General features: G+C 40.6%; 1 protein-coding gene across 1 annotated transcript; it reads left to right on the forward strand.

Annotated features, from left to right (window-relative positions):
* Positions 1–46,961: 46,961 nt before the first annotated feature.
* LOC117430822 (fibroblast growth factor 16) lies at positions 46,962–60,748 on the forward strand. Its single transcript, XM_058989085.1, has 3 exons — positions 46,962–47,891; positions 49,564–49,667; positions 59,939–60,748. Exons 1-3 carry the CDS (start codon positions 47,621–47,623, stop codon positions 60,182–60,184), a joined length of 621 nt encoding a protein of 206 aa, XP_058845068.1. The 5' UTR covers positions 46,962–47,620; the 3' UTR covers positions 60,185–60,748.
* Positions 60,749–60,948: the final 200 nt, after the last annotated feature.

Below are 60,948 nucleotides of genomic sequence, written 5' to 3' on the forward strand. Positions count from 1 at the left end.
ACAAAATACCCACAAACAAAATAAACACCTAGCTCTGTATGAGCACTAACTAACACACAGGAACACCCTGACTACAAGTGGGACAGCTAGGCTGTTTCCCCACTAAACAATAAACAACAACCACACAGGTTTAATACCGCACCTTTTCCCTCACGACTGCCAGGACGCAGAGTACAACTTTCTGCCTCCTTCTTCTCAGCAGTCCCGAGCAAACTAACTGTTTCTCTTAAATACCCTGCACCTGGTACTAATTTAACAATGGCTACCAGGTGCAGGGGATAATTACTAATAAAACAATTAACCAATTCAATTAAACAACAGTGCATTTCCCCAAACTAACAAAAACCATACATTTTACTGCGGGGATGATTCCAATCCCATCCCCCACTGTGCTACAATATATATATATATACACTACCGGTCAAAAGTTTTAGAACACCCCCATTTTTCCAGCTTTTATTGACATTTAAGCAGTTCAAGTCCAGTGAATAACCTGAAATGGTACAAATGTAAGCGGTAAACTGAGGTTAAAAAAAAAAGTTTAGTTTACCAAAAACTGAAAAATAATGTACATTTCAGAGTTATACAAAAAGGCCTTTTTCAGGGAACAAGTAATGGGTTAACAACTTACAGCTGTTCTGCAGCAATGGAAGTAAATTAAGCCTTGACAGTTGATGCTAACAATTCCTACAGGTGTCCCAACTTTTGTTGATTACTTACAAACCCTCTGTCTGTATAAAAGCAGTGTTGGAATAGACTGTGTTACTACACCCTCTTAAGCATTATTTGGACAGTATTGTACTGCAGGAAGTAGTATATTGCTCTCATAATGGCGAGAAAAAGGCAATTAACAAAGGAAGACAGACAGACCATTATAACCCTTAAAAGTGTAGGTCTTTCCTTTAGAGAAATTGCAAAGAAAGCCAAGGTGTCAGTGAGTACAGTTTCCTACACCATCAAAAGGCACTTGGAAACTGGAGGAAACTCTGACAGGAAGAGGTCTGGCAGACCCAAAGCCACAACAGAATCAGAAGACAAGTTGCTGAGAGTCAACAGCTTGCGTGATAGGCGGCTCACAGGACAACAGCTTCAAGCACAGCTTAACACTGGTCGAAGTAAGCAAGTCTCAGTTTCAACTGTAAAGAGAAGACTTCGAGCTGCAGGTTTGACAGGTCGAGTGGCAGTAAAAAAGCCATTGCTAAGATGTCAAAATAAGAAAAAGAGGCTTGTCTGGGCCATGAAGCACCGCTAGTGGACTACTGAAGACTGGAAGAAGGTCTTATGGACCGATGAATCAAAATTTGAAATCTTCGGTTCATCACGCAGGGTTTTTGTACGCCGTCGAGTAGGCGAAAGGATGGTTCCTCGGTGTGTGACACCAACTGTCAAACATGGAGGAGGAAGTGTGATGGTCTGGGGCTCTTTTGCTGGATCCAGAGTCGGCGACTTGCACAGAGTGAGTGGCACCCTGAACCAAAACTGCGACCACAGCATTTTGCAGCGCCATGCAATACCCTCTGGTATACGCCTAGTTGGTCAGGGGTTCATCCTACAGCAAGATAATGACCCAAAACATACCTCCAAGCTATGTCAGAACTACCTTAGAAGAAAAGAACAAGACGGTAGGCTTCAAATCATGGAATGGCCAGCACAGTCTCCAGACTTAAACCCCATCGAGCTGGTTTGGGATGAACTGGACAGAAGAGTGAAAACAAAGCAACCTACAAGTGCAACACATTTGTGGGAACTTCTGCAACAGTGTTGGGAAGAACTTTCCGAACAATATTTGATTTCCATTGTAGAAAGAATAATCTAATATATATCCCACCCATCATATTTGTTTTCGTCGAGTTGAATTTGTTTGAATTTCAGAAAGTCCGAAAACAGTGACAGTAATGTTTTAATCACCATTTTAGTGTTTGGAGCATCTTTCTTTTGTAGTATGTTTTGTAATTCATTTTCTCTTAACTCACAGAATCGGTGTTCAGCCATTTTCTCTAGTGAAGCGCAGAGGGGAGAAGTGTTCCTTTGAAAAGGGGCGGGACTGACAGTGATGTGAACCAATCACATAACAGAGACTATTGACTGGTGGTGTAAGGATGTTAGGGCAATAGTTCAATCTATTTTTCCTCTTATGTATATATATACACATATATATATATAACTGTAGCATAATACAATAGTACTCAAAGTGCAAATACTGCAAAAAAACAAAAAGCATGTGGACAAACAAGTTTAAATTATATATGTGTATATATATATATATATATATATATATATATATATATATATATATATATATATATATATACACATACATACACATACATTTTTAATTTGTTGTGGATTAGTAGCAAATGCATAACTGGCTCTGGATTAGTAGCGTTGGTTTACAAGGCTTGTTTCTGTGACCCAAGTCAGACTGTAAGAACATTAGAACATGTATGACCCATTCTGTCTCATCAGTGGGGTCTTTGGGTTCAAAGCATGTTAAGCTGAGGGAACACAAAGCCACTGTGGCTTGAAACTTGGGATTTAATACAGCAAAATTGCCTCAAACGAGGTCTCCTGGAACCAGGTTTCAAGCCACTGTTCCTGAAAAAGGACTGGCTTTACTACAGCTCTTTGGTTAATGACAGGAAGGATGACATTGAAGGGGTTGGGACAATTTGTACGGTGAAATTAATTTTCACAGTAAGGTTTGCATACATAAATTTCTTTAAAAGTACCAGATATCATTTCTTTTATTTTTTATTAAATTATTTCACCATTGACATTTAAAACAAAATGGAAAAGCCACTTTAAAGTAACTATTCTAAAAGCTTGTGAAAGAAGCCAACTCCAGCTTAAAACAACCTCTTGAACTGTTATAAAACTTTCTGAATATGGGTCCGATGATTCAGGACTTTCTCTGCAAGAGGAATAATACAACAGTGTAGTTTTCCAGTGCAAATAGGGGAATAAGACAAAGCTCCCTTGCCCTTGTGCTTGAGCCACACTCTAAATCAACTTCTTGGCAGTAAAAATAAGTGGAATTTCATATTTAGAGGCAATTATCTTAAAATTGGCAGCATTTTCGAAAGAAGTGTTCTGAAAAGTGACTGACTAAAAAATAGCTTTTAAAAACTGTATTTCATTTCTGTAGCAAAAATGTGTAAAATCTCCAGCTGCATAGTCTCTTGAGTATTGCTTTATGTGTAAAGCAGATATTGGCAGGCCTGTTTCTTTCCCCTCTCCCTCGTTTTCACTCCCACAACTTGTGCTTGAGAAACACCGCCATCAATTGCAAACAAGAGTGCTAATTGCTATGCCTGCTGCCGTATGTACACAACTGGCAAGGAAAACAAACCGATTCATCAATTTTAAAGAAAGCATCTCACACTGGAGCAGAGGGAAGCTGAGATCCAGAGCGATTAAGGTAGCGGGGGAGATGAGAGAACACGAGAAAAGCTGGAAGGAACACAGAAGAAAGAGTGTTTTGTGTGGTTCAATCCAGAGTAGCCACAACCCTTAACCTGAGCTGAGTTTACACTGAGCAGGTCAGCGGCTACTCAAATTACAAATAATCGAGGCGCTCTGTAGCCGAGGCACCTCAGTGGTAACTGTACAATCTCTGCAGGTGCGCCTCTCTGCCAAAGAATCTCACACTGCATACCTCCATGTTCAGTAACGCAAACCTTTATCTAGAGAAATGCACAACATGACAGCACTTGTGACACAGATACTCCAGACTTTAATCCAGTCTGTTTTTCTGAGAGGTGAAAAACACCTTTTAGTTAAAACCAAACAGTAGAACAAACTGTCTAATCCAGCCCCCACTAGAACTGCATTCTGTATAAATCGGCATCATTTTTTGGTCCCGACCAAATCCCTTTTGAAATGAATGGTGTGATACCCTCACATAATCTGGAGCCTGTCTAGTCTGACATGATTTGTAAATCTGCCTAAAAGCAATGCACTATTTCCAAATGTACTGTATAATAAAGTATATTACCCGTGGGTATGGCACCCCTACAGCACAGTCCTTGCATTACAGGGTATACCTGTATAGTACTTCTACTGTATGTACTGAAATACATACAGTAGAAAACTGTTTTTAAAGTGTTCAAACAGTTTGTCATTTATAGCTATTTGATTTTATGTAAACTATATAACCCAGCTCAATTTTCAGTTCCAAAGTGATGCCGGATTATACAGGTTTTAATGTATTTTTAAATTGACCTCTTATGAGCACTTGCAATATTATAGCTGCTTCTCCTCTTATCTGTTGAAGCTCTTGGTATGGTAAGTCTCTGCTATAAGGGTACAAAACAAATGGTGAATTTAAGCTAATTCGAAAATGTTCTCTGGCAAATGGAATTAAATCAAATTAATAAAGTACATTTCCACATACAGATTTAAAAAGAAAAATGTTTTACATTGTGTCGGAGGTTGTTTATCTCTGTAAATTCTATATTTTGTGCGGTGCATCCATAACTAGAAAGGGTTCAAGTGAAAGAATTCTATGCATTTATGTCACAAATGACCAACATTTGAATTGTTTTATTCACTGGTGGTTTTATTGTACACTGTTTTAGTTGCGCTGATTATTGTATTTTTTACACTGTGTGTTTTAATTATTTATTATACTCAAAGGGAGACCCCAATAAGGAGTTTTATGTGTTTTTATCCTTTTCATTATTTTACCACAGGAATGGCCACAAGTGATTTGGATCTTAATTGTAGTCAGGTGCAAGTCATCAGCACCACTTGATTAGTTCCCCTATATAACGGGACCCAGTGGAACTGGGCTGTGGCCATGACATGGAAGGAAGAGAAGCAGAAGGAAATAAACTGGCACAACTAAATGCAGTGAAGACTCTGCGTCACAGAAAAGAAAGTTAAGTACTCTTTGCATTGTTGAGATTAAGAGAATACTGTTTCATAGACTGCGAGTATAACTCATGTTGATGATGTAAGCGTCCCGTTTGGTGGATGCTAGTGTTCTAGTTCTGTTACACGAATCCAGTACATAGGGACTGTGAATGGAATAAGTACAATGTTGGACTGGAAGATATCTTTATTGTATTATGAGTGCTGATGCATTGTAGTTCTGTCTGTCTCCAGGGCTTGCCCTCTCTCCCTCAGTTCCAGAAGGCTATATTATCTGCAGACATTCCAATAAACAAGGCTCTCACCTACTACAGTTAAGTATCAGTGGCCGGGTCGGAAGACTAATGCTCTTGTAGGGAGGGGTCGAATGCGGGGTGTGTGAACTAGCCCTGCTAACAGTGAGACGGGGAGGGGAGAGCAAGTATTAAGGACGGATTGTTTCTCCAGGATTGACGTCACGGAGGGAGGGAGGAAGCACCCCTGGAGGTGGGCGTGGGATCTGGATGCAGTGTATTGGCAAGGAGCCAGTTGGACTTTCATAGACAAATTAAAGTGCTTGTATTATGGTGTAGACCACTTTGGAGAACATTGCTTTTTGTCCTTTGAGGAACGAGACACTCTGCGGCCATTGAAGGTCAGGTGATACTATAATGGTATTCTGGACATAATGAATCTACCTTCTAAACAGTGTGGGACATCTTGAAATACTCCGGTGGGACTGAACTATGCTGTTTACTTACCTGAATACTCACTGTGTGTTAAATTATAGCATCGCTGGGAAAACCATTGTTTTAGGGGGTATATGTGTTCTTGTTGACATTTCTTTGTGTAAGAAATGTCAACGGGGGGGGGGGATCAGTCTGAGATCCAAACAACCTGGGGGGGTGTAGAAGAGAAGGTTATTATAAAAAATATATATACTTGCCTGTAAAGTCACACAAACAAACCCCTGTCAATGATACAGAAACAATAGGCACTCTTGTGTGAATGTTAAATCACTTTGCTTTAATTAGGCATCTTAAACAACTTCTAAAGTCTCTGCATTTTACCATTTGTGGCTGTGTTCGTTTTCTCTAACTTTTAAATTAATTGCATGTGTGGCAATTAGATGACTTAAGAGTTTTGTGAACACATTTGGGGCGTTCCCGTGTTATTTATCTGATCTGTGCAATCTACAAAGGTGGAAGACACTTTACAGCACATTCTCAATTGAGTGACATTAAAATTAGGAGAAGTCAGCTTTTTAAAAAATGGGTATTAACCACATTCTTATACATTCAGTACAACTAAACATGTGCAATGTGAAATTGTAATCACTTTAAATCAGGGATTGTTTGAATGGTGATATCTTATACGTGTTCTCTGTGTCTCAACATGTAAGGAAATAAATAACAACACTTTACTCTCTCAAAGCAAATGCTTAATCACAGACACTCATACACGGCATGTAATATGTTTCACATTTGCTGTTGCTTGAAAGTAACAGAAATACAACCTGAAAATGTTTTTTTTTTTTTTTTTTTAAATAAGCAACTCATTTAAGAAACGTATATTAGAACATGAATGTTTTTTAGCAAAAGATTTTTTAAAGCAAGCTATATAACCCCTATGTGACTACAGGCAGCTAACCATTTATTTGAAGGAGATAATAAGGGAAGAGCCCCACTACCCTGTAAGCTGGGTGCGATTAACGCCATGGAAAAAAACGCCAAATAATTTTTTTATTTAAATGTGTACATTCAGATATAATTTACGCAATTTGATTGACTATTGTAATGATAATCGGAAAATATGCAAATTGCAAATTTCAGCATTAGAAGAGCCAATCAAATTGTGTGAAAGCACAAAGGGGGCGGAGCTCATTTGCATACAAACTCCAGATTTAGCTGGCCAGTTAAATATTTAGCTAAATATTAAATCTTGTTAAGAGATTTAAGATTTAGTTAAATATTTAGCTAAATGTTAAATCTAGTTAAGAGATTTAAGATTTAGTTAAATATTTAGCTAAATGTTTGTTAAATCTAGTTAAGAGATTTAATATTTAGTTAAACAGATTTATAAATTATATCAGAATGTACACATTTAAAAAAATATTTATTTATTTTCACAACATTTATAAATCTGGGGAAATGTGGAAGGGTGGGGGAAATCACTGACACCGGAGACAGAAAGTTTGGTTTCTAAACACCCCTTGGGTGCACTATTTATTTCTCACCACCAGGTGGCACTGAGACACCGTTGTTACCAACGATGGTAAAGGTGTCTCAGTGCTCACCTATGGCGCACACGCCATTGCAATAAATCATAAGAAACAGAAGGCAAACGAAAACAAAAACAAATACTCAAAATCTACAAAATAAAGTACTGCACTCAGCAGCAAAACAAACCCCAACCGTCGCTAGCCGCACGGCCCGGGACTCCGTCCTACACTCCCACTGTTCCCTCGCTACGCTATATACTTTGGGGTTCTGCCCATTTATTTTCCCCGCTACACTTATTCTTTCTGTGCGCGGCGTCTTTGTTTTTCTTTTCAAGTTGCGCGCGGCTCTCTTCCAGCCCCGCTCTGTCCGTCCGTAGGGTCTCTGCTGGCCCATTCATTAAAATCTGGCAGACCTGAGGAAACAGTAGAGCATTATCTTATAGGGCCAACAATCACCCCAAGACCCTCCTCCCAGCCATTCAGAGAGAGGGAGAGTCCACACACACACACACTCCCACCTCCCCGTGTCACGGCCATGACTGACAGGCGGTTGTTGGACGACTGCTGCCCTCTTCCTGCAGCACTGTGAACACGCCAGCAGAGTCAGCACAGGTCTCCCTCTGTTACATATCCTCCCCCTCAGAATGGCACCACCGGTCCATTCGAAAATCCTACAACCCCATGCCTTCCCGAGAGAAAAAATCTGCGTTTTGATGCAGTTTCCCTGCTCGGTGGACTACCCTGAAGGCATAGGGCTGCAGGGCCAAGTACCACCGCGTGATTCTGGCGTTGTTATCTTTCATCCGGTGAAGCCATGCTAAGGGGGCATGATCTGTAATCAGGGTGAAGTGTCGTCCCAGGAGGTAGTACCGGAGTGACTCGACTGCCCATTTTACCGCGAGACACTCCTTCTCGATGGTACTGTAGTTTTTCTCGCGGGGCAGGAGCTTCCTGCTGATATACAGGACCGGGTGCTCGCTTCCCCGTACCTCCTGAGACAACACTGCCCCGAGACCTGTCTGACGCATCCGTCTGCAGGGTGAACCTCCTGCCGAAATCAGGACTGCACAGCACTGGCTTGCTACACAGCCTACGCTTCAAGGCGAGAAAGGCCCTCTGGCACGGCTCCGTCCACTGAACCGTATTTGGGGCAGCCTTCCGGGTGAGGTCTGTCAAGGGAGCAGCAAGCGTAGCGAAGCTCGGGATGAACTTCCTATAATAGCTCGCTAGTCCCAAGAAAGAGTGCACCTGGGTTTTGGTCGTAGGGACCGGCCAGTCAGCCAAGGCTTTCACCTTAGCAATCAGCGGTCTGATCTGGCCGCTCCCTACTCGATACCCCAAATACTCCGACTCACTCTTCCCAATGGCACATTTCTTTGGGTTAGCAGTGAGCCCAGCCTCCCGCAAGGATTGCAATACCGCCGCTACCTTACGCAGATGACCCGGCCAATCCTCACTGTGGATCACCACGTCATCTATGTAAGCAGCGGCGTACTGCTGATGGGGCCGCAAAATGCGATCCATCATCCGCTGGAAAGTGGCTGGTGCTCCGTGCAACCCAAAGGGCATGGTCCTGAATTGGTACAACCCGAAGGGAGTCGAAAACGCCGTTCTCTCTCTGGATTCCGGAGTCAGGGGTATCTGCCAGTACCCCTTCGTTAAATCCAGTGTCGTCATAAAGTGAGCCGTACCAAGACGCTCCAGCAATTCATCTACTCGGGGCATGGGATAAGCATCAAACTTCGATTTTTCATTAACTCGCCTGAAATCAATGCAAAATCGAGTTGATCCATCCGGCTTATCCACTAACACAATCGGACTGTTCCAGTCATTCTGGGACTCTTCTATTACACCCAGTCTAAGCATCTCATCAATCTCCGCTTTCACTACCTGCCTTTTACGCTCAGGTATGCGGTACGGCCTCTGGCGAACTGGCGCCCCCGGCTCAATCTCAATGTGATGATGGGCTACTCGAGTCTGCCCCGGGACGGGAGAAAACACGTCAGGAAACTCCGCCACTAGCGCCCGAGCCTGACATTTCTGTGTTGGTGTCAGATTTTCTGCAATCTGTACCGACCCTGTTTTCGCCAACACAGAAAGATCAGGTCCCAGGTCCGTGACGTCATCTGCTTGCGCCACTAACAAAGCCTCCTGCTGTAACCACGGCTTCAACAGGTTGATATGGTAAATGTGCTTTTCTCTCCGTCGCTCCGGCTGGCAGATCTCATAATCCACCGCCCCAACCCGGCGTGTAACCTCAAACGGACCTTGCCACTTTGCCAGGAGTTTGGACTCTGAACTGGGTAACAATAGAAGCACCTTATCCCCCAGCTGAAACGTGCGTAACCGAGCCCCCCTGTTATATTGGGTCTCCTGTCTGTGCTGAGCCTGTTGCAAATTGTCGTGCGCCCACTTTCCCACCGACTCCAGACGTTTGCGCAGGTCCAACACATACCGGACAGTATTAGTCGAATTGTCCTGCTGTTCCTCCCACATCTCTCTAACCAGATCGAGTACACCCCGTGGTCTCCGTCCATACAACAACTCGAATGGCGAAAAACCGGTGGACGCCTGGGGTACCTCTCTGATAGCAAAGAGAAGGGGCGGAATCAGCTGGTCCCAGTAGCGCACGTCACTATCAATAAATCTGCGCAACATGTTCTTGAGGGTCTTATTAAATCGCTCCACAAGACCATCAGTCTGAGGGTGAAAAACCGAGGTCCTAATGGTCTTAATACCCAAAAGTTTACATGTTCCGCGGACTAGCCGAGACATAAAGTTGGTACCCTGGTCGGTCAGTATTTCTTTGGGGATTCCCACCCGGGAGAAAACCTTCACGAGCTCGTTGGCAACAGATTTAGCGGATGCAGATCGGAGGGGAATGGCCTCGGGATAACGCGTAGCGTAATCCAGAATAACCAATAGGTGTGTGTATCCCGCCGCACTCCTTTCTAACGGACCCACTATATCCACTCCAATACGCTCAAACGGAGCTTCCACTAGGGGCAATGGCACCAGTGGGGCGCGTGGGACGGCTCTAGGGCTAGCTTTCTGACACTCCCCACAGCGTTCGCAAAAACGTCTGACGTCACCATCCAGCCCCAGCCAATAGAACCGTGTCACGAGCCTCGCTTTAGTCTTGTCCCTTCCCAAATGACCAGACAGGGGAATAGCGTGAGCAAGCTGCAACAAATCCTCCTTAAAGGGCTGAGGAATGAGCAACTGATGACGCACTTCCCCGGTCTGGGGTAATTTATCAACCCGGTACAGAAGGTCTCGATTGATTTCAAAGTGAGGGTACGTGGCGGCGCGTCTGGGCTCGACCACCCGACCATTAACCACCGCTGCTTGGTCAAAGAGTCTGCCCAGCACGTCGTCACGCCCTTGCTCGAGTCGGAAGTCACGGGAGCGAGCTAAGAAATCAGCTCCCATGGCTTCCAACTCGGGGTCAGATCGGTCCCGAGCAGAGGCAGCCGAGCCAGACCCCTGCGCTGGCTCCGCGGTCTCCCCCCCAGACTCTTCACCAACCGCCCCCACCTGAAACTTCTCCGACCCCCTCCATTGCCAGCCCTCATTCTTAGCGATCCGACGCTCCCGTTTAGTTTTACGGGGTTTAAATTTATGACAAAACCACTCCGGATCACGAAAGGGAAAAATCTCTCCAATTACTTCCTCTTTCTTAGCCAATAAGGAGGACGGGGCTGTCAGGGCAGCTAACCAATCTTTAAACTGCTCACAGTCCCGTCCCAGAACTACCGGCACTGGCAATTGAGGACATAATCCTACCTGCACCTGCGTCACTTGCTGGCCAATCGTCATATTCACACTGATCTTGGGATAGGAGCGTACATCCCCATGAATACATTTAATATGCACCCGTCCCAGTATATGTTTATGCCCCGGTGAGATTAGGCTCTCCTGTACTAGAGACTGACCACACCCTGAATCCAGGAGAGCCTGGGTTTTTGCACCATCCACGGTCACAGGAATAACAAAACCCTTGTGCTGAAGTGACTGAGGTAATTGAACGTGCTTACCTGGTCGGCCGAGGTCACACTCCATCACCGGACAGTCCCGGGCGAGGTGGCCCACCTCCCTGCATGTCCAACACCTCGGTGGGCTAGTTTCTCTCCCCGAGGCTTCGACAACAGGTGGAAATACCGGAGCCATAACAGGGGCTCGCCGATAAGGTGTCCGCGCGAGACCCCGGTCCGACACCGCAGCAGCCCGTGGGTAACCCCACCCTGCCCCAGTTCCCGGGCCGGGAGCCCCCGCCGACACCCCCCGACCAAATACTCGATTACCCCATCCCCCCAGTCCCTTCGCCCTCTCCGGGGCCAGTTGAGGGAACGATCCGGTAGCCCCACTTTGTCCAGACAGTTTCGCTGGCGTTGGCTCCGCCGCCTGGTATTGCTCTGCCAACTCAACCGCCCGGTCCAAAGTGGCAGGGGCCTGCCGCTGTACCCATAGCCGAGGTCCCGGAGCCAAGCACTCCAGAAATCGCTCCACCACGATCACCTCCACCAACCTGGCTTTGGTGGTCGCGTCCGGGTTCAACCAGCCCAGAGCGTAATCCTTTAAGCAGTGGGCTATGGTTCTGGGATGCTCCTCCGCCGAAAACTGCGCCTCCCGGAACTTTCGCCGATATCCCTCTGGCGTGGCCCCCACCCGATTAAGGATGGCCGCTTTTAGGGTGGGGTAATCCATCATTTGTTCCGGGGACAGCGCCCTCGCAGCTGCCTGTGCCTCTCCCGTCAGCTGGGGTAAGAGGCAGGTAGCCCACTGTGCCTGGTCCCACCCGGCCGAGATCGCCATAGCCTCGAACACCTCCAGGTAGGCTTCAGGGCGATCATCAGCCGTCATTTTGGTGGGTCTCTGCAACCTGGGATCTGGACCTGCGGGTCTAGCAGCCCCCTGCACCGCAGCAGTGAGGGTCTGACGTAACAGGTCCATCATCGCCGCAAATTGTGTGGCATCCATGTTGGCACCTCCTGTGGTTGCACTGCTTTTAATGGGCAATGCCAGTGAATCCCACTTCTGACACCACATGTGGAAGGGTGGGGGAAATCACTGACACCGGAGACAGAAAGTTTGGTTTCTAAACACCCCTTGGGTGCACTATTTATTTCTCGCCACCAGGTGGCACTGAGACACCGTTGTTACCAACGATGGTAAAGGTGTCTCAGTGCTCACCTATGGCGCACACGCCATTGCAATAAATCATAAGAAACAGAAGGCAAACGAAAACAAAAACAAATACTCAAAATCTACAAAATAAAGTACTGCACTCAGCAGCAAAACAACCCCCAACCGTCGCTAGCCGCACGGCCCGGGACTCCGTCCTACACTCCCACTGTTCCCTCGCTACGCTATATACTTTGGGGTTCTGCCCATTTATTTTCCCCGCTACACTTATTCTTTCTGTGCGCGGCGTCTTTGTTTTTCTTTTCAAGTCGCGCGCGGCTCTCTTCCAGCCCCGCTCTGTCCGTCCGTAGGGTCTCTGCTGGCCCATTCATTAAAATCTGGCAGACCTGAGGAAACAGTAGAGCATTATCTTATAGGGCCAACAATCACCCCAAGACCCGCCTCCCAGCCATTCAGAGAGAGGGAGAGTCCACACACACACACACTCCCACCTCCCCGTGTCACGGCCATGACTGACAGGCGGTTGTTGGACGACTGCTGCCCTCTTCCTGCAGCACTGTGAACACGCCAGCAGAGTCAACACAGGTCTCCCCCTGTTACAGGAAACGATACAAGATTTAAGTAAAATTTGGGAAAAAATACAAGATTTAAGTTAAATCTGGAAAAAATAGACTTTTTTTACACATGGCACCCCATAGTCCTGTAGCACTTTTTATTTGAGTATGTAATTTAATTATATAACAGGGCCAGATCTTAATCCTTTAATCTTTTTATTGATGTGAGTAAAAGCGTATTATTACTGCTCCCACCAGCAGTAATAATATAGATTAGACAAGTACTATAGACCTTGCGTTCTTTAGGAGTGATTTTAATTATTTAAACTGTGCCCCATCTAATATTACTACATACAGTAAAACTACAGTGACATGAGCAAAAGTCTTTTGAGTGCGGTACTAAAATCTGCTACTGTATCATCAAAGTAGACCACAGTCTCTCATCTTTCGGCACCGTTTTCTTCAATATTATCAGTGACATTAGGGGGAGATAGTGTTCCCCATCCCCCCATTCCTCTCCTATTCAGTTTCCTTCACGTCCCCATTATGCACCTATAAGCAGGAACTACTCACAATCAGCACATTCTATATGAACAGATTAAACAGGTTAATATCAGCTTTTTGTCCGCTTTTTTTTTATTTAGTTGTAATGGCCTGAGTGTTTTTAAGTGTTCAGTGGCTACCTCTAATCAAATTAAGAATGTATTTTCTCTTTGTACTCTTTGCGCTTCGTTCGCAGGCCAGAGACAGCAAAGAGTGTGTGAGAAATACACTGTTGAGGAGATCTGGGCCCAGTTGATAGGTAACTGAGAAACTACGAGAACCTATTTTAAATCATAACTTTAATCCTGGTCTTGTTTTGTTGTTTATTGTCTCGTCTATTTTAAATTACGTTTCTGTTTCTGTACTTGAGACGATACACTGAAGTAACGAAATGTGGACACACTCCTTGTTACCAAGGTTTAGGGTTAAAGTGGTCGAGGCTAAGAAAATACTGCCATAAATCTTACTGGTCACATATTTACATTCGCTGTTGGTCTAAAATATGAAGTTTTGAAAGAAACACGTGTTACAGCAAAGACGGATTTTAATTTCTAATGTTTGCTTGTCTTTTTTAAGTCTGTTATTGTTTAACTTCCTAGGTCATCTCAGTAGTGTCTTCTGGGTCAAAGCAGGTTACTTTCTGCAAAACATGTCAACAGGACAAGCAGGTGGTTGATTAGCGCCAGACAAGGCTTTCACACAGAGATATATGTAACCTGGTGCAGAATCAGATATACCTGTACAGTCAGTAGACATTTTATCATAAGGTTTGTGGAATTACTTTGTTTGCATTAAACACTGTAAAGGAATAGTGAATCTGGATAATATATTTTTAATAATATATTCATCACATTATCTCATTTTGTGTTCTTAATCATCATTTGTTACTGTTTCACAAGATTTATCCCACAGGTAAAATATGCTGGTGAATTTAATAAAAAATATCCTTGAGTGCAGAAAAAGTTGGAAACCCATAAAAAACACAAGCTGAATCTGGATCTTACCCTCTTTCTGTATTAACTTGGCAATATCATCAAAGCTACCAGCGAGTTATTAACCTGAAGCTTGGGTTCTGTAAACAGACGCCAAGAAGGGAGCAGAGCAAGAGACTGCTCTAATCTGCATGGAGAATTGCTTTTACAGTTTGCATTTTATAAAGGAATGTGAGGAGCTGTTTATTTGTGTAACATCTGTCTTCAATGACGCCTGTGTCGTTTGCTTAATGATAGAAATCCATGACTGGTGAGTATGAAGAAAAGTGCATTTGGGTTTGAAGTGCATTTTTCATCTTTCTACCCTGATAAAGAACATTAGACTGATTGGACTTTCAAATCATTTAGAATAAAAGCCTTGTGTGTCCCATTATTTATCACTATTACCATGACCAAGCCCAAATCACTTTTTTCAAAGATGCAGACCGCATCAACTCTGAAGACATGCATGGACGTACGGTGGGCCGCTGAATGGAAAGCAGTATGACACTAAATATTTTCATCACTGTTTAACACCCATCATAATAATTACATTATTATTGTTCTTGTTGTTAATAATAATAATACTATGAAGTATTATTATTATTATTATTATTATAAACTATATGTCAGTAATTTGTCATGACGCCAACGTCAAAACAATCACGTCCATTTAAAAAAAAAAAAAAACTTAATCTGGATATCTCTGAACTAGAAAGTAGCCTTACTGTTACAAAGAGTTTTAAATGCCTTTCGATAATGTGTCAACAAGACAAAAGCTAACACAGGATTGATAGATAGATAAGACAGATAGATGAACACATACATGGATATACACCTTTCCCATAACAGTCAAACATTGACAATGATGGTCTATTGTACCCCAAAGAATGGCTTTTTACAATAACACATTTTGGGAGTGAAAAAAGGAACACATATATTAATAAGAAACAGTTACCCTGCCTCCAGCTGTTCATCAGGCTTAGAAAATTGATACATTTGGGGGTACCGCTGCCCCTGTTTGCTCATTTGATTTTAATTGCTCATTAAAATCATATACTTATATTGGAAGAGGGATGCTGTGATGCTTAGGTATCAAGGGGTGTGATTAGGGGTTAAATGGGCAATGAATGTCCCATGTCTGGCACCACAAACCAGCACAGGCTTTACATTTTTACATGTCTGCTCCATACAAAAGCCTTTCACAACAGTTTAGGAAAACACTATTACCAGCTGTTGACCTACTGATTTTAAGCAGGAATTTGTAACGTTAATCTCATATTAGGATAGAATTATGCAAGGAAATATTTATAGAGCTGCAATAACACATGCATGTATTTTGAGGTTCAACCTGCAGAATATTTAAAGACCCCCCCAGCAAAGCTCCCCTTTAGCTGTTAATTGGTTCCTCTAGTGCAAGAGAGAGGCTGCCGTTTAAAAGCAAACACAGTAAAACAGAAGAAAGAAATAAAATGGGAGTAAGTCACAGGGGTTTCACCCTTATTAATGATTGCTAATCCATATGCCAGGAAGTACTTTCAGCCTTCATAAAACTGAGTGATTGTTGGACTCCTTTAAAAAACAAAAAGGGGAAAGAAAAAAAGAAGGGAAGTGATGAAAGGAAATCTTTTGTTGCAGAAATAAGTAAACCTGTTAGCAGGTCGAGCATGATGATGTCATGCGTGGAAATGTGCAGTATTTGGGGGTTTTTTTTTCACAAAGCAGGGAGATTCCATGCTCTTGATCAGATTCACTTTGTTTGTTTGTTTTATTTAGAGTCCCCAATTTGTACCCCTGATTTTCTCCTCAATTTAGAATGTGCAATTACATTTCCCCACCACAGCAATTCTCCCGAGTTCCCCTGACTGTACACCACGGGGCTGTACTTTTACCAGGTGAGCCACTCGGGGACCTTTTGTTTCATTCATCACACCTCTGTGGCCTCAATATATTTCACAGAATCATGTCTAACCTCCAAATGCATCTGGTTCACCAGAGTGTAACTTTAACATCCCCCTTGCATGACTCTGCCCACAGGGCAGAAAGAAATACAGGTACCACACATGCTCCACTGCATGTGGTATTTGTCCTTGTATGAAAACCAATTGAGAATGTACATGTTTTTATGAAAGGACTCATCCTGAGTGGACATTTTTAAAATATATATTTATACAGAAAAAAATCTAATAAAAAAACAAATATCAAAACACACAAAATAATTTAGAATAAGCAATATATTGTGATTAATGCGGTTCAATAATTGTGTAAAAGTGCTTGTTTGCATCTCATTGGTCAGTTTCCCTAGTTACAGCAGTTTGTGAATGCTTAAAATAATAATTTACATTCCTGGCCATTAACAAGTTAGCTCCTCTCTGCTCCTTACAGATTATTGAGATGAATTTGGATGGCAAAACAGCAGCAGGTTCTGCAGTGCTAATAAACGCACACTAAAAGCACGATAAATAGCTCCCCTCACTAGCTCACCTGATTTGTTTTTCTGGTGAGTTCAATAGTTGAAGTAAAAATAGTCACTTTATCAAATAAATTATTTCTTTGTGTCTGGTGCTGGCTGTACCATTTCATTACACTTTGCGTTTGTGCACTATATTTTAAAACTGCTTGGAATTTTTTAAAACAATTTATGAATTACCTCAAATGTCATTTATAGGGGTCCCCGAGTGGCTCATCTGGTAAAGGCAGAGACGCATGGTGTGCTGGGTGAGTCAAACAGTCAGGGGAGTGCAGGTTCACGTCCTGGCTCTGTGAAGTCACCGGTCTTCACTGGGGATTCTGAAGAGAACATCACTTTGGCTCTGGCGCGCCCACAGGTTAGGGAGGCAAAACTGGAAGGAACTTTCTCCTCATCGCACTACAGCGAACCTTACTGGCCAGGCACCTAGCGAGCTCAGGAGGACACCTGGAGTGCTGGTCGAGGTGAAAGGATCTAAGTGAAACAGTACCAGACTGAGAATCAGGCAAGCAAACCACACACTTTCTTTAAAACAGATATCATGTTTTAAAATTGAAATCCATGTTTGCTGTAACATGTGTTTCTTTCAAATCTGCACTTTTAAGACCTATATAGGGAATGGTTTGGGACGATAGGTAAGATTCATGTAATTATCTTATCAGCTACAATCACATTACAGCACAAATGTCAAAGTGTTATATTTAATCTAGCCTGGGACCATACTTATAGACGATACTGCAAATCAGATCTAAACTACTTCTTTATTCAAGCAAGTTCAAGTCTTTACTATTACCTTGGGATTTAAAAAATACGGTTTTGTTCTCAAAACAGTTTCAGTGATCAGACATTATCCATTGGAATCCAGCGATCTGAACTTGCAAGGTCTTGGATTACCCACGCTCATTAGTCACAGGCAGATATTTTCTTAAAGGGATGCGTAAACATTAAGGTTTTCCTAGTCCAGGGGTGAGAACCCCAGCTACAACCCAGCCACACCCCACAGCACAGGGCAGGAGTGAAAGACACTTCCCTCCTTTAATTACTTTTCTTTCCTGATGTTGCAGAGTCTGCCCACATATTTCCAATTTCTCTCATATCTGTATCTGTGAGAAGAATGAATCCTTAGATTTATTCTTCCCAATTTATACAAGAAACTATATATATACAAGTACTAAATAAAAAAAATACATATTCAATTGATTTGTTTAAATAATGATCCACCGTCTAACATGTTATATTTCACAGTCACAAGGAATATTGCGTAATCTGAAGGATTGATGGCTACAGTAAATATCAGCTGGTAGGAGGCTCAAAGTGTGTTTGTTGAGATGAGATGTTACTATAGATTCTGGGAATTTTTTAGGGACCATCTGGGTTTTCCTCATAGTTGTCTCCAGACTGGCGCGTTGCAGAAAACAAATTGTTGGTGGTAAAGATCAATGTTATATGTTGACTATTAACAATGTAATAGGTTATCAATATATGTGTAAAGGATAAGAATTTGACAGTTTCTGAAACTGACAAAATACAGTCATAAACGCCACAGTTCAGACTGCAATGGATGTTCCAAATAATGTCTTGACTGGGTCAGTTTGCTCTTTGTCACATTGGCTCAGGACTTTTCTCAATTTTTTCCCTCAAGAACAAAGTTCATTTTTTGAATAATTAAGTTAAAAGAAAAAGGAAAATAACCTTGTTACTGATCCCTCCAGAAGACTCGAGTCCTGGGGAATGTGGCGGACGACACAAAGACATGAAACCAGCTTGAACTGTAGGGGTATCCAGTGTATACATGGTTAATAATTCAATAATACTACTTTTATTATTATTATTATTATTATTATTATTATTATTATTATTATTATTATTATTATTATTATTATTATTATTATTATTATTAATAATAATAATAATAATAATAATAATAATAATAATCATTCTTCAATTCAAATTGTGTTTTAAATTCCAGAAGACCAACAGGCAACCTCTTTTCCCTCTGTCAAACCAAATCCCCTGCCGATTCTAAACAGGGATTGCTGTTAAATTACTGAATCCTGGAGACACAGCCCAGCAAAGACCAATGAAGCCCTTTCTCTGGTTCTTCAGCCAAGATTGGCAACTTAGCATGACCAAGATTGCAACCAGTGAGCTCTCTCAATCACATGACTCGCCCTGAATCCCATGTGTGTTTCTGAGTCACTGGGGATCGCAAACGCAAGGTTCTAGTATACACTGGCAAGCCTAGAGTACAGTATGAAAAAACGTGTGCATCGGCACTCACCAGAATTCTTACTGGATACTGGATCCAAATCATGTTAAGGGGGGAAAAGTGCTGTTTTCAGAAAACTAATAATTAGATTTTTTTTCTGAAAAACTGCACTTTTCAGAAATCTGAACTTATGAAAACATGCAGTGATGGCTGCCTGGATCTCTTCCAGAAGATGATGAAATACTGCAGTCAACCTGAGGTGAGACTGACTGGAGAACTCCACTGGGAGTGGATATAATAGGAGGCCGATTGCCATTCCAATCCCATTTTCATTATGAGTTGATCAGTTGATATTTAGGTAGTGTAAAGTACAAGAAACACAAAGTATAACAGGAGTGGGCTGGTCAGGATTCCTACAGATACATAATACTGCCTGTGAGTGATAGGCCCACAATGTGACAAGCTGCCTTAGTATCAACTAACACTGAAAGACGCCAACTCACTGATACAGCTTATCCCATACAAATGACCTTAATCTCCATGCCTGGTTTCATGGCAACAAATACAAATAATTTCTTTAGTCATATTGAAAACATTTTTTATCACCAAAACAATATTGTTTTAAACACTGCATAGGATTTTGCTTCAAGCAAAGGAATACTGTACTACAATTCTGTCTCAGTACGCAAAATGCTTACCCCAAGCATTAACCTTTTTCATGGTCAATGAACAATAGACCCCCTCATTGTGCCACTGTAATAACTGCAGTTATACACTGCTATATTCAAATGTTTGTTTAAGCATTAAAACCCATTAAGTATAATACAAACGTTTTTTTTTTATTATTATTATCTGTTTACTACAAACTGAAAAGTAAAAAAATAAATACCCACCAGGGTCTGTCTCTACAATACTTTACAATTACAAAACACATAAATACACCTACTCAGATAAAAAAAACCTCTCCATAGTAACACGCACCAATCAGATGGCACACACTGGTAAGATTGATACTCGGCCTAGAGAAGTTCTATTGTTTTTCTGATCCCTGTGTCACTTTTGAGCTGCTTGGGTCCCGAGCATCGGATTTTTCTGCTTATCGCTGCCCTGCAACTGCTTCCAACTACAACAGCCTCTAGTGAATGTAAACAAACTAACCAAGCCTGGTCACCAGGGTCTGCTTTCTTCCTGAGAGAGGTTTTTTTTTTTTGATAAAGTAGTTAGCTAAACGCTAAACTATGGAGCTGCATTAAGTAGTAAACAGACTCTGAGCGTGATTGTGGGACGCTGCAGCTTGAACATAAGTAATGTATTAGCCCTTAAAACCTAAAAATGCATTTTTCATGTGAATTCTGGTTGCCCATTTCAAGAAATCAGACACGTTTTACAAAGACACAATAGCTTTGGTCATGGAAAGGGGAACCCATGATTAATCTCCTCTTTCTAAGTGTTCTTGTCAAACGCTTACTTCACCCTACACTTTCTTCATTACTCAAAAACATCTGGCAGCCAGGTTTTTTTTCTTTTTCTTTTCTTTTACAAGTTGCCTAATTTTTATCCCAGTAAACAGAAAGGTATGGCATGAACCAGCCAGCTGCCCGGAATGACATCACGCCTCAGATAGCAAGCCGGCTAATAAAATATTCCATGGCTCACCGCTAAACCTTCCAGTGGCTTGGATTAAATATAAGAAAATAAAGTAATGAATAATTCAAGACACATCCATGCCCTATTACTTATCAAAGTGGGTTCCTGAGTGAATGTATTGTATTTGGACTCTGAATTGGGGAGAAAATCAGGGTTAAAATAATCAGGCAATTTATAATAAAGAAAATATTAAAAAAAACTACAAAGCAAAAAGTGCCTTATCCATGGCTTGCATACAGCTCCAGACCATAATGTCAAAGAAGGGGTTTGCTAAACTAATGCAGGTCCTTATTGTAAGACTTCTTCAGCTGTACAGTTATCCCTCGGCTGTGTTCCGTTCCCCTTTGGGTAGCCGCCATCGGCCATGTTTGATTGTTCGCTATGCATCCCTTCTTAGCTGAGTAACTACGGCATTCCGTCATTAAACAGCAACAAACTTCATATAGAGACAGGCACCTGCCGGACACAGCGTGATTGATAGTTTTGAAGAGTCACTTTGATTGGTGTTGCAGCTCTTTTTTTTCTTTTCCATCCAACAAAAATTGTATATGTATTTTCAATTTCAAAGAGCAACGAAAACATCTAATACATGTAAAGAATACATTTTGTGATATTCTAAACGTTCGAAATATGCTTATATGCATGCATAAACTGGGCAGGAGTAGTGGTTAGGGCTCTGGACTCTTGACCGGAGGGTCGTGGGTTCAATCCCTGGTAGGAGACAGTGCTGCTGTACCCTTGAGCAAGGTACTTTACCTAGATTGCTCCAGTAAAAACCCAACTGTATAAGTGGGTAATTGTATGCAAAAAAGAATGTGATATCTTGTAACATTTGTAAGTCGCCCTGGATAAGGGCATCTGTAGATAATAATAATAATAAACTGTAAAAACCCATGTATTCTGTATTTGTTTTGTACAGTGTTTTATTCTGTCATTATGTTAGTGTGATAGTGACCAAGCTTGTTATACAGACATACAGTATGCATGTCAGATAGAATGTAATGGAATTAGGAGGACATGCTATGAATGATTACTATGTTTCTTTCTACTTATAGATCTGTGTTGTGGACCGACATAATGCAATAAACAAATATAGAAAGTAGTTAATTACATTGTTTTTCTTTAATACATTCCCATATTTTAAAGCCTTTTCTTTGGGTTCTATTTCTTAAATAAATCTATTTGCCAACATATGGCTCCTCCAGAAACGGTGCCCAACCTGTTGGGTTTAACATGTGGTGACCATGACCATGAAATGGCCGTTTGTAGAAGTCTCTTCTGGTCCGCTGCCATACTGTAAACTGTAAGGCATACTTTTGTACAGTTTAAGCTATATGTGGGTTTATGTATTATCTTTCACTACAACATTAATCTATATCTAAATAATAATGGATAATTGAATACCACCCTCTAGCAAATATTAAAGCATAAAAGCCATTCATACAGTACAACATACTTGCCAGATTAAATACACCTACAGACGCAATAACATTAATGATAATACTAAATACCAACGATGAGGGCACAAGTCAAAACAATTTCCACTTGTGCTGGTTTTGAAGCTATAGATGAATAACCGACAGCATGGCAAGATTCACTCAACTCAAGAAGAAACCAAAGCCAGTAATACATTACAAATACAAAGCATAATCTGTACTGCTTTTGTAAGGGCTTGGGTGTATTGTGGGTTCAAAAGGCTTTTATACAGCAATACAGGCAGTCCACATATCAGGCTCTAAAGAAGATCCCTATTCATTGTCCTTGTTATTTCTGAGAGATTTGCCTTTGATCTAATAAGGGAAAAAAGACAAGTACATTTTAGAAATTATTTTTAGTGGCAAAAGCTATTAACAGGACGTGGCTTGCCCCAGATTCACCGTCGATTCATCAATGGACTGACATTGCAAATGAGGTTGACATCATGGAAATGTTGTCCTTTGCCCCAAGATTACAAAAACCTGTAGTATCCAAACAAATTGGGACCAGGTAGTGGAATTTAACTGTTTAAACTGTCCCTTTCCCAATCAATAAAAAGATACAGTAATTCAACCCCTTCACCTTTAATGATGCACGATACTATACTGCACTGTGCTGTAAATCCCACAGGTTGAGAGCTGAATAGCTCATTTTGTATGGGGGAGCTCCTTATTTTTTTCTGTAAAATGCTGTCTAATAAACAGGCTTCCTAACTTAATAGGCACCTTTGCAAGTTTGCTTTCTGCCAAAAAATACATGATCCTCGATTGAATTGTACATATCATCTAAGAAGATATTTAGGCCAAAATGTGTTCTGACTGACCCTCTCATAATACAGACAACAAGGTACTGTAGCACTTTTTACTTTATTTCTTGCATATAATATCCTACTTTTCTAAACTAGATTACCGTCTGTGTCGCCTAATCGGGATACTGATAATCAGGATTGCTGCTGAAATGGGATACAACTCTGGGAGACGGTTCTTCCCAATGCTAATTTCATTCTTTTCATTAAGAATAAAAAAAATGTGTGACTAAGGTCGTCTCAACTGCCTCTCGTTTAATTGGGACAGCCGCTTATTCGGGATATTTTTACTTCTCCCGAGGCGTCCCGATAAAGCAGCGCCGACTGCATACATAAGCAAGGTGTCTAAAATAATTTCTCTAGCTTTTTTAAGTCTTGTTTTTTTTATTATACCTTACAAAGTGTAAATAATAGGTGATGTATTCGGCGGATCAATCAATCAATAGATTTTTATTGTCTGAGTAATGTAATGAGGAAGAAACAGTTTGTGATATTGGTCCATTTTGTGTGCTATACAGTAAGTAAGTAAGTGTGCTATGCAGTGGCAAAGAGGGGTAGCTGCTTGTTTAACTCCCATAGGCCTCAGTTGGCTGTGTGCTACTCCCCCTACACAGGGAGGTCCCACACCTGCAACACTAGTCTCATTAAACTAAATCTCCATAGACTGTCATTGAGCTGCTTGTGAACAGTATCAAGCTTTACAGCAGGGCAACATTAAAAAGCTTGTGCTGCTCTAATATGTACTGTTCCTGTGTCGATTGTCAAGAAGAATAAGGTGAATTCATGCTCCACTTGACCCTTTTTAAATAGCTTGGTGTAGATGATGATCCCAACTTCAAACACATGCAAAAGATTTTTATGAGCAATATTCCATTTACTGCCAGCGAAGAATTACTGGGTGGGGCATTTGTTCTTTATTTTATCCTGGTTACTGGTTACTTGCAATGTATTTAGTCATCTATACCAATTATGTGTTGAAGGTTAGTGTATACAAGTAGACATAAAAGAAAAAGAAACATGGGGTGAAACTCTTAAGAACTGTAGAAATTCTTTCCACAGATTAAAAGTGTTTGTTCCTGTCTTTCTGACAACCTGTCTGGGGGCTTATTGTAAATCCTTTCCCTTTGTTTTTTGTTGCCATTTTCTAAAGCTTTTTGGACATTCTGACAGGTCTGTATAACCCTGTTCTTTACCCAGCCCACTGGAGCACTTAACACAAGGAGATCTGTCCCATTCAGAAGCCTTGCCGCAGTGCTGAAATGTGTACATGTAATTGTTAATTGTATTTCCACAAAGTCTGTTAAGCTGACCTCTGTATAATATGTCCACTGTTATTTCAGATCTTGTTAGTGTCAATACTGTACATGTATTGGCTTATTGGGATGGAAGCCTGTTTAATCTCTCATTAACCTCATCATCTATTTTTTTATGCTTAGCGTTTTCAAAAAGACAGCATTGACGTTATGATCAATTTGAATGTGGTACTTCATGATTAGGATTTTTGAGCATACAGTTTTGAAATGATTAAAAAAAAAACAATCTGCACAAACAAAAGGAACACAATTGAAATTAAATGGTGTTATTTTAAACAAACATAAACAAACAGCTTGACCATTTTAAACATGTCTGGTAAAAGACATTGCAACACAGAGCAGTCAAAACGGTAAAGACTACTGGACTGTGAAATACTGGGAAATTCAAAATATTTATTCAGCTAGACACTAGTGCCTTATTCTGTAAGATTTCACAGAATTAAAGAGAACATAATTGCAACCAAGAAGGGGAAAGGACTTTGGGCCCCATTTTCCTCTTCCATGGATTAAGCTGCGTTTCTTTGCAGTTAGCAGGCGGTTCTTCATTTCACTTCTTTTTTCCATGTTCCATTTTCCACTTGTACTTAAGTTACCCATAAAAAAGATGATCTAATTAGGCAATTACTGACCTTAATATCACAATTACTGGAAGCACTAACCAAGGATCGGTTCTGGAACAACAGTGACATTCATTCATTGGGCTCCATATGCATCAAATTCCTGCAACACTGTAACCTCTAGTTCACATTTCACCACAGATAGAATTAAGTTCTACCCCATTATTATCATATAATAATGGGTAACATTACATACCATAGGCTATACCGACATTGTCAAAGAAGCTGAAATCTAAAGCAGACAGAGTACCTGCATCCGAAAAATAGGTTTGAACTCCCAGCTAACCTAATATTAACTCATACCTCGCAGTTTCAGATTGTATCTGAAACTGCGAGGTATGTAAACATGCCGTTCAGCACATATACGGCTCTACAACAGGAATCAAGCCTTTTGCAATCTGAGGTGAAGAAACGATCAATTGAAAGATTTCAACATGTACAGTAATCTGGGCATGCAGAGTTCGTTCAAATCAACAGCCCACAAATTAGAACACTGTATTATGAAAACTCCAAAACCCAACGGATCTGCTAGTCAGACTCTGAACTTTGGTGTGCCCGTGGCTGTATATTTGATGTAATGCAGTATAAATGGAGGATATAAACCAGTACGATTGTGTATTAATGCTAATGTTGTGTTGTTGACTGTAGCCACACTAATAAATACTCATCCTCCAACACATCCAAAACACCACGTCCATCGTGGCTGAGGGGTTTCGGTAGCTTCGTTCACTATAAACTCTGTTACAGAGGGCACTAATTGACATTACAGAGCACAGGATGATGTGGATTCACTAATCACAGTACATCAGCAGCACTCCTCGGGGGGAATGGGGGTGTCTCTCTGAGGGTCTGGTGAGAGAAGAGAGACATTTAGAGAGCTAAGTGATGACTCTGTTACTCAAGATGGTGATCTGTACCTATTTCTCATGGGCAAAGGGAACTACATCCTCTTGGATTAATAGAGCATGTGGCCAGACACTAATTGACAATCAATTTATCAATTTGCATCTGGCCACATTCGTCGTGTTTTTTTCAGGGATGGGTTTTTGGCCAAATACAACATATTTATACCATCCACATTTTATTTTTACACCTTAACATCCTATTATGTGCATTTTGTTTAGTTTTACTAGAAGGGACATTTCTGAAAAGCCTCCTAAAAGCCAAATCTCTGAAGTGAAGTGGCTTTTGAAATGACCAGGGGTGCATTAAATCTGTCAGTATCAGTGAGTTAGACAATGGACAATCCCCATAAAAATTACAGTTACAGAGGGGACAAAAATGACAGAGATTACAGCTGCACATCTCACCTCAGAAATCCTTCTTTTCAGAAGCAGATCCAGTGGTTGAAAGTGGAATATTTTTTTCTGTGTTCTAAGAAGAAATAATAGGGAATACTAGATACACACATAGCAGGATATTAAACAAGTGATACATTAAATATCATGAGAATATAGATGATACTGTATAAAGCATCCCTTAAATATGCAGTTAAGAAGTGTAGTTACAGGAAGATCACCAATCCATACACATGCCAATGGGATCCTGATAGTATATATTAACCTATTAAAACACTAGTCAAAATGTACAATCAAATAAAACCCGATCTCAGTTGTGCTAAAGTACTATAACAAACTTTGTAACATTCGATGACCAATGTCAGTTTTGTGTGCTGAACAGTTTAAGCTGCCCTTTTTTATTAGTTCATAAACAGGCTAAAACCATAAATGTAGTGTCTCTTAAAATAAAGTGTGACCCAACGATTTACATAAAAATGGTAAAGGATTGCCGGAAAGCTGTTAAGCTAATGAACGGTAAGAAATGTTTTTTCAAATTCTTGGTTTTTAACCATTTTAGTACAGAAACTCTCGCCATACTACACTTCTACTGTCATTAGTGTGTGGGATCACTACTGGCAACCAGCACAGCATTTTTTTGGCCTGTCAGTAAGATGTTTAAATTGTTCTTGAAGGATACAGAACATAAGAAAAGTTAGGAACTAGAGGAGGCCAGTCAGCCTATCAGTACTCTTTCAGTTCCTAGTCATTGCTTGATACCAGAGCTTTGTCAAGGCAGTTCTTAAGAGAACACAATGACTCAGCAACATTCTTGTTAACCCATTCCATACACTCAGCACTCTGTAAAACAATAGTGCCTCCTACCCTGTGTTCTAAGGTCTCCACTCAATTCCCAACGTTGTCTTCTAATCCCAGCCTCAGTGCTTGTCTCCTGTCGACCCTCCTCACTGATGCATTCTTTTGGTGTGGAATTTCACAGTGATATCTGTTCTACAGTCATCACATTTGACTGCAGTCAGCCTTCAAACTAACTTAATCAGTGACGTGAGGCCATTGACATGCCTGTTATTGTTAGACACGCATACCCTGTGTATATCACACATGACTGAGTCGCCATATTGTTCGCAGTAAGTTTATTCTATAATCCTTTATTTGAATTGGACACTATGGAGCATTCTTACCACCTTCATAAAGGTTTCTTAATGCTGTACGACAAGGACACGCACTTGCCTCTCAATGCCAAGCCATTACAGTGGCGCCCTAATGGAAAGTACTGATCTTTGTGGTTGAAAAAGGTAATTTAATTTCCTGTTGTTTGCATTCTAAGCTGTAGCATGTGTGCTGTCTTGTGTGACATGTAATTCTCGGAAGTCTCTCCAAGATTGCGAGTGGGCGAGGTTATAACCTCTGACATTGAAATTCTGTGCGCCTCGGTGGACGCACGCTGGTGTTTGCTCTCAAGCATGAGCTTTGATTAGGCTGGGGGAGAATGTAATGGAACTAGTGGCTGATGAGTTAACAATATTGGACACCTATGTGCCTCTACAGAGCTTGCTCTTTAGTTGAATGGTAAGATGTTCATCTTTGAACTGTGAAGTTCCCAGTTAGCTTCCAGCCCCTGCCTTTCCGATGTTATGGGCTGAGATGCCAATTCATTACAGTGCATAAGCTGTCATAATCACTTTGAAAACCAGCGTGCATATAATTATTCATAACACTTTGTAACTAAACGTACTGTATCTTTAAAATAACATTTCAAGTGCACGTCTGTGCGTTGAGATCTATGATACCATTTTTTAACATTATAGTTAGGAATGTTTCCTGTTATGTGGGTTTTCAAAGTGGTTACGAAGGATTATTCACAGTTTAATCCCTTTATTAAAGTTGGTAAGCATGGGAAAACTGAAAAATGAGGTGCAAATTTACCATGGTAAACTTTTATTAGGGTAGTGTTATATAGCCTTTTTGAAGGAGTTACAAAGTTTCCAATTCAAATAAAGTCTTGACGTTTATTGGCTCATATCGGGAGGAGTGCTCTTACCTGTCTAAAAAAGATTTGGACTTGTAACTCTAGTCTAACTGCAGAGGAATTACATTACAGCAGAGACACAGTTCTGAAGAGGAGGTGTTTGAGGAGGCCAGGTCTAGAAGCCAACTGTATCTCCAAGCTGATAGTATGTAAAGACTCTGCTTCAGTCAGTTGCCATGACAACGATTGTAAATGTAAACTGCTTGGCTGGATAAACCGCCTCCAAATATGAAAACAAAATAAAGCCACTTGGGAGAAAAAAGAGGTGTTCTAAGTTGAAGTCTATTGGAAAATCTAAAAATAAAGTAAATCATTAAAAACAAACATGACTTACATCACCCCTGCTTGAACTTTCCACAGCAATTAGCTTATGTGTCTCAATTCATCTTGCCCAGACAGACTATGGTTTTAAGTCAATCCGAGATGTTTGTTTAAAAAAAAAAAAAAAAAAAAATTGGACATTGTAGCACCATCTGCTGGTGTTAAACTTTTTGGAAACAAAGCCTTCCCCCTTTCCTTTCTATATTTCTGACTCTCATTAAAGAGGTTAATTGCCCTCTTTTCAGTTTAGATGATAGAAAGAGGTTGACTAATTTATGTCTGGTACATGCAATCCTTATGGAAAGACTCAGGGGCCTTCGTTATGTGTCCACATCTCTTTCACCTTCACTGGAGAATGGTTTTATAAAGCTCAGCATGTACTTTGATTATTTTACCTCTAACCAGCCAAAGAAGAGAAATGAGAGCAGTAAAGTGTTGAAAGCTGGACCAATTCCACCAAAACAAGCCTTGAGCGCGATGAGGTCCTGTATTGTTTTCATTATTTTGGCCCTTCACATTATTTCACATTCCCATCTGGGGTTCCCTTTTCAAACAGGCCGAGCCAGCACAAAGTAGGGAGTGGAAGAGCTGTACTGTTTTGTAGGAATACCTAAATGCAGGGACTCAACCAACTTCAACTTGATAACAGTTAAGAAGGTGAGTTATTCAGCATGCATGTCATCAGCCTGGATGTCTATGAGTAGGAGGATTGTTTTAAAGATACGGTGACTCAAAAGGGATTCAACAACAGAGTTTGTGGTGTTTGGGGGTGGGACATTTATTGCCCTTGATACTAAATATTGGTGTCCTTAAATAGATAACTGTCCCCTCATCAAAAATAGGCAAAAGATAAAAAACACTTTCCACAGGGCAGTGGCATTATAAATGTAACCTATAAAAGCAAATGTCAGTGAACCACTGGCCCCCAGCAAGTGTTGGCATGAGCTCACAGGGCAGCTGACCTCTAGGGGGTGCTGTAGGGTGGTGTGGTGACTCCTTAACCCATTGCAATACTCCCTGTGGATTCCCCAGTGAAGAGAACCAACTTCACACAGCCAGGACTCTTCCATGCGCTCCCCTAACTGCATGACTCACCATGGGATTGTTTCTTTAACAGGTAAGCCACTGTGGGAACACCCTCTGTAACTCATTTTAACACAACAGTCCAGTGCATTCCAAACCCCCAAAATCACCAGAATTAAGACAACCTGTAGTCATTTTTGAAAAATTGTTAGTTATGAAAGTTGTAAGAGTATAAAGGATACAAAGGGTTAAAGAAGCTTAGTGTACATCGACTTCAATGATGATGAAACTATGTGTTATAATAGCACCCAGCTGTTAGCACACACAGACAGATTACTGGATATTATGAACTGAACCTACGGCTCGCCATTCATTTTCCACTCAGCACTGCCCTCCTGTTGGGAGTCCATGTCTGGAGGCACATCCGCGGCACTGTGATCCTGCTTTTCTGCACCTGCAAGAGCGCTTCAAACAACACAATGAGGATGGCACAGAGACGAGAGCTCAAGCATCCAGCCAGCAGATGTGCATCCCAGGGATAGCAATAGGAATAGGAAAAGGAATAGCGATAGAAACGTTCACTCAAAATACGCTGCGGATGGTGACGAGTGGGTCATGAGCTGCCGTTTACATGATTTAATCCAGGTTAAATGGTGGAGGACATTTTAAAAGCCATAGTTATCTCCTGCTACCAAAATATTGTAGCTTTAATCTATGGTGAAAGCATCTCTTACAAACATTGAATATAAAACTTTACAATAGGTCACACCTGTTAGAATATACTAGATTTCTTAATTAAAGGCTGATAGACTGTTAACACAGGTCTTTGACTCTTGTTAATGCAATGGTGTGTATGTTATGAAGTCTAATAAATACTGGCATAGAACTGGGCAGTAAGTATAGATGTGCTTTGTATTTTAATCTCTCCCTTAATGCTCAAACTGTATAAAGCATTAGCACTGTACCACAACTGTCTCTAGTAATACTTTCCTGTGTGGTCTGGCAAAAAAAAACGAAACATTTAATAAGCTTTTAATTTAAAACACATATACAACCCTCAAACAAGAATGGAACATCTAAAGAAAGCCTGAAAGAATGTAATGTGTTTAACCTGGAATAAAGAATAATTAGGGGGAACATGATTGAAGTATTTAAAACCTTTAAATACTTAAATACTTTAAGCACAGAAACCAGGACCAGGAAATTAAGTGGAGATCATCTTAGGACAGAGGAAAGAGACACTTTTTCACACAGAGAGTGGGGAAGAGATAGAATGGGCTTCCTAGTCATGCTGTTGAGACAGAATCACTTGGATCCTTTAAGACCCAGATCAAACAGTTCTTAAATGTTCTTTTTTAGATTTAAATGTAGGACAGAGCTGCTCTTGTGAAGAACATTTCTGGGGAACTGCAGTCATCTTTCAGAGATTAGCAGACTAAAGATGGCACTACATGTAAACAAAACTATGTGGAGACTAAATTTACAAGCGCTCATAAATGTTTGAACTCAAGGTCTAGTACATTAAACTGAATTGTCATGTAACATCTGGCAACATCTGTGACCATATGCTTCATGTAATGAGTCCATACACTTTCACTTCAGAGAACATTATATATGCTTCGAGGTTGTGACATTCGTACGCTACACACACACACACACACACACACACACACACATATCATACAACCTGGTGTGTCTCATCAAAGGGTCACTGTCCCAAGAAATATTGAGAACTAAAGAAATTTCTTTTGAAATCTAAAAAGTTGAGGATTTATGTAAATAAGAGTCAGCCATGGGCACAACATTCCATTTCTAAATAATTCAAAATACAAACCAAAATGTTCAAGATGCTGCTAAACTGCAATGGCTTATGGACGATCTGCCCTGAATTTAAATAACCTACAGAACACATCTTCTGCAATGAGGATTTTTAAAAACATGGTGTGGGAGAATGGGTTATCACGGGTCTGAGAGTGGGTGGTGAGTGCAAAAAAAAAATAGAAAATGTCTTTGACACCAGCACTGTAGTTTAGCAGTTTTGACACACTTATTAAGGAGCTAAAAAAATTTTTTAAAAACACAAAAGAAAAAAGATACCCAGCTGGTTACCAAATCATACACCTCTTACCAGGATGTCTGGATACATTTACATAAACAACCAAACCACTCAGAGCATTCACAGGACTTGGGGAGAGGAGAGCACGGTGTTGCACTAGTGAGAGCTTCCCTTAATATACAGCTGGACTAGATCAATGAGGTAATCAAGCACTTGATAAGGCCTGGCCATTTTACTGCCAACTAAACCAGGCCTGTTGTCCAATCACTGCCTAATCAGCTCATTGATTGTTCCCATTCTAATCTTAGTGAAACTATGAACAATGTTGATACACAGCAAATTAACACTATATCTGCTGGATATGAAATATGAATACAAACAAAAACTATACACAGTCCAACATTGTATCATTTACACACAAGTCACATAGCGGTATTCTTTAGAGCAGGGTTTCCCAATCCTGGTCCTGAGGACCAACTGTGTCTTCTGATTTTCATTTCAACTGAGTTCTTAATTACTTAATTGAACCATCAACTGAACTCTTCATTAGCTTAATAAGACCTTTTTAATTGTTTTCAGCATTTAAACAGTTGGAGATTTCAAGTTAACTATACAATGTTATAAGTAACTTGAATTCAGCAACTTTTTAGGAGCTCAGAACAATTAAAAAGGTCTAATTAAGCACATTATTAGTTCAATTAAGTAACTGAGAACGGAGAATGAAAAGCAGAAGGCACAGTGGGTCCCCAGGACCAGGATTGGGAAACCTTGGATTAAAGGACGCCAAGAGATGATCTGTGCAGGGTAAGAGTGCCCTGTCACACATGGGTACATTTAATGTTGTAAAAGCATTTATAATCTTATTATATGGAATCACCATTGCAGAAACACACATTCTGTTTATTTGTACTGGGTTAAATGAAGAACAAATGTGTCACCTGGTGACTGGGAGGTGCCTTAACATGAATCATTCATTTATGCAAATGAATCCCCTGGCGTTATTTCTGTAATATATAAAAACTGTATCTCTGCATTTGAGGGCTGACAGTAGGCACTGGGTTGGCTGATGTTTCAGTTTTTTGTTATGTTCAAGAGGAACTGTCTTGAATGACAGGACTTGGAGAACATGTGCTGCAGATTTCCAGCCTTTCGTTAATGGATTAACAATAATCATTGAGGAGGATCACATAGCCCTTCAGAACAATGGATGCACACCTTTCAGACCGGGCACATTGAACCAGTTCATCTCAGGTAAACACTGACTGGCCAAAATAATGTTGAAGGTTGCTATGATTTGGCCCACTCTACCATTCTGCTTTCAAGACCGTTGTGCTTTTCCTTGGTGGTTTCCATTCCATTTTTCCAAAATATGAGAAAAGGCCCTGCTAAAGTTACAAAACGAATTCAGGTATGCAGTTTAAGGCTTTTTAAAGTTCAGTTAGGTTGTTTCCTTGTCCTTTGGGAACTTTTTTACCATTTGATATGTGCAATAAATTCACAGACACATGCTCAAAACATTTATTTTAACATTACTAATGAACGAGTGTTCAAAGTGTGAAATTATGGTATATGAATTATCGCCCATCGTTTCCAAGTGTTTGCTGAAATGCTGCCTGCCTGTAACCCAGCCCCCTGTATTCATTGCACTTCATTGGGAGCGAGTTCTTTTTTTGGAGCTGGATCACACACAGCTTGGGGGTCACCCCCTCCCTGATTAGGCGAGTGGTTACTCCCAGCAGGGGTATTGTTACCTGTTAAGTCTACTGTTGTCCACATAACTTATTGACTTGCTGAACAATGATTTAATTGATAATTGGGTAAAAGTGCGTTGCAAAGACATGCTTGTGCCGAGAAACTTCCCACATGACGCAAACCTTGTCTCCTGTGTATGTGGTTGAGTGTGGGTGGGTCATGTGAGTAGTCCATACCCAATGAGAAACTATCATCATCTACAGTTGCTAAGGAATACAAATACATAAATAAATACAATTAAGCATGTCTACTGGCGCCTGAATGTAATGTTGCTGGAGTTATATGAGGTACCCTGGCGCTAGAATCTAGTGCCATAGTGCCAAATCTGCACCCCTGGGGGTTCTGTAGAGGAACTCAATGTCTTTACACTCAAAAGGGTTGCATCTATTGTTCGACAATCCTGCTCAAAAAGACTGGGAATTAGAGCACAGCTGGAGAATCAGAGCCATGTAAATAGTTGTGAAGATAGGTAAAGAACTGGGCACCGCTCCAAAAAGCACTAAAATAGGGCTCCCAACATCTGTTTGAGGGTCGACTCTTAATCTCGCTCTCGCTCAAGTGTTTTCTAATTGTGTCAGATCATGGGCGTGCATACATTCTGCGCAGTCGATGCTAATCGTGAAACGACAGAATTAAATGAACTCTGACCTTCAAATCATCACTTCAGTATTCTATTGCAATAAATGGTGGATGAAGCAAATTAATAAACCAATTTGTGGATATTTACAGCAACACTGTTTAAATATTTTTTTTTTGGCTGCTGGCTTGCACTTAGAACTCCCAGCGTGTGTTCGTGTTGCATCCAGCGCTGTGCTAATGTATCTATTCTGTCAAACCTTAAAGTTCATTTTTCATTTTCCTGGTTCGCCCTCAGTTAAATCAAAGCATTTTTTGTCAGAAACTGAGCTAAAATCTACAGTCTCCCTGATCCCTTCTTTCATCTGGGTTTTGTATTTAATTCTGTATTACCAGGTGCTTTGGCTGCTTACCAGAAACTAGGAATTAACCCTTAACAGGTTTGATGTGAAATACTCTCCTAGCAGAGACAAAGACTAAAATCCTTCTGTTCAGCCTATGGGGACCAGAAATCCAGGACCAGGTTTTGAACAAGGCACAGGCCAAGGTGGTCAAGCAGCATGTGTCAGTAGAGGTTCATATTGAAGTGAAGGAAACCAACTGAAAATATATATATATATATATATATATATATATATATATATATATATATATATATATATATATATATACATTTTACACAATTGTGTGTTTTGGGAGGGGAGGATGCATCTAAAAGATTGAAAGCCAGACTCATTTTCCACAAGCAGTTAAGGAGCTTTTAACCATGCATACAGTAATGCATCACAAAAAAACTGTGATTTTAATGCAGTAACAGTGGGTCAGGGATACAAAAAAACATGAATATTTCTCTTCATTGGACAACAACCCTCCCTATTGGTCAGGTGTCCTGTGAGCTCAAGTTGATACCCATAGGCTTTCTGGACAACCCTTAGCTATCAAATTAAAGATTTAAAAAACTATGGTAAATGCCTAATATAGCTTTGGGAAAAGCATTGGAAAACTGTCAAATGACCAATTTACAAGGGGTCTTTAATCAATATACAATATGGCTGAACATAAACTATGGCAGGGGCCATAACTGAACTAACTGCTCATCTCATACAAAGATCAGTTAGAGGATGATATCATCTGTTTTTATTACACCTTCTTGAAGTAGAAAATGACCTGTTCTGGGAAATATTTGCAGAGTTGGTGTTATGTTATCGTACTCCATAACAAAGACATAACATGAAGTTTCTCTTCTTTCATGCAGGCGGTCCTCTCATTCAGGGTCAGATATATAGTCAGACGGTATTAAGGGTGCTGACAAATACATTTGAATGTAGGTAATGGTGTTTAATTTCACTCCGTGATTACCTTGGCTATACATTTTAAACATAGTGTTAATTTATTTATTTGCTTTGCATTAAACTGTGATGAATGAATCCATCTGCTCGGGAGAAACTATCAACATCAAGGAATACTGTCTAAAACTAACATTTTTTATACAAATTACTTTCATATGTTTTGGTGAAACAACAAGATGGATGTCAAGCAAGCCTCATACATTTGGGTAAAATGTCTGAATAATTTAATAAAAACATACATCTCTTAAAGAGCGCAACTTATTTATCTTTGATGGAAAAAAAAAATTGTTATCTTTGTAGAACGTATTTGACATTGGCTCGAAAATCTTGAATAGTTTTGTGTTTTCCCCTGTGGCGCGTCTTGTCTAGAAATTGATTTAAACATACTGTAGAACCCAGCAGCTGCCCCAAAAGAAAACAGTCAGTTTTCTTCTCATGGATGTATTTAGTTCAAATGAAATTCTACTATTAGTGTAAATAATCTTTTCCCCCGTCTAAACCAGAAATACTTTCCTTCTTTGCGACAAAAAAAAAAGTGTTTCAGATGTAGCATGGTTGAATTATTTTCATAGGTTTTGTTTTTCATAGGGTCTTTGTCTACACAATTCTTAACCCTTCACCAGGGGTGTCTAAAACAAAACAAAACTTTTAAGTTTGGGGCCAGGCTCCATGTGTTCAAACAGTAAGCCGCTACCGTCATTGATTTTGATGCTATACAGGTGACAGATCCCAGCTTGGCACAGTAAACTGGAGAGAACTTTCTGTAAAGTGTAGGCTTTCTCCCTGTTTGCACCCCATTACAAACTCTTTGATATTTTTTAATTGGCCAGAGTGGACAGCTAGAATTGATTGCAGAGTTGACTGACTGGGGTAGTATTTCCATGTGCAATAAAACAGATATTTTTGTAGTTTGCATGTGTTTGTGTCATTTTAAATGCAGGTGCACAGAGAAGTTTATAAAGAACATTCTCATCCAGTCTCTGCAATGTTGGTAAGTGCTTGCTGCTGAGTCCCAGCCCTGTTTTCTTCTGTGCATCTCTTGCCTCAGTCTTGATCCTGAAGTCTGAAGACAGAACTGTGTTGGACCACTTCACTATTAAAATACACATCTAAACTAGAACAAAAGCACCTCCTGTCAACCTGTGAACTACTGATACCCCTGTAGTCCCAGCAATCAAAAACTATAAATAGCATTGTTGAGGTCAAAAGATTTGAATCACCTAGAATTATAGGGTTGAGACATAAAAATAAAATGATATATATATATATATATATATATATATATATATATATATATATATATATATATATAAACATTTATCTTTTATTTAACATCAAATCAAAGAAACTACAAAATGATACCACAAAAGTCTACCAGAAGCCATAATAGTAGTACAGTATTTCACATTAGATTTCAAAACGTCACAATTTTCAATTTTTGTCAGTTTTTCGTTAACTATATGGAAAACTACAAAGCGGTATGTAATTCAGTATGTTAACGTAACATTATTCAGCAGGTTTCATTCCACTTTATGAAGCAAAATTAGTTAATTCTATAGGGTGGTGCAATACTTTTGGCCAATGCTGTAGAGCTTAGGGTAACAAGATACTAGAAAATGGACTCTTTGTAACCAAGGTTTTGGAAAACAGTCTCAAAAGAAACAAATATCATTTCATAGACAAAGGGCATCTTCCTTTAAATACAAAACAAAAATTGGAAAAGTAGCTTACAGTTTTGACTAAGTTTGATATGCCTTTGTTAAAAGTGACATTTTAACCCTAGCCCAAGGTTGTTCTAGGAAAGGTGTGGTATTAACATTACAAAAGTCCAACAAGTACATTTACAGGATGCTTTTGACAAATTGGCCGTGATTCAAACATTATTCCACCAGGTCCTTCCATCCCTACCTTTATCATCTGGTTGCTATTAATACATTTCCTTTGATGCAGCAAATCCCTTAAACCCCAGCACATATTATAACTAAAACTGGGATAGTAAAACTAAATAGAGGTCTAAAGGAAACATCGCCCACACTAGGCATGGAAAATAAACCAGCCTTCGCTGGAACAAGCAACTATCTTCTGACGCCCGTCACTCAAAAGGGGTTTAGCTTCACGCTATGTTAAGTTGAAAAAAGATTCCCAGAGCGTAATCACTTCCTTTGCTGTAGGTCATGTGGTCTGATTGCAGCTAGACCAGTGGAGTAAAATTGACCTACAGCACCAGGAAGCAATGGACACTTTTAACCTAAAGCACTGTATTTGAAATAGCTGCATGCCCCTGAATTGAAGTCTAATAACAACATAATAAAAGGGGTACCTGTGCCAGAAAATAGATTTGAAAGATGAGTTTATCAATCATTCTTTAACTGCTATGCAAACCAGAGAAACCAGGTGTGTTTTACTAACGCAGTGGTGATGTAACAATCCACACTTAAAAGCTGACATAATAAAGGTTAGTTTCACAGGAAACACCAACAGAGATAATATGTAACCCTACTATGTAAAAAATATTATTATTAAAACCGATGGAGCACAAGTTGTATTTTTATTTAATTTTACTATTATTTTAGCTGAATTTAGTGCTTATGAAGAGAGAGCGATAACACTGTCTAAAGGTGCTGACAGGAATCTCAAGAGATTTCCTTCCCAGCTCAGCCTCAGTCCTGACTTGAACACCCTGCCATTCACTCCCGGGTCTTTCTCAAGCATAATTGTGACTTGTGTGCTGGTTCAGTGGTGTTCACTGCTAAGCTGAGAACCCCAATGCAATTTTCCTTTTGCTATAAGCTCAATATGAACCCAGGCCTCCCAGGGGGATGAGTAGCAAGTGATGTATGTTTTGCTTCAACAAGGGTCTTTATACAGAAAGATGAAAATAACTAATCTGGAACTGTAGTATATTGTCATGTCAATACCCTGAGAAAAATGTCATCTCTGTAGAGTGCCACAGTCTTAAGCCCCTTTCACATTGGCACTCCGGGTCCGGACCTGGGTGCTGGCTACCCGGGTCACAATCCCACGTAGTCTTAAACCACGTACCTGGGTCCCAGCGACCCACCTCAGGATGTGGGTTGGCACGCTTTGACCCGGGTTGAGCAAGACAAAATGCTTGACGATCGTTCGTGAGCCGACGCAATTAAAAACAGCAACGCCTGCGTGAAGGTTTCACTCCTGCAAGGAACGTTTCTGTTTAGCCATATTTATGTTGCTTGAGACACAGCATGAGTCAGATTGCAGCAGGGATGTAGAAACATTTGCTCAAATCAACATTTGGGGCCAACGGTTCAATCCAGAGAAGCTTGGATGGAAGCGTCAGTAACAAGCTGCTTCTGGAGCATTGATACACACATTTTTTACTTGCGTCTGTCACCCAGATCAACCCTGCTTTATCAAAAGCAGTGTGAAATCGCGTATCCGACCCGCATGACACCAGGTCCTGCCAGGGTAGGTTCTGACCCGGGTAGATCATGCCATTGTGAAAGGGGCTTTAGTAACTGATGCTACCTGGTTGTAATCAAATCTGTACCTCCAACCTGAAACTGAATGAATAACCAATAACCAACAACTAGCCTGGCAACAACAAGCTAGCTATAAAAACAAGGGGATCTTCCACAACTGTATTGTGGGATTACAGAAATCCTACAAAACTGTCTTGTTATATTTTTTCCTCCAATGTGCTACATTTTTTAGCAACTGCGGGTAACCCAATAAAACGATTCCGACAGCTCTCTAATGCGGTTTGAAACTTGCTAGATACAAAAAAAGACAAAGAGGAGGAGGGAATGTAGTTAGCATAGCTGGCCACTGATTCTCAAAGGTGTCGAGTCGCTAAAGGCTTTTAGGAACTGAAAGTTCAACACCTGCTCTCAAAACCGGGCTAACGTGTTCCTGTTAGTGCTTTGCCAATGCGAGTTCTGACAGTTTATGTGTATTTTGACTACCCAAGTGCTAGCCGAGCTCTGAATCCTGTGCCGTATCCCCTTGACAGCCAGTTAACAATTTATCCTGTGGAAGCGTCCCATGCGCTGCACAAAAAAGCAGGGATGAGTAGAGTATTGAAAGATAATCCGATACACTTCAAACTGCAGGAACATCAGCAACACTGTACCTACACTTGTGTTATAATATTTAATACAAGTATTTGCAAGCAGACTCTACACGTTAACAACATTAATTTCACAATCGTAGAATTGTATATTTAGTAAATGGGAATTGCATTTTTGAAATATATCTAATTTTATTTGAATACACTATTACCCTTATACAGTGCCTTGCATAAGTATTCCACATTTTGTAGTGTTAAAACCTGGAATTAAAATGGATTTAATTGGGATTTTTACCATTTGATTTACACAACATACTTAACACTTTGAAGGTGCAAAATATTTTTTATTGTGACACAAAAGTTAATTAAACAAAAGAAAAGACATTTGTTAGTTGCATAAGTATTCACCCCGAGTCAATACTTGGTAGAAGCACCTTTGGCAGCAATTACAGCTGTGAGTCTTTTTGGGTAAGTCTCTACCAGCTTTGCAAATCTGGATCCTGCAATTTTTGCCCATTCTTCTTGGCAAAATTGCTCAAGCTCTGTCAAGTTGGATGGGGACCGTTGGTGAACAGCAATTTTCAAGTCTTGCCACAGATTCTCAATCGGATTGAGGTCTGGGCTTTGACTGGGCCATTCTAAGACATTCAGGTTCTTGTTTTTAAACCACTCCAGTGTAGCTTTGGCTGTGTGTTTAGGGCCATTGTCCTGCTGGAAGGTGAACCTCCGCCCCAGTCCCAGGTCTCTTGCAGACTGAAACAGGTTTTCCTCTAGAATTTCCCTGTATTTGGCTCCATCCATCTTGCCCTCAATCCTGACCAGTTTCCCAGTCCCTGCCGATGAAAAGCATCCCCATAACATGATGCTGCCACCACCATGCTTCCCCGTGGGGATGGTGTTCTCAGGGTGAAGAGCAGTGTTGGCTTTGCACCACACAGAGCGTTTTGCGCTAAAGCCAAAAAGTTCAGTTTTGGTCTCATCAGACCAGAGAACCTTTTTCCACATGTATACTGTGTCTCCCACATGCCTTTTGGCAAAATCCAAATGGGATTTGATATGGGTTTTTTTCAGCAATGGCTTTCTTCTCGCCACTCTTCCATAAAGCCCAGCTTTGTGGAGCGTCCGGGTTATAGTTGTCCCATGGACGGTTTCTCCAATCTCAGCTGTGGATCTCATGCAACTCCTTCAGAGTTACCATTGGCCTCTTGGTTGCTTCTCTGACTAATGCCCTCCTTACCTGGTCACTGAGTTTTGGTGGACGGCCTTCTCTAGGCAGAGTCGCGGTTGTGCCATATTTTTTCCATTTTTTAATAATGGATTTAACGGTGCTCCGGGGGATGTTCAAAGTTTGGGATATTTTTTTATAACCCAACCCTGACTGGTGCTTCTCCAGAACTTTATCCTGGACTTGTTTTGATAGCTCCTTGGTCTTCATGATGCTGTTTGTTTAGATATGCGCTCTAACAAACTCTGGGGCCTTCCAGAAACAGGTGTATTTAATCTGAGATCATGTGACATTTTATTTGCACACAGGTGGACTCCATTCAACTAATTATGTGACTTCTGAAGGCAATTGGTTGCACCAGAGCTTATTTAGGGGTGTCACAGCAAAGGGGGTGAATACTTATGCAATCAAGACTTTTCAGTTTTTTATTTGTAAATAATTTTGAAAAATATGTAGATTTTTTTCCCCACATTATGGACTATTTTGTGTAGATCAGTGACAAAAAATCCTAATTAAATCCATTTTAATTCCAGGTTGTAACACTACAAAATGTGGAAAAATCAAAGGGGGGTAAATACTTATGCAAGGCACTGTACATATTTGCCATAGTAAAAGCAAAGTGTGAGCACATGGTATATGGTGTACGGCAGGAAAGTGCTTTCAGGCATGTTATCCTAGTAAACAGAATTAAGAAATGAAGTCAATATATTCAGGTTTGCTTTATTTCTTTATTAAACTTCAATTTGCATTTAAAATGTTGCTTTTGAATAAAACATACCGATAGGGTGCAACAGTCAAACAGGCTCCTTTATTTTTGTGTTCCCTTTCCAAGTTCAAATAAAGGAAGGGGTCTTTTTGAGTAATACACCACAACACTGCTCTCATGAAAAATGAGTTATTAATTGATTTATTTTTATCAGACTCTAATTTAAAATACTTATATATGCCAAGCATAATTCATTTTCGGGAATTCGTTCTTGATTCACTCGGAACAAATCCTCTTTTTACTATGAATAAAAACTAAATAAAATTATTTGAAGGACACGTGTGCCGGAGTAATTGGGTACGGGTTTTGAAATGTTAACATTCTTTTTTCTGTCACGAGAAACAATGGTTCCCTTGCTGAGGACATACTACACCAATACACAAAGAAGGTGTGAGGCTGCCACTGAGACAGGTTCTGATTTGGGGGGGGGGGGGGGGGGGGGGGCTGGAACACCAAGGCAGGGAAAGAGGCTTTATACAGTCACAAACTCAGTATGATCCAAAAAGCTGTTCCCTTGTGTCTGCATTGCTGTGTTGATTACTTGCATTGACAATTCAATGATGGATAATCACTAAAACATACCTTAAATGGTGTAAAAAGATTGCAAAACTATAGAAAGAAAAACGTTTAAAATGCACTCATTTTTATTTAATATTGTTTTTTGACCAGCTCTATTGACCATTCGTTTTTTACAGCAGTTCAATTCAAGTAAATGGTACTCCTTGAGGAGCTAATCGCAAAAGGCATAATGTGGGAATAATTATGAGCTGCCTAACTGCTTTAACTAATGAGTTTAAAAGACTTTTAATAGACTGTTTACTAACAAAATGAGATATGTGTATATCTGTACTAGACAGTTTTCAAATAAATCAATTGCAATTTTAAACAGTTTTATGAAAGTCACGCTTTATTTAATGAATCAGACTTGAAAAAGTCTTAAATAACATGCAAGTTACTGTAACTGTAAAATTATTAAAATAATGTGGTACGGTTTGTTTTGGATGTATAGTAAAAAAAAAAAAAAAAAAGAATGTATTTTTATAACAATGTGCCATTTATTTAATTAATCAGTGTTTTCTCTGTATTTTGGTCAGATGTTCATTTTATTTTGAACCTTTTTTATATTTTAATTCTATAGAATTAAAATAGAAAAGGCTTAATTGAATTATTATGTAGTTTATTCCAAGACACCGAATGGCCATGCAGGTAATCCCCAGCTCTTGTCCTCCTTTTCAATTCAAGTACAAGATTTCAACGTTGCCTTCTAATCGGTTACAAATATTTATATATATATATTAATATATGATAATGTCTAAATATAGAATCTTCATAATAGAAATCCAGTTTTTGGAAGCGATTTCTCATTATGTTTGGTCTACTGAGCTTGGCAAGCAAATCTAATAAAATGTGAAACCATCTTCAGCACAAAAGAAATGAACAGAGTAGGGTGAAATCAGGTACATTTGTGGATCTTGATCAATTTTAATGAAGTATCCTTCATTTATAATAGCTATTCAACATTAATGAAGATATCTATTAGGTTAATAACTCTTACTTTAATCATGCTTCGTTGGGTTTAACCCTTAAAATAAAAACTGCTAAACACGTCTGAATAAAAATGCTCAGATACATACGGAACGAGATGAAAATTGCAATAGCAGTTGAAACATGGATTCACACATGCACCCCGACTACAAATCTGTTGACTGCTTATTAACATTATTCATTAGCAGACGCCTTTACCCAGGGCAACTTACAGTTGTATACAAAAAACACATATTAAAGAATTACAGTACAATTAAGAGCAAAATACAAAACACAATGACTTCAGTCCTAATAAGAGCAAATACAAAACACAGTATGATTTGATATCAGGGCAGTTCAAGAGCAGATAAGTGTTGGTAGTTACATCAGGATTAGATACGAGTGCAGGTGAAATACAAAATACTACAGATTGGGTTAAGTGCAGGATTAAATACAGTAAAATAGGGAGCAGATAAGTGCAAGTTAAAGTGCATTAAAGGCAGAGTGCTATATTCTCCAGAAGGTTAGAGTTGAGTTTTACAGGTGTTGTCTGAAGAGGTGTGTCTTGAGGAGGTGCCGGAAGGTGGTCAGGTACTGGGCAGACCTGACATCCGTAGGAAGGTCGTTCCACCACTGCGGGGCGAGGGTGGAGAAGGAGCGGGCTCTGGAGGCAGGGGAGCGTAGAGGAGGTACAGCCAGTCTTCTACTGCAGGCAGAGTGGAGAGGTCGAGTGGGGGTGTAGTTAGAGATGAGGGTCTGGAGGCAGCTGGGTGCAGTCTGGTCAATGCATCAGTAGTCGAGTACAAGAGTCTTGAACGGGATGCAAGCAGTGATCGAGCAGTGGAGTAGCGTGGGAGAAGCGAGGCAGAGAGAACACAGGGCGAGCAGCGGAGTTCTGGATGAGCTGGAGCAGACGGGTGGCGGACATGAACAAATGGTTAATTGTATGTCAAATAAATACTGTAATACTGGAATGCATAATTAACCATTACTGTTTCCTAGCCATAGTGCTTTAAGACAATATAATAATATTAACAGCCAGGCGAGCTGTTTACTGTTTCAGCAGAGGTGCATTTCTAAATTCACACTGTTAGTTCCCTAGATCATGCCAACCCCTACATGCATGCATAACTGCTTGAAAATCCCCCTGATATTATCCAACGAGTTATCACAGACTTTGTTTTTCTACAGGATGTGATAGTGTCTGTACAGAAGCTTAGGAATTGAAAAGCAATATTTTGATAATTTTGCAAACATAACTGTGTTATTTACCTGTCCCACGGTTTCAGGAAAGCACCATGACACGTTGTGATAGTTTAAAGGAAAGCATATGGGGGTGGGTACTATGAAAGATGCAGACCAATATGGAGGAGAGAACAGTTCTACTGAAAAAAGTACTTGGAGAGGCTCACCACCACCGTCTCTTGCTTTCTTGGCTGCTTCTTCAAATCTGTCTGCATTACTGAGACAAAAATAAGTTGGCTTCTTCTGATACTCAAACTGCAATGATTTATACATTTGACATCATCCTGAGGCTTGATGCAATTCATGTATGCGCAGCTCATCAAAGCAGTGATAATCTTACCAGAATAAATCACTGTCATCGTCATGTAGGAAAAAAATCAGCATGATAAATTGTAGCAAACAGTAAAGTATGTTTAAAACGAGGAGGGTCCTTTTGAAAAGATGGGATACAGAAATACAATCGCACTTTGCATTTTTTTTTTTTTTAATTGCTTATGAAGTTATGCAATGTAATAATATATCCCTTTTGTCATTTCATGCTGTTGTTTTTTGTACATGATTTATTGATTCAAGAAACTACTTTGTTTAAGTAAACCTTTCTTAAGTGAACAAAACCAGTGTATTCTCGATTTCTCACAGTAAAAAGTCTCACAGCTGGTGCTACAGTTGTGTAAATTAATCAGTATTGTTAACACTTACAAAGTGATGGATAAAGTCAGTATTTTCTTTAACAGCTAAACCTAAATTCTGAAAGCGCTCACTGCAGTCTTTAATGAATTCCCATTTTTTCAAAAGGAGGAAATTCCATGTAAATCATATTAAACCGAGAAGCAAACAGCTTTAATGCATATGAAAGGCCATCCATAGTAGTACAGAAGTTATTCGGTTCTAGTTTTTATTTTTTTAAATAGGAGTTTATTACAGACTAGAGTAAAAATAGCTTTGAAAATATAGCCCAAAATCAGCTTGCAGTTTAAATACTAGGACTCTCCAACAAAGAGTTTCAGCGTATCCGAAGGTCTAAAATGTCACACTTCTCTAGCTGACCGTCGTCACTTTTGTTCCTTGAATAGAGACGCCCGTAACCTGGGATCCTACTCGCATCATCTGTCCATCAGATCAGCTGGCCTGCTATCCCACTGGAACTGAAGCTCTCTTGTAACAGGGAGATGCATCTTTCATATATTACAGAACACATGCAATGGATGCCACAGCTAAAATCAGGGAATCAAAGTGTGTGCTACATATGGCAGGTGTATATTTCCATGTCAAGCCTCTGTATTCATCCACATTGTCTGTATCCATTTAAATGCATTTTGGGTATTTATTACAGAAATCAGGACCTAAAAGCGAAGGCACCCCACATTCTATAACTCAAGACAATACTTTAAGCGATTTAGAAAAAGGAAATCCAAACATGTGTTTAAATTAAGAGGGTCTGAGGATGATCTATCTAGACTAATGGGTAGGGGAGTACAGATTTATAATTAAATCAACATCTAGATGTTACTGGCACACTGATAATAACAATAGCATGACTACAACTACTACCTCTGCTGTTGCTTTAAGCCCTTATTCCAAGTAAAACTAAATAAAAAAAAATGACTACCTGAAACAGATTCAGCCCCAAAGTCCAAAACATTTGTGTTTGTTTCGTTCAAAAGTATTTTTAAATAGTCAAGAAAGCAGAGTGCTAACCAATTGTGTATTTTGGGTTCCCTGTCCAGCTTATTCATCCAATAAGTTAACAATTAAAAGAAAGCAACTCCGAGTGCTGCACATATATATACTGTGTATACTGGACTTCGATTTTTGAGGTATTGATTTCTTAATTGCATTTCATTGCCTGCATTTCCAAAGCACCCAAGTGATTGATTTATATATATATGAGAAAGTCTGGCCAGTGATTAGTTAAAACCTCATCATTGGAGCAAAAATAGATTGAAATAGCTGTATCCGCTATATTTAAACTATATATATTATATATTTAAACTATATTATATATATATATATATATTATACAGGTGTTTATATAATGCGTGTGTGTGTGAATTATGGCTGATAGGATCAAGTGACTAATACAGATGTTTATTTTTTACAGGTTTGTAATATTTAATTTATTATTATACAACATGCTTCACAAGTCAAGTTTATTCACACCCTAGCGCCCCCTAGTGTCACCGCAAGAACTCCCCAGTGAATTCCTAACCCCTGCCTCCTGGTGTATTTGTCCATCAAACACAGATCCACCCAGTCAGATCACGAACTTTTGTTTCTATCACATTGGAAAAACAATCCCCAACGTCTAACAAAACAGGAATAAGAATGATCAAACTAAATAACATCATAATTATCTCTTTGCCAAGCCCTGCTAAAACAATATTAAAAGATGAACTGACACTGCATGTTGTTTGCATTACTCTCTCAGGTGGTTCTTGTAAATGGGATCAACGGCGCCGCCTACTGGCCGCCCACTAAATAACCTCCCTAAACATCAAACATTTCCCCCAGGATCACAACAATGACAAAAGACAACGAAGAGTCTTTAAAAACGACGACAAATGCATTAATAATACCACTCTCAATTTATATTCAGTGTTTCTGTATTGGTCTTTTTGTAAATTCGCATCAGTATTGTTTTTTTTTTAATCCAACATCTGGATTTCAATCTACAGTAACACCACCGAGGGAAAAAATTAAGGGGAAACACCTGTTTCCAACGAGAGAGGGTGGTTGGGGCAGTTTTTATTAAACTTCGAACTCAACAAGTATCCCGTGGCTCGTAATATGTTGTAACCCTAATAGTAATAGTGTGAGAGTGACTGGTCGGTTCTGTTGGCATTCATCACGCAACCCGAGCGAGTGCATGCTGGCCTCCGGCCCGGATTAACATGTACGCTTGTGGCAATAATTTGTCAGGTAAACAAAACGAAGCCAGAAGGCTGTGCATGCAGTACTACTAGACTTCAGTTCCTACGATAACACAACTCAAACAAATGCCTGGGCGTTTTCAGTATGTATTTGCTTGACTTTTATATTCCGAACGCGGTTACTCTGTTTGTTTGTTGCAGAAATGATCTTTCTTAATATTGCAGTCCCGAGGCAAGCACATGGCAGAATGATTTCATCAGCAGTGAACAAATCTCTGCCAAAATGCGACATGGTCCATTGCTTGGGTGCAATCTGTAGCTTTGTCCTGCTTTTTAATAATAATAACAACAATTATACAAGAGGGAGTATACTTACATTTTTCAGCAAGCAATGGATGTGAGAAAAGGATGGATGCCAGCCAGGCGTGGCTTATTTAAATCTCCAATATGTCAATGCAAGGGGAGTATGTATATAAACGGCAGTATCCATCCGATAGCCAGACATTTTCAGTTATGAATAGCAACGAACGAAGGTTAGTGAAAAAGGGATTCTTACAAAGTATTCAATCACAACGAAGTCTGTTGTTCTTACGCTCCAGAGACGACTCGTGAAATTGTATTTTCTTTCATTGATTTGTTACTACTGTGTTGTGTTTGTTTGCACTCCAAAGCAAGCGTGATTCCTCTTCAAGCGAAGTTTTAATTTCACCTTTGCGATGGCGGAGGTAGGGGGCTTTCTCGGAGCGCACGATTTGGATTTACACGGATTTTCTGCCTTTGGGAATATTCCTCTGTCCGACTCTCCCGGTGTTTTGAATGAGAGGCTGGGACAGATTGAGGGGAAGTTGCAGAGGGGGTCTCCCACGGATTTCACCCACCTGAAAGGCATTTTGAGGCGAAGGCAGCTCTACTGTAGAACGGGTTTTCACCTTGAGATTTTTCCCAATGCTACCGTGCACGGAACCCGGCAGGACCACAGCAGATTTGGTAAGAACTTGAAGTTGACACAGAGAGCACCAACGTTTAAATCGGGATGATAAACTTTAAATAGCTCCCGAGCTGGAGGATACTTCTCACAGCTGCACACGCACTCTAATGCAGGGGTCTCCAGCCCTGGTCCTGGGGAACTACTGTGGCTGCTGGTTTTTGTTTAAACTAATCTCTTAGTAACTTAATTGAACCAGTTATTGGCTTAATTAGTCAAGATTAACAGGTGTTCCAGATCTTTAGCCACTGATGATGTAAAGACACCTATAAAACGTGCAGGATGGGGGCTCTCCAGGACCAGGGCTGGAGACCCCTGATCTAATGGGCTTCTAAAATCATGCATTACTGCATCGGTGTTGGATACACAGGCTGCACATTCTCTCTCTTTCTGTGCATAAACCAAGTATATAAAGTATATAAAACATTACATACTTTTAAAGTTATTGGTGTGCTTCTGCACACTTCAAATTAAAGAATTTGGACATGCAGCTGTTTGTTTCAAACTTGCAAGAACCCCCCCCCCCCCCCCCCCCAAAAAAAAAACAGAAAAAAAACTTTCTTTCATTTGAGTTATATTTCAGTGCTATATAAAAATAGTTAAAGCATCTGGTTCATTTTGTTTCCATATTAACAGTAATGTATTTTCTAATGTCCTTCTATGAGCCTCTTTTTTCTTATTCATATGCCTAGGCTGTAACAGGTGTCTTTGCTCTATTGCAAACACGCGACCAAAGAGCTGTCTCATTTTTTTTATGTTGTTCAGCAGGGCCGCCACGACCACATACCCTGTTAACTATTATAAACCATCCCGCCAGCAGTTATAATTAGAATTATAAACAAATGTGTTCATGCCACAAAAATGTGTGCATTCTCATTTTCAAAGACTGCTCTGGTAAGTTATTCTGCAGGTGCAAAAAAAGGGCAAAGAACTGTAAATAAAACCTTGACCGCTGAAAAGAAAGATCAGGAATATATATATATATATATATATATATATATATATATATATATATAATATCTTAATTCTAAACACGCTGCTTATAGGTCGGGTAAGGTCAATGTGACACTCCATATGTCGGTAGTTCATACGGGATGGTACCCCCGTTGTGCTGCAGTAAGTAATGCACAGCGTAGCTAACATATATGATCAATAGTAGCCACCAAATAGTTATTTTGTTATAGTGTAGTTCTCAAAGGAAACGGCAATTTTGTTTCAACCTAAACATATCCAGATACTACACTGTATGAATTGTATTACAATCAATATAGTTTTAAATGGAGTAATAATCAATAAAAACACATCATTATGCTGACCTGACAACTTGTGGCGCTTTTTACTGTGAAATCAGTTCGTACTAGCACTTAAACGTGTATATTTACACTTTAAATTTAATTTGTGTTTTTTTTTTTTACATTCATTAACATTTCGTTTTGTACATAACTTACCTTTATTGTGCTATATTGCAAAAGTAATATCCTGTAACAACCAAGGGGCAATGAAAGACACTACAGGCATATTTAATTAATACAGTGTTTTAAATTGAGGAGTTCCTTCACGTTTCTGCAATTTAGATTTTTTTTTTTTTTTTTTTAAACTGGCCTATTGATGTTACACATTTGACCAGCAATATGGGCCACCCCAAGCTGATTGTAAATATATTGTATTTTCAAGGAATTCTGGAGTTTATTAGCTTGGCTGTCGGTCTGGTCAGTATCCGAGGGGTTGATGCAGGACTTTACCTGGGGATGAATGAGAGGGGAGAGCTCTATGGGTCGGTAAGTTTGAAACTTATTACCTGAACCGTATTCGAAACGCTTCACAGCACAGGTTGTGTACACAGGTGCAGACAGTTAGTTTTATGACACAATCTGTATTTCCCCTAAGGAATTTGCATGAATTGCTTAATTAACAAAAGAATAGTGGGTGCTAAACCTGGAGTTGTGACTAAACAAATCCTGAGTGTGGTCTCTAATTGGTTTTTCTAGAGTGTGAAATTAGTGTTTGCATGTCAGGTACTGGCAGACAGTCATGGTCCTTGCAGCCACATTTTGGTATTGTAATTATTTGGCTAAAGGATATGAGGGAGCCGAGTGCAGCAAGATCATGTAAAACAAAAAAGGAGGTCAAACAGAATTTATTCATACGGTTTATTTGAAATGATCAGAACAGAAGCAGAGAGTAGTGCAAACCATTAAAAAAAACTGCAAATACATTTTCTTGCCTCTTGTTAGCATGACATCATCACTGGTCCCCCTTTTTATCTTAAGATCTTTTTTTATACTTCACTTAAATATTTGGTTCTTCCTGGTACTGAATCACTTCCTGTGTGCTAGGTCACCTTTTAAACAAGGAAACAAAATTTGGTTTTAAAACATTGGTCCACCCTCCTTTGATAAAGACAGCTCTATAATAAATAATCTTCCCTGAAACTTCTAAATAACAGGATTATAAATGTTTAGGGTGTCAGCATTAAGACCCACAGCTGTTTCAGTTATTAAAATAGACCCTTAAAGTTTCCATTGAGTTTTTAACCTTCCCATGGTATCGCTGTGTGCTAATGGAGCACCTGCCATCACCACAATGTTAGGCTGTAAGATCTGCTGTATTGGTCATAGTGACTGAAACAGGCTTGCAACAGGGTGATGCAGCTTTGCTAATAACAGAATACACATGAGGGATGCAGAGCACATGAGTCAGACATGTGCTGCAATATGAGGAAGGGATGTAAAGATCAATATTTGAAACTCTTGCCAGCTTTGGGTTTTTGCACCTGGAATTGACTGAACCTTGGAGACAGAAAACCCTGAGATCCCTTGTGGCAGGTTACACAGAGCCAGGAACATCCATTATCTTTATCACTGTTGCTTTATTATTTTGTACTTTCTAAAAATATAGCGGAACCATAATTAGGGCTCAATTTAGAATGCAGTAAAATAAAGTGTTTAATTTTCCATATTAACCCTACCCCTGCTATTCGCATTGTTTTCCATATTAACTCTACCCCTGCTATTCGTATTGTTTTCCATATTAACCCTGCCTCTGCTGTTCTTATTGTTTTCTTTAAACAACAGTACATATTTGATGGTAATATGCCCAAGATTAGTTGACAGACCCCCAACAACTGATACAAAATGAAGAGACTGAGCTTTGTGCCCTATATTTGTAAATGCCAGTTTTGGCTGCCACTAAAAACGTCTTCTGAAATGAAAAAAGGAGACATTATCTTCACACTGCCTAAAACAATAATCAACTTGTGTTGAAAACATGATTCAGTCTTTTGACAGGCACGATCAAGATGCAATTTTTCTACATAACATTAACACGCTGCAATACTACTGCAGACTCATGTTGTTAGATATCCCCTTGTCTCCGCACGTGGTCTACAGACTACTATGAGCATTTTTAACATGGGTAGTGTAAAAATAAAAAAATGTAATTCCCATTAACCAAGGATTATGTTTCCTAACCAGATTATTCCTCTTTGGGCTTAGTGTTCCCTGTCGCATAAACCACAATGCAGGGATTTTTCCCATGCTGCTTGTGTTACACAGTGCCTGAACTGCAACATCACACCTGCTGAACCAGCCAGGGATTGAGAGAGAGAGAGAGAGAGAGAGAGAGAGAGAGAGAGAGAGAGAGAGAGAGAGAGAGAGAGAGAGAGAGAGAGAGAGAGAGAGAGAGAGAGAGAGAGACTTTTAGAGTGAGCAGTCACAGAAAATATGAGCTCCTGAAAATTTAAAAATTTATGTTTCTTTGTGAAATAAAATGCCAATTTAATAACATAAACATATGTATAGTAGTACTTAAAGAGTAGTATTTAACGTAATATGAAAAAATAAGAAAAAACATTTTGATTAAATATTATAAAAACACCAAAAGAAGATCAAGACCAAAAGAAAAAAGAACACAGAGGAAAGGGAAGGAAGGAAAGAAGAGAGAATTAAAGGAAGAGAAGAAAAATTAAAAGAAAAGGAAAGAAAGGGAAAAAGAAAGAGAAAGAAAAGAAAGAAAGGAAGAATGAAATAAGAGGAAAATAAAGGAAGGAAGAAAATCACAGAGCAAAGGGAAGGAAGGAAAGAAGAGAGAATTAAAGGAAGAGAAGAAAAATATTTAAGAGAAAAGGAAAGAAAAGGATAAAGAAAGAGAAAGAAAGAAAAGATAGAAGTAAATAAAAGAGGAAAATAAAGGAAGAAAATTACAGAGGTAGAGGTAAGCGTTTTACACTACCATCATTTTATTTTATAATTTTATAGTAATAAATACAAAAAATAATACAAAAATTAAAAGTTCAGCAGTAGTTTGCTTTTAAAAAAAAAATAAAATAAAAAAGTTCAGTTTACTTTCAAAAAAGCAGCCGTTGGCAGTGACAGTTGGAAATTGCAACAAAGTGTAGCAGATTCTCCCGGTTGCCATGGAGACGAGTCAGAGTGCAGAGAGCAGGGAGTTCCAGTGCCCGGCTGAACTGCGCAGCGCACAGGCCAGGAAGCATCATAAACTGAGCGTGCTGAGAGAGAACCCGGAGTGTCTGTACACAGACTACTCTGGGACAGGAGACAAGAAGATGAGAAGCAACCTCATCTTCTACACTCAACACCTCAATGCCTGGCACACTGCTGTGTGTAAGACGTACAGCAACGTCACAAAAAGAGGGATCTGCCAAGGTAGACAGATCCTCTTAAGAGAAGACTCTGACCCGGACAGCACAGTCCTGAGTATTAATGTCTACCACAGCGGAACTGTGTTGATCCAGGGCAGTGAGGCTAGCCTGACCTCCTTTGAAAAAAAATATAAACAACTAAAAGAGGCAGCAGAGATTGAAAAAACAAACACTACAGCCAACGACCCCGAGAACACCGACCCTGAAGACCCTGAAGATCCTACCTCAGACAGCACAACACCCGACACCAACCTGCCCACCCCCACGACCCCCAGCGACACCCAGCACATGCGGGAGTGCCTGGCCCTGCTGGAGCTGGAGTTTGTGGAGTTCAGAGAACTTACACTGGCCAGGCTCAAGGAAACCAGCATCACCCAGCAGCTCAGAGATGAGGTGAGCCAGCTCAAGAGAGAGAACAGGGTGGCCATCACCGAGCTGACCAGCGAGATGAAGGACCTGCAGCAGGAGAACGCGAACCTAAGGACCCAGCTGACCAGCGTCAAGGAGGAGATGCAGCGCAGAGAGAAAACCACCAACAAGGAGCTGCAGGGATTGAGGGAGCAGCTCCACAGATACACAGCCCCCCCCAACCCTGCTCCCCGTGCTACCACCCCCGCTACACTCCCACCCCTGCTCCCCCCCCGCTCCCCCCCTATTCCCACCCCCGCTGCCCCCCGCACTCCCACACCGGTCCCATCCCCACCCCCGCTCCCCCCCCGCTCCCCCCCTATTCCCACCCCCGCTGCCCCCCGCACTCCCACACCGGTCCCATCCCCACCCCCGCTCCCCCCCCGGTCTCCCTCCCACCCCGCTCCCATCCCCACCCCCGCTTCCCCCCCGCTCCCCCTCCCACCCCGCTCCCCCCCCCACCCCGCTCCCACCCCCATCCCCACCCACACCCACAGCATGCTGGCCAAAAAGAAGACAAACGCAGAAGTGGTCCTCCTCATTGACAGCAACGGGAAATACCTGGACATGAGGAGACTGTTTCCCAGCCGGCGTGTCAACAACATCCGCTGCACAAACACGGAGCGAGCCCTGCAGCTGCTGAACCGGGACACATTGGGGAGCCCGAGCTGCATCGTCATCCACACCGGCACCAACGACCTGGGCTCCCTGCGCCACGACACTGCCAAGGCCGTGAGAAGGGTGGCTGAGAGAGCCACGCAGGAGTTCCCCGACTCCAGAGTGGTCATCTCCACGCTGCTGCCCCGAGCCGACACCCACCCACACACCATCAACGCTGTGAACGCAGAGATCACCAGAGGCTGCGCTGCGCTGCCTAACGTGCACCTGGCACACCACCCCACAGTGGGGCCCTGGCACCTCTACGACAAGGTGCACCTCAACCAGGAGGGGGTCAAAGTCTTTGCCAAGACCCTGAAGGATGCAGCCATGGGCCGTAGCCCAGCCAGCCCCCCTCGCAGCAGTGCCAGCAGAGGCCAGCGTAGCATGCAGCCCCCCCGCACTGCAGCGCACACATCCCGCCCCCGCAGCACCGTACAGCCGCCCGCCATCCGGCCCCCCACTCGTCCCACTACCGCCAGGCTCAGCGACCACCAGCAGCAACTCAGCTATGCTGCAACTCTGTCCCGGCCCACCCCCCCAGCCCCCACCGAACTGGGAGAGATCAAACAGCTCCTCAGCATCCTCTGCTCCAGGCTGCTGAACTGAGACCTGCAACACTCGGGTAGGAAAAAAAAAAAAAAAAAAAAAAAAAAAAAAAAAAAAAAAAAAAAAAAATATTCTACATGTAAATAACTACAAATAAATAAATAAAGTATAAATAAATAAATAATTATTAATACTACTAAAATAATTACTATACTTGTACTTTACTGTTTAAAGGGAACTTAAAAGGTTGTGTTATTGTTAGACATTTTATTTCATTAAGAATAATATTGGTTGGATTACATGAGTTCATTTACTGTTAGCTGTTGGAACATTCAGGGCCTGTATTCCTCTGCTTTTGGGCTGAAGAGCACAGATCCTGAATTTATTAAAAATACAAAAGATGTCGATGTGATAGTTCTGTTGGAGACATGGTGCCGTGCAGACGCGCTCACACACTGCCCCTCAGGCTACAGGGAGGCGATAGTGCCCTCTATTAAACTGAGCACAGTCCGGCGCGGCAGGGACTCAGGGGGGATTATAGTGTGGTACAGAGAGGAGCTGGCCAGCTACATCAGCCCAGTCAAACAGGGCCAAACACACACATGGCTCAAAATTAACAAGGGAATAGCCCAATGTCAAAATGACATATACCTGTGTGCAGCATACACCCCCCCTTCTGAATCCCCCTATTACAACGAAGAGTATTTTAACACCCTCCACACAGAGATCGGCCATTTCCAGGCCCAGGGGAATGTGCTGCTCTGTGGGGATTTCAATGCCAGGACAGGCTCAGAGCCTGACTGTATTAACACCCAGGGAAACAGCCATGTATTTGGACAGACCCCTCTGTACCTCACACCCACCACAATCCAGAGAAACAACCCTGACCGTGCCGTGAACAAAAATGGGAGAGAATTAGTGCATCTCTGTCAAGCCCTAGGTCTGTACATCGTTAATGGCAGGATCAGAGGGGACTCTTTAGGGAGGTTCACGTATTGCTCAGCTCTTGGGACTAGTGTAGTCGACTATGCCATCACTGACATGGACCCCTCCTTTCTAAGTGCATTCACTGTCAGGCAACAAACCCCTCTATCGGACCACAATCAAATCACTGTGTTCCTGAAAAGAGGAAGTCAGGCAAGCAACACACAAACACAGCCCAGTAAGCTGTACAATCTGAATCAACCATACAGATGGGCTCCAAACAGCACTGAGGAATATATCAAAGCAATCAGTTCCACTGAAATAACTAACACCATTAACACTTTCCTCAACACTCTGTACCAACCTAATATGACAGGACTAAATCTGTCTGTTAATGACCTCAATCAGATATTTGAAAAAGCAGCCATAATGGCAAATATTAAAAAGACCAAAAAGAAGATCAATCGGAAACAAAAACACACACAGTCATGGTTTGATGATGAATGTAAATCAATACGAACAAATCTAAGAAAATTATCTAATCAAAAACACCATCAACCACAAGACACAGACTTACGTCTGAGGTACTGTGAGACTCTAAAACACTACAAACACACCCTCAAACAGAAAAAACAAAAACACACAAACAAAACCCTCACAGACATTGAAAAATCTGTTGACCAAAATCAGTTCTGGGAAATGTGGAACAATTTAAACCCAACAAAACAACAAGAATTGACGATACAAAATGGAACAGTTTGGAAAAATTATTTTGAAAACCTTTATAAAGATATTCAACAAAAAGATCTAACAGATAAACAAAATGAAACTAGAGAAAAACTGAAATTACTTGAACAATCAATTAAAGATAACCAAAACACAATTGATGTTCCAATCACCCTACAGGAATTAACTAAGAAGCTGCAGGCACTGAAAACCAGGAAAGCCTGTGGCCCTGACAGCATCAGCACTGAGATGCTCAAACACAGCAGCCCTAAATTACAGGAGGCAATGCTTAAATTGTTCAACATGGTACTAAGTACTGGTTACTTCCCTGACATCTGGAACCAAGGGCTTATATCCCCAATTCACAAGAGTGGAGACAAATTCGACCCCAACAACTACCGGGGCATCTGTGTGAGCAGTAATCTGGGGAAGGTGTTCTGCAGTATCATCAACGCCCGGATACTGGCCTTCCTTACCGAACACAATGTCCTGAGTAAGAGTCAAATTGGATTCCTACCAAATCACCGCACAACAGATCATATTTACACCCTACACACCCTAATAAACAAACACGTACACCAAAAAAATAAAGGCAAAATTTTCGCCTGCTTCATTGACTTTAAAAAAGCATTTGATTCTATTTGGCATGAAGGTTTATATTACAGAATTCTTCAAAGTGGTGTAGGGGGTAAAATCTATGATATAATAAAATCAATGTACACAGAAAACAAATGTGCAGTCAAAATTGGCAACAAAAGAACTGATTTCTTCACTCAGGGGCGGGGGGTGAGGCAGGGCTGCAGTCTGAGTCCAACACTGTTCAATATTTATATTAACGAGTTGGCTACGATGTTGGAGCAGTCTGCAGACCCCGGCCTTACTCTACACAACACCGAAGTCAAGTTCCTGCTCTATGCAGATGACCTGGTCCTGCTGTCGCCCACAGAGCAGGGGCTGCAGCGGAGCCTGGCACTGCTGGAGCAGTACTGTCAGACCTGGGCCCTGGCAGTAAACTTTAAAAAGACCAAAATAATGATTTTTCAAAAAAAGGCCAGAACTCAGGGAAACAGATACCATTTCACCCTAAACAACACTACACTAGAACACACCTCAGACTACACGTACCTGGGCCTGACTATCAGTGCGTCAGGGAGCTTTAACCTAGCAGTGAATGCACTAAAGGAAAAAGCCAGAAGAGCTTTCTATGCCATCAGAAGAAGATTCTATAAAATCAATATTCCTATCAAAATATGGCTAAAATTAATTGACAGTGTCATCCAGCCCATTGCGCTGTATGGAAGTGAGGTATGGGGTCCACTCAGTCAACAAGACTACACTAAATGGGACAAACACCCAATCGAAACCCTGCATGCTGAACTCTACAAAAACATCCTACAGGTGCAAAGAAAAACACCAAATCATGCATGCAGGGCAGAATTAGGCCGTTACCCAACACTCATAAATATAAAGAAAAGAGCACTAAAGTTTTGGATGCACCTAAAGAAAAGTGAATCAGACTCCCTCCAGTATGAGGCCATGCAAACCCAAGAGCTCAGCCCTGAAAAGAGTCCTCTAAGCCAGCTGGCCCTGAAGCTCACTGCACTGAACCCAACTAATAATACTAAAACAAACCAGCTTCAGGGCAGCACTGCTTACCAGCCCCCAATCAGAGTCAACCAAATTATAAAACTAACCAAAAACTGCTATCTGAAACATTGGGACACAGAAACAAAATCTCAAAATAAACTGGATTGTTATCGGGCCCTAAAAAGAGATTACACTCTGGCAGAGTATCTCTCTACTGTCAGAGATACAAAGCAGAGGCAGATCCTGACCAAGTACAGGCTCAGTGACCACAGCCTGGCCATTGAAAAAGGCCGTCACCGGCAGACCTGGCTTCCTAAAGAAGAAAGGCTCTGTGGTCACTGTGAGACAGGAGAGGTTGAGACAGAGATGCACTTCCTTCTTCAATGTAAGAAATACTCGGAAAATAGACAAACTTATTTTAAAAAATTTGCAAATTCCCTCCCAAACTTCCCAAACATGACCAACCCTGAAAAAGTCCCAATCCTCCTGGGAGAGGAGAGAAGCACAGCCCAACTAGCAGCCCAGTATGTGTCTGCATGTCACAGATTGAGGGACACACAATGAGAGCTCTGCACAGAGACACACACACACTTATGTATATACAGTATGTATGTTGTTGTGTATGTAGGCATGTATGTATTATGTAAATGCTTATTGTCCTGATACATGTTTATTGTTAGTAGTGATATGTGTTTTTTTTTTTTTTTTGGTTTTGTTTTTTTTTTTTTACTGTACTTTATAAATCAGTTTGTTTATATATATGTATTCATGATGCATTGTATATATACATGTCTGTATTGTATAATTGCTTTGGCAACACCTGCTATTGTAAGTCATGCCAATAAAGCACCATTGAATTGAATTGAATTGAATTGAAATTGAGAGAGAGAGAGAGAGAGAGAGAGAGAGAGAGAGAGAGAGAGAGAGAGAGAGAGAGAGAGAGAGAGAGAGAGAGAGAGAGAGAGAGAGAGAGAGAGAGAGAGAGAGAGAGAGAGAGAGAGAGAGAGAGAGAGAGAGAGAGAGAAAAAGAACAAAGCATTGAGAGTCCTCAGGGTTTCTTTTTATAAGTGGTGGTGACGGGAGGCTGTTGTGAAGAGTACCCAGTACAGACTAGCTGGCACGAATAGGAAAGAAAGATGGAAAGGTTAACATGGTGATTGATTTCATTTGAATTGAAAGCAGCCCATAATTACCTTGTGATGAATTTTGTTCCAGAAAAAGGTGCTGGATTGGCAGTGCTGGAGACTTTCAATGGGTGCAGGCAGTAGCAGTGTGAACCACCTTTTCTCTTAGGGGTTTAAGAAGAAGTGCCTCAAACCTGCCTGTACTGGAGGGACCACCCTTTGAGGGTGAGGGAGCAGTTCAGTCTCCATGCCTCAGCTCTGTCCTGTACCGGAGAGACCACCCTTCGAGGGTGAGGGAGCAGTTCAATCTCCATGCCTCAGGTCTGTCCTGTACTGGAGGGACCACCCTTTGATGGTGAGGGAGCAGTTCAGTCTCCATGCCTCAGGTCTGTCCTGTACCGGAGGGACCACCCTTTGAGGGTGAGGGAGCAGTTCAATCTCCATGCCTCAGGTCTGTCCTGTACCAGAGGGACCACCCTTTGAGGGTGAGGGTGCAGTTCAGTCTCCATGCCTCAGGTCTGTCCTGTACTGGAGGGACCACCCTTTCTCTTTATGCATCATGTTTATCTTGTGTAAGGTCCACCTAAATTGTGTCCTGAGAAGTTAGAATTAAGTGATTATTTGTTTCCCCAAACCTAAGTATCAAATAAAGCATATACTGAGCAAAATGGAAGGTATTTTATTAAGATGTAAAGCTAGTCTCAGCACCAACGCATTGTTAAAATTACGGTCATAATACAGTAGAAAATACAACACACTAGAAGGATATCTACCTCATAACATCCCCCTCTTTGTAGCATCAGCTAAATCTATATAGTAACGTGAACATGGTCTCAGTAATGCTAGTTTATGAATGTTCTGCATCTATGAGGCAGCAAAATGCACACTGGCTACAAAGAGACTGCAACACAGGTGTTTCCCAGTACAGTAATATTTCACATTCTGTGCACATACTCTGAACAAGTGAACTATATGTTAACATGTCTTGTTTGGCCATAACTCAGAATCAATAGCAGTGCAGCGTATACTATTCCAGAATTGATCTGCTCATAAATAAAATGCACATGAGAAGGTCATTTGGTAATAGCAATAGTATTTCAGCTTGTGAGTGACACTGAGTGAACACCCTTGAGTCTTTTGATTCCCATTTTGATATTGCACTAAAACTAAAAGCTGTCTCTTACCAAATACTGTGCTGGTCTTTTCAACATGAGCTACGAAAGCAACAAGACGTGCATGGGCTTTGCAAGATGTGACATGCGATCTGCCTGAGTGATTGCTTGACCACCTGGTCTTTATGTTGGAGCTGCAGGGGCTGCCTAACTGTTCCTCCCAGGCTAGCACACAAGCTCTTTCCTTAACTGCACCACAGCGCTTAAGCCACTAATAACTCTGGCCCCTTTTTGTCTTGCAGAAGAAGCTAACGGCTGAATGCGTGTTCCGGGAGCAGTTTGAAGAGAACTGGTACAACACCTACGCGTCCACTCTGTTTAAGCATTCTGACACGGGGAAATACTACTATGTGGCCTTGAATAAAGACGGATCACCGAGAGAAGGATACCGGACTAAAAAACATCAAAAATTTACCCATTTTTTACCAAGGCCTGTGGACCCTGATAAAATACCAGTGGCATATCGAGACCTGTTCCACTACAGGTGACATGTGACATGCCCAGCGATGCATATAGGGGGGTTTCCAGAATTCCCGAATTCCCAGTACTAGATGTTAGAAGACAAGCACTTAAATTCACCACTACCGTTTCATATTTAATAGTTGATGTAGATCTGTGTTGGAGCTCCTCTCAAATTCTTATAAAGGAAAAGTCTAAACTGTTACCCACACTGAGAACCTCCAGTAATGATATCACAATGTGGACAAAATGCTGCTGCAAATAAGCTTAAAGCTATAATATATTTAAAGAAAAAAAAATGTTTTAATAAATTGGATAATGAACTGAGGAAGACGCGTGATGTTCCAGCTCTAGGGAACATTATTAAAAAGATGGTGTACATATGGATGGAACTATTTATAAAATGTACATTATATTTATTTTATATGTATTATATATAAAAGTATATTTATTTATTGCAAAGAATTTATTTTGTAATGAACTATAGATTCTAATGAAATAAGATCTTAAAGAAAAACAAACAGATGAATAATAAGACAATAAAATGGTCCTGTAATATCAGGTGCTCGGGTGTTTTTAATTGGTGTTTTAATGTTTGTGTTGAACAACAGGGTTTGCATTCACACTCAAATAAGATTTGCAAAATCTTACAAGTCAAATTAATAAGGCTGCATCAGTTCAAGCTGAACAAAAAAATTTGTGTATATATATATATTATACACACATATATAAAACACATTAGCAATCACCTGCCACACAACTGTCAATCGGCTGACGGGTCATTCAACATGAA

This window comes from Acipenser ruthenus, chromosome 16, assembly GCF_902713425.1.
Source record: "Acipenser ruthenus chromosome 16, fAciRut3.2 maternal haplotype, whole genome shotgun sequence".
NCBI lineage: Eukaryota > Metazoa > Chordata > Actinopteri > Acipenseriformes > Acipenseridae > Acipenser > Acipenser ruthenus.

Coding starts and splice junctions, on each gene's coding strand:
- LOC117430822 (XM_058989085.1), top strand. CDS start 47,621: ATGGCGGAGGTAGGGGGCTTTCTCGGAGCGCACGATTTGGATTTACAC. Junction 47,892..49,563: donor GCAGGACCACAGCAGATTTG/GTAAGAACTTGA, acceptor TGTATTTTCAAG/GAATTCTGGAGTTTATTAGC. Junction 49,668..59,938: donor GGGGAGAGCTCTATGGGTCG/GTAAGTTTGAAA, acceptor TTTGTCTTGCAG/AAGAAGCTAACGGCTGAATG.